This window comes from Anolis sagrei, chromosome 2 (genome assembly GCF_037176765.1).
Source record: "Anolis sagrei isolate rAnoSag1 chromosome 2, rAnoSag1.mat, whole genome shotgun sequence".
Taxonomy (NCBI): Eukaryota; Metazoa; Chordata; class Lepidosauria; order Squamata; family Dactyloidae; genus Anolis; species Anolis sagrei.
In genome coordinates this window covers 136,523,409-136,595,497 of record NC_090022.1, presented here as the reverse complement: position 1 = coordinate 136,595,497, position 72,089 = coordinate 136,523,409, and the positions used below count along the sequence as shown (strand labels likewise).

General features: G+C 40.0%; 3 protein-coding genes across 3 annotated transcripts in view; all 3 read left to right on the top strand.

Moving 5' to 3' along the window:
• The window catches only part of LOC132768378 (keratin, type II cytoskeletal 6A-like), an 18,309-nt gene extending 10,752 nt beyond the window's left edge, over positions 1–7,557 (top strand). Inside the window, exons 3-9 of the mRNA XM_060764195.2 lie at positions 1,174–1,234; positions 1,952–2,047; positions 2,428–2,592; positions 3,003–3,128; positions 4,748–4,968; positions 6,037–6,071; positions 6,169–7,557. Coding sequence (XP_060620178.2) covers positions 1,174–1,234; positions 1,952–2,047; positions 2,428–2,592; positions 3,003–3,128; positions 4,748–4,968; positions 6,037–6,071; positions 6,169–6,557 — 1,093 coding nt within the window. The 3' untranslated portion in view covers positions 6,558–7,557. The remainder of the gene's footprint in view (positions 1–1,173; positions 1,235–1,951; positions 2,048–2,427; positions 2,593–3,002; positions 3,129–4,747; positions 4,969–6,036; positions 6,072–6,168) is intronic.
• A 10,093-nt stretch (positions 7,558–17,650) lies between these two features.
• Positions 17,651–28,649, top strand: LOC132768377 (keratin, type II cytoskeletal 4-like). Its single transcript, XM_060764194.2, has 9 exons — positions 17,651–18,464; positions 20,291–20,502; positions 21,212–21,272; positions 22,356–22,451; positions 22,791–22,952; positions 23,810–23,935; positions 26,111–26,331; positions 27,112–27,140; positions 27,239–28,649. Exons 1-9 carry the CDS (start codon positions 17,739–17,741, stop codon positions 27,712–27,714), a joined length of 2,109 nt encoding a protein of 702 aa, XP_060620177.2. The 5' UTR covers positions 17,651–17,738; the 3' UTR covers positions 27,715–28,649.
• Positions 28,650–50,930: 22,281 nt separating this feature from the next.
• LOC132768379 (keratin, type II cytoskeletal 6A-like) lies at positions 50,931–71,856 on the top strand. Its single transcript, XM_060764196.2, has 9 exons — positions 50,931–51,501; positions 57,238–57,449; positions 57,637–57,697; positions 59,484–59,579; positions 61,748–61,912; positions 62,902–63,027; positions 64,909–65,129; positions 67,468–67,496; positions 68,987–71,856. Exons 1-9 carry the CDS (start codon positions 51,001–51,003, stop codon positions 69,736–69,738), a joined length of 2,163 nt encoding a protein of 720 aa, XP_060620179.2. The 5' UTR covers positions 50,931–51,000; the 3' UTR covers positions 69,739–71,856.
• The last annotated feature ends 233 nt before the right edge of the window (positions 71,857–72,089 follow it).

Genomic DNA, 72,089 nt, shown 5'->3' with positions numbered 1-72,089 from the left:
GCTGGATAATATCAGACTCACCTTCTGCAAAAGTATCTAAGAAAAAAACCCATTGATTAACCCTTTTTTCAGGTACTGAAGCTGCTACAACTGAATCTTTACTCTTTAATATTAATAAGTCCCATTAAATACAGTTCAAGTAACATGCACATGACTGGGCCACAGACTAAGACTCCATCTAGACTGCCATATAAAATCTACATTCTCTGCTTTGAACTGGATTATATTGCATGTAGACTCAGATAATCCAGTTCAAAGCAGATAATGTGGATTATCTGCTTTGATAGTCTGGATTATATGGCACTATAGAAGGGACCAAAGACTCCATTGAACGTCAAGGCAGCCCATTCTTCTGCTGAATAGTTCTTACCACCATAGTTCTTTTCCCCCTAATGCTTAGGTGGAATCTCTTTCCCTGCAGTTTTCCGTGCTATTGTTTATGTATGGTGTGTGGTATTTTCTGGTTCATAGCTAGTGTGCTATAAAATCCATCATGAAACTATAGGTAGCAAATAGGCTTGAAGCAGTAACCTCTGCCAAGCTTGTGGTCTTTCTAAAAGCTTATAATGAAGATATATACACTGAGTAGTGTAAAATACGTCAGTAATGATAATGTTGGTGGCCTGAATCCTATTCTGTAATGAAAATGCTATTTTTCAGACAGAAAATGCTACAGACTGGGATTTATTCCGCTCAAACTTTATGTGCAGTTTTCAGTGCAAAAAATGCTTTCCCCTGTGTATAAAGTGTTTTGGTGCAATAATACCAAATTGTTAGATAGACAACCTCATCATATGGGGCTAGTTCATATCAAATGACATCATGCCAGCTCTGTGGGTGCAGAGGGGCGAAACTGTTGTGCCGCCACTGTCCTGGAAACATAGGAGGCTTCCTGTGTTGCTCAATCTTTGGGGGGAAGCTGCATGCACCACATGTGCTCCATGCTTCCCCCCATGTGATTGCCCTCCCAGTGAGGCAGGTGATGCGGATGATGCAAGATGTTGGGCTCCTTATTCCCCATGCTTTGCGGTGGAGTACACCGCCACCTCCTTCAGTCGCTGGCCATCTGATGAGGTGGTAAGTCTGAATCACTGATGGTTCAAAATTCCAATTGGCAACATCATGTAGAAAAAAAGTGAAAGCATACAAATAACAATGTTATACTTTTAACAGGTACGAGGATGAAATTAACAAACGTACAGCTTGTGAAAACGACTTTGTGGTGCTCAAAAAAGTAAGTACCGCTGGACTGTATCCTGTACTAGACTTCTGCTTCGAGAAGAGGTGCAGTAGAAGCAGAGTTGTCAATCCCTGTCTCCACTACGTTGCCCCAAAACTCCCAAAAACTTGCTCTGGGAGGCTGCCAATAAAATGGAAATAAATCAGAAAGCTTTGCCAGGCAGTTACCAGGCCTATAAAATGAAGGCAGCAAAGTGAAAGAGAGAGTGAAAAGTGGGTTTTGGCAAATTATTTTAGAAAAACTGAGGATGGAATGATTACTCTTATTTCACATGGACTGTGATCCAAAAACATGTATCTATGCAGTATAAGAGTAACAACAAATATCAACAATCTTTTATTTCTAACATTCACTGTCACAACAACAAGCATACAGAAGATAGTTTTTGCCATTGCATTTACACAGCAGTTCATGTTAGGAGCGAAACAAAATTTTACACCTCTGTAATCTAGAAAGTTTCTCATATGCAAATAAAAATGTTTTAGACTGTTAAGTCGTTGTTTATTTTAATAAATTTGCAAGTATGTTTTCACAAAGAACATTATTCTTGCACTCACTTGTAAGGCATTTCCACTTTATTTAGTTTCATTATTATTTGTTCATTGTCTATCATCAAAATGTATAGTCTACACCGAACTGTAATGTGGATATATTCTACTCAATAGTAACAGTAACCTTTTGCTAAATAGTGATCTTATGTTTCTTCCCCAGGATGTGGATGGCTCCTACATGCACAAGATAGATCTGGGATCCAAGGCTGATTCCTTGACTCAACACATTCAGTTCTTAAGAGCACTCTTTGAGACAGTAAGGATCCTTTCATTCCTCTTTTATCTGATTGGCACCACATTTTTGTACCATCTTCAAAAAACAATATCCATGGGTTTTGATATGGGCAACAGATCTGCTGATTAAAACATAATCCAATGTGTGACCAATGTGGCATTTCAGCATATATGGTGGGCATCCCACAGACATTGTAATGTATGTATTTTAGTACAATAAACTGGTGGTTTTCTTTTCCCAATGTTGACCAGTAATATTGGATGTGATCTGTGGGCCATGTGTAATTCCCTAAGTTATTATAGATGTAGCCAGGACTCTACAGCAAAATCCATATTTATCATGTGCACTAAAATACTCCTTCCATCCTAAACTGATAAATGAAATCATTATCATTCCCACAGGAATTGTCTCAGGTCCAATCCCAGGTTAGAGATACCAATGTTGTTCTACAAATGGACAACAATCGAGATCTGGATCTCAATGGCATCATCGCTGAAGTCAGAGCCCAATATGAAGATATTGCCAACAGAAGCAGAAATGAGGCAGAAACTTGGTATCAAAGCAAGGTGAGAGTCTCTTCAACAACTGGTGGACACTTTTCATTGGCATTAAAAGAAAAACTCCCCTAAATTTAAAATGGAAATCTTCCACGGTTTAGGAATTCACATTGGCATTGAAAAATGAGTTCACTGTCTCCCAATCCCTTAATTTCATCTGCATAAATTTTCTTGTCTTAGACAGTACAACTCATTCCTTAATGTTTTGGAAAATGAAATGGATAATTTGTCAAAGATAACTGATATAATACTTTTCTGGCTTCATCTTCTGTCACTTTATAATCTGAAGCTAACAAGTACCTAATCTGACACCAAACAATTCCTTGATCTCTCTCTCTCTCTCTCTCTCTCTCTCTCTCTCTCTCATTTGTTTTTGTTATTGGGAGAGATATAGTGACTGTTGCTTTGCTTTGTTCCAGTATCAAGAACTTCAAACCACAGCTCAGAAACACTGTGATGAACTGAAAACCACCAAAGATGACATTGCAGAGATGAGTCGGATTGTCCACAAACTTCGTGCAGAAATTGAAATAGTGAAGAAAGCGGTAAGACACAGCATTTTGTTTTCTTACCACTTAGGGTGTAACTATTCTAGGGCAATCAGTTCACCGAGACAACTATGAAGGGTTTCATCATTATGATTAGGAGCACCCAGTGGCACAATTGTGCTGGCAGGACTGAAGACTGACAGGTTGGAGGTTCGAATCCAGGGAGAGTGTGAATGAGCTTCCTCTGTGAGCTCTACCTCCCCATGCAGGGATATGAGAGAAGCCTCCCACAAGGATGGTAAAACATCAAAACATCTGGGCATCCCCTGGGTAATGTCCTTAATGACGGCTGATTCTCACACCAGAAGCAAATGTACAGTTTCTAAAGTCACTCCTGACAGGGGAAAAAACCCCCATTATGATTATTTTTAACATTATAATATAAATGTCACTGTAAGGTTTTTTTGTTGTTTAGCATCAAGTTGGTTTCAACTTCCGATGACCTTATGGAGGAGATATTTCCAAGACCCCCTTTCTACATTTATTTTTCCTATGATTTCATTCTCTACAGTTCTCAATCATATGTACTGCATATATACCTGGAATCTGAACAACCAGTTCTTAATCTGATAAAGTAAGCTAGACACCTGCAATGCTCTTACTACACAAAATGTGGTTATACTGAAGGTTCTCCAGGACCCAAGAATGTGGATGTGGAACTGGAGTATAGAATTTAGTTTCTGTGGTATGGATGAGGCTGCCCAGTCAACAGAATATCAGGAGAATCAAGCATTGAACATGTCTTTTCTTAGTATTTGTTTGACTTCATTGCTTCTTCATCCAGACTATGTCAGTTCCAGGTATGACAAAAGTGCTACTACCAGCAATAAAAGTACTGTCATCCCTTTGACCTCATTCCATGAAAAGTACAATTGCATCATTAGCTACAAGGAGGCAATGCAAAAATCAATGAAAGCAGCAATGTCAGAACAAAAGGGCACTTTGAAAATAAAGTGGCTAATTGCTCAGGATCTATTCTTAGATCAGTGTGTAGAATAGTTACTTTTAGGCTTTTATCCCAGAATCTTCCAAGCAACAATCACCATGATGGTTCAGGATTCTAAGGATAGGCCTCTTCAAAATTAATGTTTCTAAGCTCTGTGTGGAACATCTATAGTAAACCATCCACTGAGAGGGCAAGACTTGAGTTGGTATGTGCTTTCATTTATAGTAATTTTCGGCATGGATTTTCTCAGCAAATATTTCTTCAGATGAAGTTTCCTGTTTTCTTTCACTGGTTGAGAGAGAGTGACTTGCTCAAAATCACCCAGTGATTTTCCATGAATGAATGAGAATTCTGATTCTGGTCTTTCAGTGTCTTAGTCCAACACTCAAGTCACTATACCATGTTGGCTCTCATATTTGAGTACAAGTATAGAAGGTTGCCCATTATACTGAAAATAAAAGTCCCTTGAAAGAAAAATGTATTTGAAAGAAACATCTGCCATCAAATTATCTTCATTTGGAAGAGCTCACAAAGTTGCTTGGGGTTTCAGCCATGTGGAAGATCGTGTCTCTTTTCTGTGAGATAGTATTTACAGAAAGAAGTAGGAAGCTAAGCCTTGTTCTTAAAGGCCAGATTAACTACGAGAGACATTTCTCCTTTCCTGTTTCAGGTTAATGGTCTGCAGTCATCCATTGCAGAATCTGAACAACGTGGAGAGATAGCCCTCAAAGATGCTCAGAAAAAGCTGCTTGACTTGCAGACCGCCTTAACAGCCTCAAAGGATGAACTGGCTCGTCTACTGCGTGACTACCAGGAACTGATGAATGTGAAGTTGGCTTTGGATGTAGAGATTGCAACTTACAGGACCCTGCTGGAGGGGGAGGAGAGCAGGTAAGTACAGACCAGGAAATTGGACATATCTGAGAGAACAGGTAGCCAAGTGCTTTTTTTTTCTTTTTGGGTTAGCATGGGGTGTGACATTTCAAATACGACTGCTTATTCTGATCAAAAGATTACTCACCCATCATTGACTTGTAAGTTTTGCTAGGATTGTGGAGAGTTCCTTCAGCAAGAACAGCCAGCCAATTAAAAGCAACATAAAATAAATGGATTCTCAAGGCCAGAACTGATGGCAAAATGCCCTTGGAAGGGAATACCATAAACGTAGGCAATACAGGGCATATTATATCTTTCTGAGTTTGATGTGATCCACAGAATTTTAGTTGTATGCCTAACATACAACTTCATCATACTAGTAGAGCCCCATGCCACTCATTGCACAATGCACACTCTGATGGGGCTCCTGATCAACTGTGGTGCAAGTGTCCTACAACACTTTGCCTACAACACAGGAGGTTTCACGTGTTCCATTGGGAACAATGGGGTCAGTGTGGGGGAGAAGCAGCATGGTGATGTTCCTCATGTATGATGGGAAAGCATAGCTGTGGATGAGGCAGAGTGTGGGACAACATGATTGCCCTGCAGAATTCACCATGGAGGCTGGTGAATCACCCCGTTGCCCCTAATCAATGTGCTGAAGTCCTTATTCTCATTTTATCATGGTTCCTTCTCAATCTCATTTTCCATGCCTTTAAGATAGCATGTAAGTAAGGAATGTATTGTCGAAGGCTTTCATGGCTGGAATCACTGGGTTGTTGTAGGTTTTTTTGGGCTATATGGCCATGAGGTCACAACCTCTGAGGATGCTTACCATAGATGCAGGTGAAACATCAGGAGAGAATGCCTCTAGAACATGGCCATATAGCCAAAAAACAAAACAAAACCTACAACAACCCGTGTAAGGAATAATTAAAGAAGTGTTCTTGGAGGAGCAGATATATCTGATCAAGCTCACTTTGCTGTCAGTTAGATAAATTCCTATAACAAAGAAAGGTATTTGGCTGGTATGTCAAGAACTGCTCTTATTTCAACATGGCGTTTCTCCTTCCCCTATTATAGGATGTCAGGTGAATGCCCAACCCCTGTAAACATCTGTAAGTATAACACTTTCACTATTCAGATTATTTGGAAAGTTACCTTAATGCTTGAGAGACAGAAAAGATATCTTAACCAACTTTTCCATTCCTACAGCTGTGATCAGCAGTTCCAGCACCATCAGTGGTGGCGGTGGAGGAGGCGGATACAGTGTTGGAGGAGGAAGTGGATATGGCATTGGAGGAGGAAGTGGAATGAGCCTTGGTGGAGGGGGAGGGGGATATGGTCTAGAAGGGGGAAGTGGACTGAGCCTTGGTGGAGGGGGAGGCGGCTATGGTGTAGGAGGAGGAAGTGGAATACGCCTTGGTGGAGGAAGTGGCAGTGGACACATTAGTACTGGTGGAGGAAAAATCACCCGGTTTAGCAGTGGAGGCAGCCTGAGTGGTTCAGGCAACATCGCTAGTGGAGGATACAGCTATGGAGGGAGCAGCTCAGGCATGAAGATCTTGCCAACCACAAGCTCCTTCAGCAGAATAAGCAGCTAAAGTTCTGTTTTTAAAAAGTTGTGCTATTCTTACTTTAAGAAACAACAAAATGTCCTACAATTACAAAACTTGACATTATTTAACTCAGAGATATCTACTAATAATTTTCCCAAGTACAATATTTCCTCAACAGAGATATCATTTAAAATATTTCATATGCCATTAGAGTGTTAACTATGGCCCACTCTAAGCCAACAGATATGTTTGTTTGGGCACCTTTGTACCATTTCAAACTCAAGATGGAGAATGGTGTACTGGTGTCTTTCCTCAGCTAAATTGGGGGGGGGGGGAGGGGTGTTCCTTGCACATACAAAGCCAGTTAGTAAGAAGGCTGTCTATAGTATTTCTCCCTTACAAGCTGATTTTGTGATGTATAAGCACTGCTCATTTCCTAATAACAGAGCAACAGGTATCCACCTACAGACACTGAAATGGCACAGGCTATTCTGATTGTATGTGGTTTTAGCTGTTTCTGATCAATTCAGCTGGACACCAAGCCACATAACAATGCAGATGGGGAAATGCATCTTCATGATTCTGTAATATTTTCAGATGTTAACGTTTTATCTATTAATATCATGTTGGCTCCAAGGTCATTATAAAGTTGCTCAACTCTTCAGCAAACGGTAGCATAGTTTGTTTGAGGATTTCTGTTTCTTTATTTTGTCCCTAACTACAAAAGGACAGCACTACAAACTTTTTATACCAAAAGAGAAAAGGATGCTGACTTGTAACTAAAGCAGAAAAAAGCCCCAATAGCACAAGAAAAAAGTGTTGTTTCTGAAAACTCCAATGTACTTACAAATGTTTTATTGTAAACAGTTTTACAGTTCACATAGGTTTTAAAGCAGCTTTTGTTCCTATTCAAGTGTTACATATTGCTAACAATGAGCAACAGCTCAATCATCCAACCAATTCATTGTCTGTTTCATGTATCTGATATAATAATCTCTTGTCAATAAAAAAAAAATCATACTACAATAAACCTGTTAGTTTTTAAGGTATCCTTTGTTCTTTTGTTGTGTTTATAGCTGAACATACAGTATTGCTATCCTATTAACATTGCTATCTGTTGACTACACAAAAAGGGGCTGAAATGTCACTCATGATAAGGCATTGAGTGAACCACCTATCTGAAGTGGTAGGCAAGTTTTGTATATTCAGTGAGTGGAACAAGAAAAGGAATGAGAATGTTGCATGACACAATATTTCTTTGTTTTTTAAAGCGGGCATGAAGTCAACATCTTGCCAAAATTCTAAGGAATTAGTCCCTTAAGTTTGCCAAAAAACAGAGCGACCTCCTTTGGGCCTAAGAGAGAATCCTACTAAAGATAGCTGGGAGTACTGTTACCAAGATATCTTTGTCTTTGCCATGCTCATGCACTACTTCTTTTTGGTCACACTTTGTTCTGAACAAGTTTCTGAATCGCCAGAAGGCATTGCAAAATCTGCTTACTACAGATAAATGAGATGCACCAGTACACCCTGGGCTAAAGTGCACCCATCACATCCCCTCCAGTATTACAATCTGTTTGCAAGCTAATGTCCATGAGTGTCTGTTTTTCAGATATGAAAGAATTTGAAAAAACTTTATTTATACTCCGCCCTATCTCCCCTGGGGACTCAGGGCAGGTTCCAACAAATAAAAAGGTGAACATTCAATGCCTCAGTAACAATAACTACACATATAAAACCCACATAAAGAGCAACTTAAATGTAACAACTATAATTTAAATAAAACATAATCAATTGAAAATTATAACATAGAACTTCAGTTAACACATAACTAACTTAAAACATCTGACTTAATAGAGCAAAACAACATGAAGGTTCACAAATGTGTGCATACATTATATGGCCAAAGTTGTTAAATGGGCTAATGTGATCTAACAAGGCACCATCACCATCACCCCTCCAAGAAAATTATTAGTGCAAAGCCTATCATTACAAAAATTGAGGCACTTTCCTCAAGAGAGGGAGACTGAGGTGCTTATGGTAGTTCTTCTTACTTGCTTTCTAATACTCTCACAGACAACTTACTTTGCCTTCTAACTCCAATTCACCGAGGACACTTTTCCATTGCCAGGACTAGAGCCAGGTAAGACTTTTCAGTCCAGCTATACATGGAATAAGTATGAAGCACTCCCTTGAGACCATCAGATCTGCTAACCGAATTAACTATTCCTGACTGATTCCTGAATTAATCAGAAAGGATCTATCATGGAAAAGGTTTTCGAAAGATTTATCCACATTATCTCTAAGTTCTACATTCCATTTTTAAAGCAGTTGCTGTGTTCCTCATAATAAACCATATGTGATCTTATCTCTGTGTCAAATTCAAAACCAAGAAGCCTCTGTGTTAGGCAAATCTATTGTGTTAGCTTCTTACCTGATTTACTTTCTCTGTATGTTTGTAGATTGTAGTAATTCTCTCATCCTACTTCCATTCCATTATTCTTGATATAGGTCTTTGTATAGTTGCCACTGTATTTTTCAAGATTTCTAACATTTCTAGTGTCTTAAATAATAAAAAACCTGCTTTCTGTTGAAATGTTAACCTTATGTGTTCACATGTTTAGTCTGTCATAACTACAATATTTCATCAATAATGTCATTGATTGTAAGAAGAAGCTCCAATTATGAGGAAAAGAGTGCTCTCAATTATAAAATGTAGCCCTTTTATTTGAGCTTTAATATTTTTAGTCCATTGCCCAACTTTATCTGTCTTGCTGCCTAATTTCCTGACCAGTCCTCAAAAATCCTCCTTGACCATGCGCCTGATACTTCTGCCACCTCCCCAACCTCGCACCTTTTCTGCCACTACTGTCTCCCACTACTGGTTCAACATGGCTAATGCACACAACTCCTCCTCTCTAGGCTGCTGCTGGCCTTTATTGCTGCTGTCACCTTTGGACCTTATCTCATTGGGGTGAGGTGGTGGGGGGTGGGGTGGGGGGCTCATATTATCATGGCCTTTAGTGCTGTAGTGTTACAAAGCAAATAGTCACTCCTTATCACATGTTGATCTTTCTGACATTTCCTCCCAAATAATCAATTTTTTTAACAAAAAGAAAACTGTGGGGGAAAGACCTCTGGGGAGACTGGGGCTTTCTCCTCCCTCCCGTCCTGCTGCTCTGGACGAGAAGGAAGGCACCAATTTATTGTGCTGGCCATAGAGAAACCTCTTGGAATTCAAATCTCTGAATGAGATAGGGAGATGGAGGGAGCGAGTGAAGTGATTCAAAACCGGGCAAATTTGACAGCTCCTATCCCACATGTTATTGCATGTGCTCCCCAGTTATATTCTGGTTCCTGAGTCCAGAAGATGATTTCTGACCCCCTCTCTTTTTAATGTCTGTTTCTGATGTTTTCTTAATGAATTCTGATGGAGCTGACAGGAACTTCCCCTGCATTGTGGGAAGAGCGTGCCAAAATTCATTCAACTCATAAATCACACCCTCATCATAAATCACACCCTCAATGGATTAAAATATTTTAAAAGGAGTGGTGGTGGTGGGATAAGTTCCTTACTGTTGCCATGTTTGTTTTGAAGTGAGAGTATTTCCTTTGTTTCTTCTCTACATTGCTGCTGCCTCACAGTCCTAGCTCATAGGGATTCCTTCTGTCTGCCATCCCCTCCCTGTAGCCACTTCCACTCTTGATGGCACAAATAGCACCGAGGGGGGGGGGGGGGAGAGAAAAAAACAGGTTCTAGGTCAGAGTCCAGGCCCTCAGGCCACTCAGCGCCGGGGAGCCCAAACCAGCTGATAAAGAAAGCCTGTTCCAAGCAAAGACAACACCTCAAAGATCTACCTTCCCAAATAAATCAGTGTTCCTAAATCATGCTACTCCCACTCTCTTAAGATGCCACCTCACCCTTCAAAACAAACCCAACAACACTAAGGCGACAACAGTGACAAAGGCTGGCAGCAGCAGCCTTGAGCAGAGAAGTTGTATATATCAGCTGCACCGAGCCATCAGTGGCATGAATGATGCAGGGTTGGGGAGGTAGCGTCAGCATCAGGTGTGGGTCTGGGGAGTCTTTCTGCCAGTAGTTCTTCCTATATGATTTTTTTTGAAAAAAACAAACAAACAGAAGAATGATTGGGTTGTGTAGGTTTTTCCAGGCTATTCCTTCAAATTGTGATAATGAACACATGGATTGTTTGAGTTCTGGATCAGTCTGCCTATATGGGTTTTGGAGCAGCTGGTAATCATTTCTCTATTCTCCCCAGAGATGGGAAGTGTTGTTTTGGTAAGGAGTTGAATGAACTCTCAGCAATTCCAAGTGCCCCTCATTGTACTAAATTTTCCAGAATTGTCTTGAGAAATATATTAAATAGCACATTTATAAATTTTATACAAACTTTATATATTTATAATATAGTTTATAACTTTATTACGGAATCAGTGAAATACACATAAATATTGACTCTTTCAGCAATGTTCAGTGTTGTGATAGAGTCTGCTAGCAATGATAGTAATGCTGGTAGTATTAGGAGAAGCAGGAAAACTACTCGCGAGGAAAACTACTATCTGAACTGGCTGGCGTCTGACCTTGACATTCAATGGTTCATTTTTCTCAAGTAGGAACTGGCCACTTAATATAGGCCTATCAATCAGTTGGGAGGTCAACTCAGAATCATCCCCATCCCATATAGCAAATGTAGACCAAAATAATCATATGCTAATTAATGCCTTTACAGATATCTCCAGGGAAAACATTTCAATTTCAATCAAAATCATTTAATTTCTCAAAAAAATTTCAATTGTCATGTAGCTCTGCATGCTGAGAGATTAATTGGATGATCTTAGACAAGTCACATCATCTCAACTACTAAGAAAGGTAAAGACAAAGTTCCTCCAAACACCTCTTGCCAAGGAAGCTATGTGATAGGTTTGCCTTAGAGTTGACATATGTTGGAAAAGATATAGAGGAGCAAAACACCAAAATATTTAGCTATCCCCCCCCCCCCGCAAAAAAATACCCCCACACCCAGTACAAATAAATAAAGAGCATATCTCTTGGAAGGTGCATACATAGTTCTAGTGAGAATATCAGCTTCAAAAGTGTGATACATCACTACAGGAAGAACTAAATCCAGACCTAATGTGCATGACACTAGAGGCACACCTGTTACAGAAATTGGAATTGATGCATTAATTCAACCACAAGATTATGGAAATTATAAGAGTGACTGCAAAGGTGGTAGCAATAGACTTTCTTAAGAAATAGACAGTTTGGCTCCAGAGTCATTGGCAGTTCTGCATAAGGGTAGTGCATAGCACAGCAATTTCAGATGGAGTAGAACACAGCTCTGGAAGAAGTAGAAATGATGCTGATGTGGACACTGATTCCAGAAGTGGGTTCGAATCTGAAGGAAGAATGTATGATTACAGTATAAATATTGGATCTGATGGGATTGTTGGATATGTTGTTAGATGAAGAGACAAATCTAGTGCTTGTGGATAGGTTTCCAATGTCTTGTTGTATGTTCAAGTGGCAGAACCAAGGACCTCATAACACAATAGAAAGTCAACATCCTAGGACACTTCTGCCCCAGTTGGCTGATGGAGCCCCATGCCGCCCATCACACAATGTAGGCTCACGTCTGGCGGCGCCCCATGAGTCAACTAGAGTGACAGTATCGTAGGACGCTGTGGTGCCAACATGGGACCCTCCCTGTACTCCATTTGGAACAATGGGGCTGGTGGGGGGGGGGGGGGCATGGAGTGCTGTTTCCCCATGTGTGATAGGGAAGTGTCAGCTGTCATCGAGATGTTGTGTGGGGGCTGGGATTGCCCCACTGCACCTCGACTTGCCAAGGAAGCTGGAAAACATGAATGTTGGACCTCATCAATGCAATTTGTTCCCAAGTCAGTTTCATTTCCAACTAGGCAAGTGATATTAACTCTGTGCTGTTGCTTTTGACTATAAAAGCAAAATAATTAAATAGAACTTTGATAATTGTTTCCCATTCCCCAAAAGAACAGAAAGTTCAGTGCAAGGAATAAATAATTCATGTTCTGGTAACCACATTTTTAAAGAAACAAGAAGTGGATAAGGTAGAACTGCCCTGTAGTAGAAGTTAGGGTTCTTTTGGTGAAAACAGTCCATAAATGAGGACTCCAATGATTGACATCCTCATCAAATAGGGTAACTTTCAGCAGCATATGCCGGATCTTCTATAGTTTTGTGATGGAGCCTGCTGGCACCTATCCCATGATATAGAACTACTTCTGGTGGGGCTCATTGCAAAACTAGAAAGGATCCAGTGTATGCCACACATGGCAGTGCCTGGCCAGAAGCTTGGGGAAACCATTGCACCATGCCCCACATCGCCCAGCTTCCTCTCTGCCTCATCCCACAGAGAGAAGTGTCCACCACTCTGCCCCCCCCCCACCTGTTGAGTCCAATTGAACATGGGAAGCTTCCACTGTTTCCCCCGTGGGATGAAATAGGGGGGAATCCAGGCGATGTGGGGCATGGTTGACAGGTTTCTTCCACTGGCCACCACTGGATACACCACGTTGTGAGGTGATTCCATATGATGAGGCCATTAGTTGCACATCAGATGAGATCTAACAAAAGTATCAGTAACCCACATGAAAATATCTCCAAAAGTATTACTTGCTACGGAAGTATTAAAACCCCAATAGCAAACTGGAATTCTGTTATTAGTATATTTAATTATTTACCTTATTTATATCCCACCTTTCTCTACCCCAAAAGGGACTCAAGGCAGCTTACAAGTGGCACCTACACAGTGCCTCAAAACATACAATATTCACTTTAAAATAACTTAGATTAAAATTACTGACATAATAAATGTAATTAAAATACATTCAATGTTAAAACACGTCATCCGAGGATCAAAGTCTAAGGCCATTCCATAGTCAATTGCACATATTCCATATTAAAATTACTGCACTGTCCTATTTTTCAAAAACCAGAGCCAGGGTTTCACTTCCTTCTGAGGCTAGGAGGGTGTATTTTCTTGCTGCGGTTGCAGTCATCCCTTTTCATGACTCTTTGGAGGAATGTGAGATATGTTCAGATCACATTAATCCAGGGGAAATTACCTCCAGAGATGATGTGTTTATAGACAAGCAGATCTGCTGGCAAATAAATCCCTGCAGCACATGAAGAGTCGGGGTAGAAAGGCTACCGGCAGGAATTCCTTATGCAACTGTCAAGACTGCTTAAGATTCATAGACTACCAAGGATAAAGATGGATTGCTGTTAAGACAACATCTTTTGGATGGTGACTGAACAGCAGCAATTTGTCCTATACCTTCAGAAAATGTTTAACTGTTTTTTACATTTAAAAAAATTTTTTTTAAAAAAATTTGTTTTGTAGTTTTAGCTGCATGGTTATACATCTTACACATTTTATTACACCTTTTATTACATATTATATAACACCTTTTAATGATTTTTACACCATAATTTTAAGGCATTTAAGCCTAGAAAAGTGGTTCAGAAATAGTTTATTCAATTAATATTTCATTAGAAAACTGTAAGGAGTCTCAAGAACATGAGGGAAATAAGATGTCTAAAAAGACAAGGCAGAATGAGACAAAAAGTTGTACATGTAAGTTTTCTTTACTTGGTATAATATAAATATTGGATCTGTAAAACAAAACTGTTGTCCTACTGTTTCAGCTACTTATAAAACATCCCAGTTTCTTTCTCTTCCTTAGCTTACTTCAATTGCTGCAAACTGAATTCATGGTTCAAGAGGAAATTTCACAATTAACTCAGGGTCCTTCTATGCAGCCATATAAGATCCACATTATCTGCTTTGAACTGCATTATATGACAGTGTAGACTAAGATAATTCAGTTCAAAGCAGATAGTGTGGATTTTCTACTTTTATAACCTGGATTTTCTGGCACTGTAGAAGGGTTCCCAGTAGGAAAAAGATGAGAGGATAGAGTAAAATCTTACCCTTTCCAGTACTTTCTGGGAAAAGCAAACTGCTGAAGCATCTCCTAGTTTGTGTGTTCTTCATCAATAATGTTCGCCATCTTCATGTTGCAATACTACATGTACTTCAGTTTTCATCTATGAAATGTAGGAAGGTGTGACATTCTAGATCCCAAAATTAATTGTCAAAAGTTCTGGGAGAAGTAGTTTTTTATCTTCTCAGAGTCCTTCCTTCCTGTCAAAGAGACCATCACAACATTTTTCACTATTGGCTCTGCTAGCTAAAACTGTTAGGAATTGCAACTGAACTATGCCTGGAGGCCTATATGAGCTCCTCCCTGATTTAGGTATAGATAAGACCTTTGCATAACTATGGGAGTCCTCTCTACCTAGCAAAGACATTTCATTTCTGTATTTTTCCCCCTTTACATGTTTTGTTGTTGCAAGGAGAGCTGGAAAACTTTAGTAGCTGTAAGCTGTTGTAAGATTATAAGAGGCATGTGAAGCAAATTACATCTTAGATGGAAAGGATCCTCCCTCCACAAAATGATGCACCTGACATTCCTCATTTAATCCAGTAAAATTAGCAAAACATTAACAAGGCAAATGAGTCTTGTTTAATAAGGTCCCACACACAGTGCTAAGCAAAAAGCTGACCTCATTATTTACAGCTTGTACATACTTTTGAAATGAAAGAGAGTTGATTGGAGAAAGGTGGGAACTTCCAAGAGATCTTCCTGTTGGTGACCCACAGTCATAGACTTGGTGTCTCCAGATCACCCTGAGATGTGAACTTTGAAGGTAGCAACCAACACACCCCTATATCCCAGAATTTCAAGGCTGAAAATCCCACAACATCTGCTTTGTACTGGGTTATCTGAGGACCCGTCCAGACAGAGCCTTTATTGCGGGAACACCCGCAATAAAGGAGGGGCTGTCCAGACATAGTTCTGGACAGACCCAAATTAATTTGCTACAAACCAGGAAAACCGGAATTAATTTGATAGTGGATTTATTCTACAGTCCAGATACCATTCCCACAGTTTACTGGGCTAATAAGCCTGGTAAATTGTGGGAGTGCCTACCCCTCCCCCTAAGCCCCCAGACTGTTTTGAAAAGTAAAAAACAAACAAACAAAAAACTTACCAGGCCTGCAGTATACCCTTGGAGCAGCTCTTCTGGCACATACAAATGATGTGCCAGGAGAGCACGGGGCAGGGGCAGGATGAAAATCGCTTCCGCCCTCGCTCTCCTGCCGCATCATTTGTACATGCCAGGAGAGCTGCTCCGAGGGTATACTGCAGGCCTGGTAAGTTATTTTGACTTTTCGAAGGGGTCCGGAGGCTTGGAAGGAGGGTGATAGGGCCCTGGACGTTCTCTCGGGCTAGTCCCAAGAGAACGTCTGGACAACCCACCCCAGAAAGTGTGCATTTTCTGGGATGGGCATTGACAGGCCCCCAGAAACATCCATGTTATTTTAACGCCAATTCTTCTGGAATAAAGGCCTGTCTGGATCTGGCCTGAGTCCACACTCAGATAATGTGAAATTTTCTGCCTTGATATTTGGGAATATAGGGCGGTGTGGAAGGGCACCAAGAGGGTGCCTTTCCCCCCAATTCTCCTTCTGTTGTCTCACACGACAAAACAGCAAGCTTCTTCAGCAAAAATATTTATTAAACGTTGTGCAAGACACATGATACTATATGTTCTCCCAAGTAATTGCACACAGATCATGTAAACACAATCATTTCTCTTCAGTAGGCAGGACAGGCAACCATAACTTAGAAAAGTTGCTTTTTGGACTCACTCAAAACCTAATTCATTTAAAATGAGTTCAAACTTATGCTGGCAGGACGATTCTGGCATTTCTAAAGTGGGTTTTGAAGTTTGGGAAGAGGTTGTGGATTGTAGGAGTTTCAGATTAATGTTTAAAAAGCCAATGTGATTCTAAGTTGCATCAATAGCAGAATAATGTTTAGATCAAGGGAAGTAAAAGTTCTACTTTATTCTGTTCACTGTGTCCATTTTGGGGCACCACAATCCAAGAATATTGGCAAACTTGAATGTATTCAGAAAAGAGCGATCAAAATGGTCAAAAATCTGGAAGCCCAGCCTTATGATGAGCAGCTTAGGGAGATGCACATGGTTAGCTTGGAGATGGTTGAAAGGAAACATGATAGCCATGTTCAAATATCTGAAAGGATGTCATATTCAGAAGGGGACAAATTTGTTTTCTTCTTCTTTAGAGACTAGGACATGGGGCAATGGATTCAAACAGGAAAAGAGATTCCACCTAAACATTAACAATTCCTGATGGTAAGAGCTATTTGGCAGTGGAATATCCTCCCTTGGAGTGTGGTGGAATCTCCTTTTTTGGAAGTTTGTAAGCAGAGGTTGAATGGCCATGTGTTGGGGATGCTTTGATCATGTGTTCTTGTATGGTGGGGGTTGGACTGGATGACCCTTGTGATCTCTTCCAACTCTATGATTCTATTTGTATCAGCACCTCTCAAATTATCTTGCGTGATAGACTGGCAACTCTCCCTCACCCTCCCCAGTGTGTCAGGAACTGGTGTCATATTGGTACTATGTCATAGAACCAGCAGCTGATGCCTTATAGGCAGATGCCAGTCCACAAACTACCACTTTCAGTAACTACTTTACATCATTTTGTGATTGAGTGCTGCTTTCTTGACAATGAGCTACTGCTGATGTAGGGTTGCTTGCCTATCTTGAGTCACGAAGGCATAAAAGTCCAGTCTGCAAAACACTGTCTTGTGTGCTGTGAGGGAAAGGGTGGTGAAATGATGAAACCCAGGAAAAGCAAAATGCAAAGAATCTTTCTGGAGCCATTTTAGCTCAAGCCTTTAATTGTCCTATGGAAAACAGACTGAATTAAGTAACGCAACGTTGAGAAAGCTTGCAAGCCAAGCGACATTTTAAAAATTTAGATTACTTCATTGACATAAGACTAGCTCTCTTGGATGCATTTTTGTCTACATGTTTGAGGATGGAGGCGGGGAAGGTAAAACCAAACATGTTTAACATTTATGACTTCCAAATAAACCAGTCCCATAGGTTATTCTGATCATTATCTTTGAGCCAAGCCCAGAACTTTAGAAGTATAAAAAGAGTAATGTCTGAGAGACACATTGAAAGGGCTCTACTCTCTGCCTGTTTGCCTGTCCATCTCTTTGGGACATCTCTAGGTTTTCTTCAGCAACCTCGGTTCTGTCTCACCACAAGCGACCATGAGCCAACCGTGCGTCAGCTCAGGATCTTTGAGTGGAAAGCGGTGTGTCACATCTGCTTCAACTATCACCCGTGGATATAGGGGGGCTAACAGTTTGTCTTCTATCTGCTACACCGGAGCAGGCAGATGTGGTGGCTATAGCAACATCAGCCACTACAACATTGGCCGTAGCAGGAGACTTTCAGGAGGAAGTTCTGGTGGAAATGGAGGAAGTTCTGGTGTATACAGTGCAGGTTTCAGGGATTTTACTAGCCTGGGCTATAGTGCTGGGCCCTTTGGTTATGGTGCTGGTGTTGCGAAGCCTGGGAACTTTAGTAGTTACAGCTTAGGGGCTTATAGCCCAGGTGAAGGATTCAGCAGCCGCAGCCTTGAAGGCTATGGTACTAACTACAGTAGTGGCTACAGAAGTAACAGCTTCAGCAGCCGAAGCCTTGGTGCTGGTCACAACAAAAGCTATGGGACAACAGGTTTCAGTAGTCGAAGTCTTGGTGGTGGTGTCTTTGGCAGCAGAGGTCTTATTGCTGGTGGTCTTTTTTGTAGTAGTTTGGGCTCTGATGCCATTAGCCGCCATGGTGATGGAAGGGGGATCCATGCAGTGAGAGTCAATGCAAAGCTATTGAGGCCCCTTTGTATCAAAGTAGATCCAGAGATCTCTCGTGTGAAAGAGGAAGAACGAGAGCAAATCAAAACCCTCAATGACCAGTTTGCATGCTTCATTGATAAGGTAAGCTTTGTCATCTGTTGTATTATATTATAAATAGTCTTCTAAAAGGACCTCATAAGATAGGGGAATTTAGCATCCTAGGATGCTTTCACCCCATCTAATGGCTGGAGCACCATGCTAGCAATCACACAATGTCATGCGACATCCAGTGGAGGCCGTGCCCCCAACCATGGTGAAAGCATTGCTGGACATTTTCCCCACAACACTGGAGGCTTCATGTGTTGTGCTGGCTCCAATGGAACCAGCATGGGTCCTCTCCAGGAGAATGATGCTTCCCCCATGTGATGGCAGAAGTAACACCACAGAGGAGAGCACACAGGGTGAGAGAGTCACCCTTCACATGGGGGGGGGGGTGTCACCCTGTGTGATAAGGTGGTAACACAGCCCAATAACAAAAAATGTTGGTATCTTGGTTTTGGGGGTATAATTGAGAAATTTGCATTGGATAGACCACATCATCTCTAATTTCTTAGATGTGGTTATCATGGTTTTCTATGGGTGAGCACATGGCAACTGGTATACGGTATATGTTCTGTATCTCAAAAACGAATGCTGATAAATGATAACTGGTGGCATTTTTGGAAGCAGCAGCTCAAATACACCCAGAAATAGGTCTAACATTTGAGGCACCAAAATGTGTGTTGGCCAGTGTAATGGACAAAGCAACATCACAGTTGTCAAAGAGCCCACAATAATCTTTTGTACTAGACTTGAATGGGGAAATGGAACAAAGCAATACCATATTCTGCGATTGTGATTAAATTGCTCCCTGCCTTTTTGTTTTGTCTCACTGTTATATATTTATTTATTTATTTATTTATTTATTTATTTATTTATTTTGCTTGCCTTACTAAAATCTTACTCTGTTGGTCAATTAAACATTTTTGTCTATTAAATATAAGAAATTGCACATTAATAAAACCACAGCATATTAAACACAATGCAAAGTAACAGCAATAGAAAAATCAGAATAAAAAATACATATACATATAAAAACAAACTACTTTGTAAATTAAAACATTAAAATGTAAATTAAAACATTAAAACTACGAACATACTCTTATAATATGAGAGATACCTCCAAGGAATATCAAGCAAAAATATAAGGTTTGCTATTGCAAGATATAATAAAAAATGTCAACCCTCTTCTGATAGTCTTCATTGTAGTGAGTTCTTTACATTTTCAACCAGTCTGAAGAAAGAGGCACCATATATGTAACTAAATAATTCCAGATGGGCAAATGGATGCCCATTACTGTCCTCTTTTCACCATTCTTTGCCTTCTGATTATTGGAGCTACTCTGGCCTATAGCATGGAGGCAGGAAGGCATATGTGCTCTGTTTCATCCTGCACTTTTCCTAGCTTTATTCATATTCAGATAACTCAGTACAGGATCCCAAGTGTATAACTGGTAAATCTAGCAGTGAAATGGAATCTGGCTGTGATCCTTCCTTACTATACACTAAGCATTGCTTAAACAAGGCAGTAGGGTTCCATGCACAATAGATACGCATGGGTGCAATATACATCTTGCTCTCCGGACTGTTTTATTTTTTACAGTTCTATAATTTGTAATCAAAAAGACATTATTTTATTCTGGGATAGCAAAAATCTCCAGAACATAGCTCTGTGTCCCTGAAGCAAAATGTGATAGCATGGCAGAACTCTTTTTTTCTGGTTTATTTTTCCAGCTTATTCTATTCTGTTTTTCAAAAAATGAATTCAAGGACTGAATATTTCCCCATCTGCTCAAATAGGCACAATTAAAACTTTATTTATGGTTTGTGTTAAGAGACTATAATCTTGACACCTGTTATAATTTCAGGTGAGACACTTAGAACAGCAGAATAAACTTCTGGAAACCAAATGGAGCTGTCTGCAGCAACAGGAACCCATGGACAAACAAAATGCTGAACATCTGTATCAGAACTATGTTGCAACTCTGAAGAAGCAGCTGGACCTTTTGCTGGATGAACGGGAGCAGCTGAAACTAGAACAAGTTAAATTCCAGGATGTGGTTGAAGAATATAAATCCAGGTAAATGAATTTTTAGGTCTTCTAAAGCTTATTTGGGGCACTGATTCAGAAAACAGCATTGGATAGACGGCATCAACGCTAGTTTCTTAGATATGGTTGTCATGGTTTTTAATGGGTGAGCAGATAGTGACTGGTAGGTAGCACATGTTCTGTATTTCAAAACTAGAGCTGATAGGGGAAAACCGGTGCCATTTTTGTAATCAGCCACTCAAATATACCCAGAACAAGGCACCAAAATGTGTGTTGGCCAGTGTTATCATTCAACCATCCTGTAATATGAATACATTAAATAGGAAGAAATCTACAATTTTAATATGTACTTAAAATACCAATGGGTGCAAGGAGACTTACTTCAAAGTAACTATGTTTTGGGTAGATTGTAAGCAGCCTATAAAATTCCTAGGTGAGATCAATAAGCTGTCTTAATATTTCTCAGTGCTTGGTCTTTTAGTAAACATCTGCCTAGAGAGGCTCAACTTTTTGGAATTCTTAGGAGTCCTGTTTTGTTAGATCATGGAATGGGTGGGGGCTTAGTCAGTCCAGCCTAACCTAGTCAAGCCACTGCCACACACACACACAAACACACACTTCTTTTAGGGTCTGTAGCTCTACCAGTAACTAATTACATGATACATTGCAACATAGTTGACTTTAAGTAGTGCAAGTCAAGTTCTCAGACTTCTTAGTATTTCCATTTTTCCACTGCAAGGTATGAAGGAGTAATCAATCGACGTCTGGGTGCAGAAAACGAATTTGTGGTGTTGAAGAAGGTCAGTAATCCTTGACTAGTGAGGACATAAATGTGCAGTAACTGTGGAGGTTAGACATAACTTGTCATCAAAGTCCTACATGTGTTTGATAGGCTTTCTAGGGACCATATTCGGGAGAAAAATGCTAGACCAGATGGAAATTCTGCCTCACCCAGGAAGGTTCTATTTCAGTTCCCATTCAATCAGAAGAAAAGCTGTTTATGTTCACCACACAATGAGGTTAAAAAGAGTGATGTTTCAGATTTTGCTGAACTGGAGCTCTCTTCATTCCTCAACATTAGCTATGCCAGCAGGTGTTAATGGGAAATGCAGTCCAACAAATAACTGAAGTGGCAAGTCATGTTTCACAATGATATAAGCCACTCTGAACATTTTCTTGCAAAGTAGGATATGCATGTATATCATAAATTACATAGGCCATTTTTACATTTCCTTTTTTTCAATAGATTTTTAATGTAAATTGCATTTCCCAATGTAGAAAAACTAATTTTAATCAGATGTCAATTATAATTGAAATAAATTGGATACACATTGTCAAATCTAAAGAACATAGCACACATTCTGATGGAAGTTACCATCAGGAAACACATCAAGAATTATATCACATGTGAGAAAAAATACCTACATAGAAATCACCAGTCACCAGGCATATATTCTGCTTGAATATTCTGGTGGTTAATTTGTATAATTGTGTCTCCATTTAAACAATTAGAATTCCATTGAAATCCTATTTATGTTTGCTCATAGACAGGTTTCATTAAACAATTATTAAATGATTATAATCAGTTGTATGTAACATGAGAAGGAATCACACAGCTTTCTAAATGTTGTTACATTCCTTGGTCCTGTCTATACTATTTAGGGCTGCTAGAACTTGTGAGCTAACAACATCTGTATACTGCATGATTCCCACTTCTATTATATAGGGCACAAATCTTTAATTCTGAGGGTGGTGGAAGTGGTTGACTTGATAAATCACTATTCCAAATCATTTATTGATTAAGCCGTCTTGTACATGACTTTTCTCTCTTTGAACTGAGTTTGTTTAAGTGATGTTAATCACATTGAATATATGTTTTTCAGGATGTGGATTGTGCCTATACTAGCAAGGTGGAACTGGAGGTGAAAGTGGATTCCCTAAGACAGGAGCAAGACTTCCACAGATGTGTCTATGATACAGTAAGCAAGCATATGTGGGCCTAAATCAAATAGTTGGTCTCAACTAGAGTACGCCACCTGAATCAATAGTGACTTGCAAATTCAACATGTTTGCAATTTCAGTGAATTCAGTGAGTGGTTACTAGTGGAAGTTAAAATTTGCATTTAAGTCATGGTTTATTCTTACTTCCTCTTTTTGGTTCAAAAAAATGTGTATTCTTGCATGGCAGGGGATTGGTCTGGATCTAGGATCACATGATTCTCTAGTATGATTCTATGTCTTAAATAAATTTAAAAAACAAGATGGCACCCCTCCCCTTTCCAAATGGTTAAAAATATCTTGAAACAATGTATTGACAGGAACTGGAAAGCTTAGCAACAGCGAGTGATACCAATGTTGTTGTATCTATGGACAACAGTCGCGACTTGGACATGGAGGGCATCATTGAATCAGTGAGGTGCCAGTATGAAGAGATTGCCCAGAGGAGCAAGGATGAGGTCAATGCCCTGTATGAAACCAAGGTAAATGTCACATAGGCAGACAAAATTTGATTGGCATTGTTTGCCATTGAAATTGCTTCACTGGTGTGATGTGCTATTCTACTAGATCCATTAACAAGAACCAGGTGCAAAATATATCCTTATAGAAAGACTTTAAAGCATGACAATTTGTTTGAGATTATATTTTATCTGTTATTTATTTATTTCCTATCTTTCCCTTTAAAAAATCAAGGTGATGTATGTCACTCTGCCCCACATCCTACATAAACCCTAAAACAACCCTATTCAAGGGTCAACAGCCTGAGAAATGGCAATTGGCCCAAAGTTCCCAAGTTCCATGGCTTACAAGCATCTTGAACCTGAATCTATCTTGCCCAGTTCTGGCTACTACATCACATTGCCTCAGAAATTAATAGAACCCAGATTTTTAAATGTAGAAATTTGTTTTTCTAATCCAGTGTCACCTATTGTGCAAATCAGATGATGCAGCTATTGTTGAGGAAGATAGTCATTTTGCAGTTTCTGTTAAGTGATGTAAATCATTGATGTCCTGCTGTTCATTTGGCCTTTGGCCCCTTCAAACTCTCTCAGTTTCGAATTTCTAAAGGGTAGACTGCTTCTCCCAGGAGTGTCCAGGAGCAGCAATTTACCTTTTCAACAAATTGCATCTCTCTCTCTTGCCCCAAGTACTTAACATACACACACAAACTCACATGAATTGTGCATGCTCTAGGGAGTCCCGGGGCAGAAAATGAGCTAGCAGACCTCCTGCAATTGCCCAGCCATGAGCTAAATCTACATTCTGTTTTTTTCTTCAATTAAGTAAGTGAATCCCAGTTGCAAATGTAAATAAATAACCCGTCTTTACTACATTTTAGTATAAAGAGCTACAGACCACCTGGGGCCATCATTGCAACAACCTGAGTAGCAGCCGCCATGAAATCCAGGAATTGACCCGCCTGATCCAGAGATACAAGGCTGATGTGGAAAATGCCAAAAAACAGGTGAGGTGCCATGGCTGGAAGATGAAGACAAGGAGAATACATTTGTTCTTATGGTTTTGTTGTGATGTGTGGGGAGTAGGGCATCATTCAGAATGAAAAGGAACAATTCGATATATTGTATATGTGTGTGAGAGTATATATATATATGTGTGTGTGTGTGTGTGTGTGTGTGTGCACGTGCGCGCGCGTGTGTAATTTATTAATTTGTAAATCCGATTTTCAAGTTTAAAGTTTGAGGCATGGAGTAAAATCCATTATGGAGTAAAATCCATCTTCTGGTCTATGTTCCATGTACAACAGTACTCAAGGGCAGCTTTCTGTACAGATTTCCAGGGTGAGCACTATTATGTATGTCATGTTAGTGAGACAGTAGTGGTTTTTCACCTACATTTCAAAGGAACTATCGGTTGGCTTCAGTGCCTTAGATAGCTCTTACAAAGTACAAACAAAAATCCAGTATGGATTCACAAGCCACCAATTCTACCACCAGGAGAGGAGAAGAATATGCTATGAGGACTTAAAAACTGTTTAGAGAGGACCATATTTTGTCACACACACACACACACACACACACACGTCTTGCTGAGTAATATTAAAAAAAGAATCTATAGAAATTTCATTCTGTATAAGCATTTTAAAAGAGAAATCAGATATATTTTTCATTGTAACTTGCATTTGCGCTATCTCTCTCCTTGGTTTGTCTCCCAACAAACTTCCTCCTCTACTGACTGTGGCTCCTTCTATTATCTCTCATTATTGCCTCTGAGCTTACCTCTGTTTCATCTCACTCTGCCCAGTTCTTTTCTCTTTGCATAGGGGGCACTTCCAGCACTTTTGTTCAAGTAAGACAATACTCAGTAGCAAACTTTGAGATATGAAAATCTTTTAAAAATCTTTTTTATTTAAATTTGCAAATTTATTAAAAAGAACAACAAAAAATCCACACACACAGACACAAACACACACATAAACATATACATTTCCAAACAATATTTCCTAGCATCTGACTATGCCATTCCCTCCTCCTGCTCAGTGACTTCCTGTCCTTTGGGTTAAAAACAATCATATACAATTATGTCCTTCCTTCCTAGTGAAATATTTTTCCATTCTTCTAGCATAATATTTAAAAACTCCATGCAAAAAAATCCTAACAAATAGAAATGAAACTCTGAAGCTTTCTATACACATTTCTATTAAAAAAAACTATAAATCCTTTATACCACTGCATTTTCAGCTATCACATATGGAGAAGTGACCATTTTCTTCTCTAGGTGCCAAGGAATGACATAGTGCTTGTACCCACTATCTGTAACTGTTTATATCTTTCTTTCAAACTTGCTAGGAGCCAGCGGTTAATGACTGGGGACTGCCACATTGAGTTAACATGTCCCAGTGCATGAAATGAGCTTGAAATCTATGGGTGTATCTATGCTACAGAATTAATGCAGTTTGATGTCACTTTTAATCTCAATGCTATGGAATTTACAGGCCTTCAGCCTTCTCTGCCAAAGAGTGCTGGTGCCTCACCAAACTACAAATCTCAGAATCCTGTTGGTGTTAAAATGCTACCAGATCCTATATTAGGGACATGGATAGCTAAAACTCTTTACATTTTGTTTTCATTTCATGATCAACTGAGGACCTATTTATTTCTGCAGGCTTCTGAGGTCTGACTGCTCACGGAAATGGGCTTTTCATGTGTGCTGCTCTTAATATTTGTTGTTTTTCTTTTAAATGATAGTTTTATTATACACTTTATGCATATTTTTAAACCTTTGAATTGTATAAAATTGCTTTGACTGTATCTGTTTCAATTTTGGTAAGCCATCTTGGATCCCAGACTGGGGAAAATGTATGATCACCACCACCACCACCACCACCATCTGTTGATGCTACCTAGTTGATTGTGTGATTTATGCTGTTAACATCACAAGAACCACATGATGCATTAGCTATCTTGCTTGATTTTTGAATCAGACCTTTTCAGCTCAACTCCCACAACTTGCCAACATGGGCAAGTTGTAGAGCAATACAGCTGGATGGGAAGGCTGACCTAGACTGTGCCAAAAAGCAGTGTCTGGGTGCATCTCCTCTTTATGTGTTGTTAGTTGTTTAATTTGATTAAGGAAGATTCTCACCCAGCAACTCAGCTTTTAAATGATGTGTCTTTCCAAGGTTGAGGGGCTGCAGGTTGCTGTTGCTGACCATGAGCAGCAGGGTGATTGCACCCTGAAGGATGCAAAGGAAAAATTGGCAGAGGTTGAAAAGGCCTTGCAGTCAACTAAGGATGAATTGGCTCGTTTGCTGAGAGACTACCAAGAACTGCTGAATGTCAAGCTTGCCTTGGATATTGAGATTGCAATGTACAAGTCACTCCTGGAAGGAGAAGAGAGCAGGTGAGAGGGGAAAAATACTCATGCAAACATAGCTATTTTTCTTCCTGGAATGTCATCTGATGTTGGAATGTTAGTAACATGTATAATTTTTTAAAAATGCTAAATTCATTAACTTAAAATCCAGTAAGAACTACTATATCATTCTGAAAATGTTTGGCTATCTTAGCTATTTACATGCAAACAAGTCTTCTTGCACCTTTGAAGACATAGGGGGCATCTATCCTGTAAAATTAATGCAGTTTGATTGCTACAGCTCAATGCTATGAAATCATGGAAGCTGTCATTTTACGTGGTCTTTTGTCTTCTCTACCTTACCAACTACAAATACTAAGGCATCCAGGCTAATTAAAGTGTTGTCACACAGCATTCATTCCACAGTATAGATGCACCCTTCTTCTTCCTCAGATGCATGAGGTAAACAAGTGCTTAGGAGCTCAATGTTGTGAGGAGACTGCCTAATTATTTATGAACTCCAAAATGTAGCAAACAAAGATGTGACTGGACTGACCTTGAGGGAGCTGGGGGTGGTAACGGCCGACAGGGAGCTCTGGCGTAGGCTGGTCCATGAGGTCACGAAGAGTCGGAGACGACTGAACGAATGAACAACAACAACAAGTTTAAATTCAAGTCTTGCCTTTAAATGCAACAGAGCCTCTCATAAATACAAATACATGTGGTTGTTGGATGTCATTATTGTTATGTCCATCCCTCCTAAGCTTTCTGGGGTCCATGGAGGGCTTCTTGAAATAATAACAAATATATCTTATCATTACTCCACAGGATATGCAATTCTACACCTGTGAACATATGTAAGTATCCCATGGGAAAAATGTCAAAAGCCTAGGCTCTAAGTATGTGTGTGTGTCTGCGACTGTAATAACATTTTTTTCCTTTTCTTTTGCTATAGCTGTGACAGGTTTCTCCAACATCTCTATAGCTGGTGGAGGTCATGGTAGTGGTGCTGGATTTGGAAGAAGGTATATTAGCGGCCCTGGTGGGAGAAGAAGACATGTCAGCAGTAATGCAAGATTCACCTCAAGAAGTGTACATCCTACCCCCAAAACTGGATTCAGCTCCAGGAGTGGAGGGAATCTCCCCCGATGCACAATGAGCTCTGGCTTTGGCGAATGCACTGCCAGCCCTGTGGTGCCAAGTGGGGAGCCGAGGGATTTTGCCCCACTGAAATTAGGAAGCACCGCAAGTGGAGCTTCTAGTTCTAGGAGCAGACGGTCTCGCAACAGGAGTGGGAGTTGCAGCTCTGGCAGGGTACGCATGTCACCAAATGGTGGGGTTTCTAGCATAGGGAATGTTACTGTAAGTAGCAGCTACACTACTCATGGCACAACTACTAATACAGGAGACGAATACAGCTCTCGGTACTAGAGCAATGTCTAAACGGCTTCTCCCCTTTGTTTTTTGGGGAAAATTTCAGTAAATTTCTTCAGGGCTAAAAGAAATTTTCCAGTTTTATATATTTCCCTATCCCCCTTCCCCTCTTTTGTTGCTAGTGAAGAGCTAACAGGAAAAAAAGAAGAAAAGAAACAATATTGTTGCTCTCCACTGTGCTCATTCCATGGCATTCTGTTGGGTCAAGGGTGGGTGGGGGGGCATGGCAGCTTATCATACAAAGTATGACTCCAAATGGTTGGAGGGGAATCTGCAATTTTCTCCTCTTTTTCTAGAAAGGGATGGGCATGAGTAGAGGGCCTATCAGTCCCTCTCCCGGATTTTAACTATTTCCCAGATTTATATCATCACCACCTACCCTTATTTCCAAATTGCTGATCCCCCCTCCAAATACATTATAAACTTAAAATGACCCCCCCCCCCCCAGTATCCAGGGACTCGGTACTCCTTTATGGGAATCTTTTTCATGCAAATAGGGATGTCTAGGAGAAACAACAAAGCATACAATTCCCACCCTTATTCTAGGAGTGTGAGGGGAAAAATATACAAAAATGTCAAGGTGAAAAGGGTACCTGAGAAAATTTTGATCATTAACTCTTGTAAGTCAGTCTGAGTCCTAAGGTGCCTACGTACCTACCCCACCTTGGGACTTAATTTGTCTTACAAGATGTACACAATAGTTTACTTTAGAGTACAGGTGGCACTGTTCTACCATTACAAAAGTTCAGGGTTTGCTGATTTGGGAAGGTATGTATTTCATCTACTTGCTTCCAGAAACAAGGCAATTTATGCCTCAAGCTGATTAGTGCAAAAAGTTAGCAATAAAGTCATTCTCAATTCAGGGGTTTCCTCAATCATATAACTCCAGTTCTATAATAAGACTAGTACATGATGTACTCCCTGCCTGAATTTTGTTGGTTTCATTGCCAGTCCACAGTTGCTGGTTTCATTGCCAGTCCTACTCCTAATGTGTGCCAGACATGCACGCACACACATGCATACACATACATTATTATGGTCCAGAATACTTGATGGATAGACATAAAAACAGATATGTGAGTTGACCTCCAAGTTCTGAATGTTACCATCAAGATATGAGAGCTGCCAAGAATGGCATAATCATACAGCTGGATGATGGTGTGGGAAAATTTCCCAAGGAAATGCCATTTTGGACAACATCGCCATTTGATAATATATACATGTATTATTCCTTTGCCTATCTACTGCTTATCAAACATGTCTCTCTTTCTACTCCATATTACAATGAGACAATAGCTGGAAACAGGTTGAGAAGTTATGGATGTGTAATTAAGAGCTACATACTCATAACTCTTGTATTCATGATCCCTACATAGTGCTTAGGCTAGGGGATTCATTGGGACAGCATGTGTAATCTGGCATGAAAGGCTATTATAACAGGGTTTCTGCCTCTGCCTGTCTCACTAGAGATAGGAAGAGGCATGACTATCAGCTCCTTCCTGAATGACAGGGGAAGAGACCTTCATTGCCCAGTAACAAAAGTGAAGATCAGGGGGATTGGGATTCATTATGTAGCACCATAACAGAAAGCTGTTTTTTTTCTGTTGCTAAATTAACCAGTTAGCAAGGCTAAGAGAAGAACCCACATCTGTGTTTTTTGAACTTGTGGGAATATTGATAGAAGTGTGGTAGTTTTGTAGTAGACATTCGGAAAATAAAACTATAAAAATCCTGGTGTCTGTACTTTGTTGAATTAGAGCTCAGTCTTTCCTCCTTATACAACAATGTTATAAGGCAAACATGTCAACTATGAAAGGAAGTTATTTTTAATAATTGATATAGTTCTGCCAGGTATTTAACAATGGAAGAAAGCCTCAAGTCAAAATATTTTTTTCTTTAGATGTCTAAAGAAAAAAAAAAGTATGATGTGGCATCAGGGATTTGTCCCTTCCTAGTATCTGCTTGGATGCAGTCCTGTTTTTGTGTTTTTCTGATTGTCCCATACTGGCACATTTTTTGGTAGATCGTTACAAAATTATCCTTGGAATTTGGGAACAAACATGGCACAATCTCATTTCTAGAGTGCTATAAATGTATATGAGAAATCTCCTACTTTTTTTTAAAAAAACTCTGGCCTTCTAAAACTTTCTTGATATTACCATTAAATACTTTGCTTGAATATTGCTACACACAGACTCTGCAGACTCATGAAGTCACCTTCCTGAAGGGGCTCTATGATCACATAAACATTGACACCAATGCACCTTCACTTCTGACAGCTGGTCCTCACTCTTGACTTTTGACAAGCTCAGGATTGGCCTGGGTTTAAATGTAATTAATTATTTGATTCATTTATATTATCAATTTTACACAAGATGAAACTCAAGAAAACTAATATATTTTGAAACAATGGACATTACATCCATACAAAGTCATTAATAATGTATAAAAATAAGAACTATTTCAAAAGCAATTAAGACATTTATAAAGTGACAAGGTCAAACTTACAAGCTTTAAAATTCATTATAAATCTTTAAAAGAGCACAGTGCAGCACTAAAACCCCACTATAGTGAGTTTGTAAAGGCCCAACAGCAGGACCTTTCTAGAAGAACTTGGAGCTCTAAGATGTTCATAGAAACAGTCCTTCATATGTTAAAACTAGCACTTTGAATTGTGATCTGAAATAGACCAACAGCCAGTGGAATCATTGCTAAAATGGGAATTCACACACATAGCCTTTATGGGCATACAACAAAATAACAACACAGGCACATACAGCAAGAGGAAGTCACAGATTAAAAGAGAAGCATAATTAAGAGTTACTAATCTCAAGAATAAAATTTGTAACAGTCTTACAAAAGAAGGCATCAGAGCTGTTCAGAACCTATGGAAGTTTGTAACACCCTTGCCATTGAGAGCATTGTGAAAAAATGAAATTCCTGTATGTCATCCATATATTGTCATATTTTGGGCAAACAAAGAAGGAATGGTGAAGTATTTCAACAGAGACCGAGTCACAAGAACAAACCATTTTTGGAATGGATTAATGGAATTGTGTGTTACCTGTAGCCAGCCCTATTATGCAACCTGGCTTTCGGATCAACTAAAGTTTTGGATCACCTTATAAAGGGAGTCTCATGTAGAGTGCAATAAATAATCCAAATGGGATGCAATCAAGGCATATACCACTGTGGGCACAACCAGGAAAATGAGAAGGGATGTGTTGTGTCTATTGAACAATTTCATTTGCTTGAACTTGCCAAGTTGGCATAACATTTAATACAGGAATGTTGCAGTCTCTTGGGTTGCCTCCAAAGCTGTCTTCATAATTGAAATCTAAAGTATATAGTGTATCTGTAGAAACTGAGGATCCTTCCCTAAAACCTAGGAGGAACTGGGTTAAAAATAGCCCACTTCCTCCTGGGTTTCAGTCACCACCCCCAACCTAAACCCTTGAGGGGTGGCTATATGCCATCTCGGGTCAACCAATGGTTGACCCGGGATGGCATCCAGCCCCACTGCAGCTCACCTCCAGCCCTCTATTTCCACCCCCAAAAGTTATTGGAGGGGCCTGCTGACAGCACAGACCCCTCTGCATAGCACTTTTTTGTGTCATGTCAGGAATGACTTGAGAAACTGGAAATTGCTTCTGGTGTGAGAGAATTGGCTGTCTGCAAGGATGTTGCCCAGAGGATGCCTGGATGTTTCGATGTTTTATCATCCTTGTGGGAGGCTTCTCTCATATTCCTTTATGAGGAGCTGGAGCTGATAGAAGGAGCTCATCCACGCTCTCCCCGGATTTGAACCTGCGACCTGTTGGTCTTCAGTCCTTCTGGCACAGGGGTTTAACCCATTGCACCACTGTGGGCTCCATTGCATAGCACTGTTATCATGTGAAAATGATGTTGGAAGATGAGATGGAGGAGGGAAATCTCTCCCCCCCCCCCGACATCTTCTAATGCGCCATTTTCATGCCTTGGGAGTACTTTGCAGAGGGGGCTGTGATGCTGGCAGCCCTCTCCTGTAAGCTTTATTTGTGGGAAATGGGGGGCTGGAGGGGAGAGGGTTGGCATCCTCCTGCACCTTCAGGCTCCAAGTACCTGAAGAACCGGGATGGCTGTGGGGATTGAGCAATCCCCACAGGTCTGAAACCTGGAAAGATCCATACCTTAGTTGAAGGTCTAAGTTTTCTCTGTATTAATTTGCTTTTACCTGAGCCATCGTTTGGATGCCTCAGGTAAAAGCTAGACAGGTCCCAAGTTTTAGGCCTGTCTGGAAGGGCACTGAAACAACAAATCATCATACTTTTTGCTTGAGATTTTATCCTACTTCTCCCCAGGAACTGTGTGACCAGCTCTGAATAGAAAACAGCACATATTAGATCACTGGTTTTCTCTATAAGGTTTAGTAATAGCTAATATTATACAGGTTACATCTTCCTTATCCAAAATGCTTTGGAGTTATAAAAATTGTCATTCCATCACGTTGATGGGAGAGAGGGGAGGGTAAAGACTCTTGTGTTCTTCTGCTATACTTACACTAATGCCTTGTAAAAAGCAAATGTCAAGGAAGGAAATGTCCAAATGTATCCAGGTGCTGGGAGCTCAAGGAATGTTGCAAAATACCTTGTTTCCTGGTGTCTATCTGTTGACTGGGTGGAAGGAAAGCATGAGATAGACTGGCCAGGCTACTGGAGTAGAAAAGTTTGTTCTTAATGCCCCAGACCTAATGGGTTAACAAAATATATATTTTGCCTGAATATTAGGAGAAAATGAAATGGTAAAAGGAAATGCCTGGAGGGGTGGGGGACATTTCCTCACTGGAGGTCTTCAATTAAAGTTTGAAAAGCCACCTATAGGGAATGCTCTAGCTCTGGACATTGTGCATTAACTAGGGCATGAAACCAGACAGTCTACTCCAGGGGTTCTCAAACCTTTTCAGCTGTTGAGCGCTTTTTGAAGCAAAAGTCCCTCATGGAGCCTCAAGAAATGTGTATATATTATATATTTTATTATATATAATGTATATGTCAGGCATGGGCAAACTTTTTGACCAATATAAACTTAACTGTATTTCAGCAGAAGACCCCAGGGGTAATCCAGTCCAACCCTCTTCTGCCATGCAGGGAAAGCACAATCAAAAAACCCCAACAGATGGCCAATCAACCTTTGTAATCATAATCATAATAGGAGCAACTCCAGGGGCCATCCAGTCCAACCCCCTTCTGCCATGCAGGAAAAGCACAATCAAAGCATCCTCAGAGTGGTGGGTAGGAAATAGGGTTTTGGAAGCAAGCAAGGTGAGGGGGAAAAGATCTTGGTGGTGAGGCTTTTGGTGACAAGGAGGCAGAGAGGAAAAGGCTTTTGGGGACAAGAGAGGCAAGTTGAAAAAGCTTTTGGTGATGAGGGAGGTGTGGAAAGGAGAAGGAACAGGAAAGATGAGGGAAAGCCTGGAGGGGGAGGGGAAGGGGAGAATGGGAGGAGGGAACCACAGAGCTTCTCAGTAGGTTTTATGGAGTCCCAAGGGAGCCCACACTTTGAGAACCACTGATCTACTCTATGCCTCCAGCTCAGTGATTCTGTTGGAGAGATTAGGATGATGTTGAAATAATCGAATATGTGTATCTGATATGTGAGATATTATTATATCAACAAGCAAACAAAACAAATAAAAGTCAGCCATGCTGGGGAAATAATAGAATAGTCATTGACTGTCACCACCTTGTGGGAAAGTGGGGACATGCAGTGACAATTTTGTATAAAGATTACAACTGAAATTGTCCTGGAAGTAAAAATCTCAAAAACATTTTTCTTTTCCTTGTCTTTGCTTTTAAAGCTGTGGAAGTGAACTTATAACCTGATGCCCACACAGGGGCAATATGATGCCTACCGAGTCCCTAGTGATGCAATCAGAAAGAGGCTAGGACTGAAAGGCCTTCTTTTTGCTGTCACATCAAAAATCAAATCTTCTCCTTTTCCAAACTTAACAAGGAAAGAGGTAGAAATATAGAGGAGTCCCTGCAGTTACAGGCCCATTGATACTTGGAAGCAGGGAAGCTAAGAGAAATAGAAAGAAGGGGATAGATCATACTGCCAAGACAAACTATGCGCTTATTTCTTAAAAATCAAAGGTGTTATCAAAACAGAATAGCAGAAGGAAAGTTGCATTAAAAACAGTTACTGATATCTGCACTATAATTACCCTTCAGAAAGGCAGTGACAGCATTGACAGGCACCTTTATTCCCCATAGAGTGCAAGAGGACCAAGTGAAGCACATGATGCTCCCACTAAGCCTTTGTGGCTGTGAGGAGACTATAGACCTCATCACACTACAGAATGGATTCACTTTAAATCTGGTTGCTGCCTCCTGCAGAATTCTGGGGTTTGTAGCTTAGGGAAAAGCCTTTAAACCATTCAGCCAGAGAGGTCCTCAGCCTCACTAAACTACAAACCCCAGAATTTTGCAGGAAGCAGCAACCGGATTTAACGTGGAGCCATGCTCTAGTATGATAAGGCATTTCATGGGGAGTCATGTGGGCTTCAGAGCCAATGAAACTGATGGGGTCTTGGACTCCATTGGTTCATTCAATGGCCAGCAAACACTATAAAGGGCTGGACCCAAGGGAAAGAAGCAGCCAGTCTTGGTTTCTGCCCACCCACCTCTCGCTGCATATCCCTTGCCACATCATGGGGTTTAGCAGGAAACATTGGTCTTGGATTCTAATAGTGATGCCAGTGCAGTTGGGATTTGACAAACATAGGGTTATCCAGGTTGGGGAGCCCCTGAGACTGTAGATGATGACTCATGAATTGCCCACATATGAGCAGGCACCCACCGCCAATAATTAGATTATCAAGTGAGAGATGCAGCAGCTGTCACAGGGCCAGTTCATGGTGGCATGCCAGCCGCAAGATTTGATAGGATCCTCGACCTATGTAATGTGCCAACCAATTAAGCTGTAATCATAAAGCTGTGGCCTTGTTTTACACAATGTCACTCCACACTTGCCAGGGAATAGGTTGCATACCCTCCCACTGATTTGACAAGGAATTTTCCAATTAAATTATCTGTCATCCCATTGTTTAAAATGCTTTTAAAATACCTAGGTGCTCCCTCCCCCCAAATTTTTCCGCAGCTCACTACATGTGCTGGGGAGTGAGTTCAAAGAGCTTGTGCTTGTGTTCAGTTAACTTACTTGGAGAGGTGAAAAGAAGAGTGGGAGACATCTTGTCTTTTCCAGCAAATTGTTGCATTCTCCCCTGGCTTGCATATTATTCCTCATTACCGTTTGCTATCTTGACCATATTCTAAAGTTTAGATGTCCCTATTTTCATTGACAAAATGTTGGAAGGTGTAAAATTGCTCACAAGATTGTTCAACTTCTTGATAGATGGCTGTCCCATAAAGTTTGAAACATGGAGTTTGGTGCAGGGTTACTGAAGGTAGTGAAGATTTACTAGATCCCTTTCCAGCTGAGAATTAAGCTGGGCCCAAGATGAAATGGTGGTGCTATGGAGGAAGAGCCTAGAAACACACACATTCTTTAATTATAGCTTTCATATTGCATTACTAGGCTGCATCCACGTCTCCTAGATTTGAGAAGTTACTTTTGATTTGAAATTATGGATAAAGGAAGCAAGTACATAAGGTTGTGTTAAAGTTGTAAAAAATAGCTCTTTTTATTTCAAAAGTAATTCAATTGTTACGTTGTAGTTACTTTAAGAAAGCATTTGATGGCAGCAGTGTGAGGCATAGAACGAAGCAGGATCTGATCTAGGTGATGTTTCCTTTCTACCATTTAGTGAGGTGGCTTGTAGCTATAGAAAAAAAGCACACTCTCAAAGTGATGGTTCCATAGCAAATGGAACTAGGTTATTTCTTGTTAAGTTAAAATCAAACTATGCTATGGGGTAGATGTACCTTCGTCATTTGGGTAGAAGTCCATTGTTATTCATAAGCAGTCAGTTCTAAGCTCTGATTTCCCTTTTCTAGAATAGGAAGAACATACGTAGAATCATCTTGCTTCTTGTAATGCAATGTTTTTCACATGCTCAGACTGAAAAAAATTAAGGAAACACCATCCCGTAAAAGCGGAGTTGTGCCTGTTTTTTTAAAAAATATAAGTGAATTTGCTTTTTAAAAAATTGAAAAGGAATCTCTGTGATCCTGCATTATTAAAGAGTTGGCATACCAGTCTTCCACTGAAAACTGGAAAGTATACAACTGGAGAGAGAAGAGGGTAGAAAGGGTTATTGTTTGCCTTTGAGCTTGTTTTGTTCATTCTGGCGTTCCCACTTTCTTTTTCACAAGTATGTAATTATTATATAATTGTATGCTTAGGAAACAGAATAGATGGGGAAATCTCTTTTGGTCTGAGTGTTTGTGGAGGATGGTTCACACCTCACAGAGATTTCTCCAGTGTAGGCTGTTGATGGATATATGCCCATTCTTTCAACAATTCTGCTCTTATGATATGCTCATTCTTTTCGCACATGAACAGCAATCCCCTGATTAGCATCAGTGGAAAGAAAGGGTAATGGTTACCTCCTGGCTGTCCCACAGTGGTAAGAAAAGAAACCGTAGGCAGTTAAGATGAAAAGTGAACTCCAATTATGTTTGTGGAAGGACTGGACTTTTAGTCCTGACATCAAAGAAACCCATGGTTCTAGTTCAACTTGTTTTTGTTCCCATCAGCTTTAGCAGATTTTGAGCTGAGCCCCAGTGATATTTGTACTTCACTTTTATTGCAGCCATTCTTGAGAGAAGTCCACTGGAGGGCATCTCCTAGTTATGTTGCACTTTGATCCCTCTTTTCAACATAAATTCATGATAATCTGGTTACAGCAAATGTGTGTTGTGACAATTTTATTGTTTTCTGCAGTGTTTGCCAGTTCCTCCTCCCTCTCCCTTTGACTCCTCCTTTTGTTTTCTTTTCAAAAACCTTCTCCTGAAGAGATTTCAAGTTATTATACAATGTTAAAAATACATTTAAAAGCAATCATTGTTAAGGATGTGTGGGAATGAAAAATAATTCCTCCTCCTCCTCCTCTTCCTTTCCTCCTCCTCTCTCTATGTTTTAAATAAGGTCTTTACAACGTCCATACATTTCATCATATATGTAATAGAAAGAATGTGATCCTTTGTTGTTGATCTTTTTTAAAGTTTAGGCCAAAGTCCTGAATGCCATGAGGGCACTTGACCCCATCTGACCTAAGCAGGATCAGGCTTGGTTAGCAGTTGGATGGGAACTGCCAGAGAATATAAAGGCAATCTTTCTTATGAAAGCCATTGCTAACCTCCTCTGAATAAATCTTGGCAAGAAAACCATATCAAATGGTCAGTACTTATGTGCTTTGAGATGCTCTCAAGGCACATTAGAAGAACAACATGAGAAAAAGCGAAGTTGATAGATCGGCTCATCCAAGAAGAAGATAGCTTAGGCCATGTCTGCATGGTCAAAATAAAGTAAACTCACTGCTCAGCTAGATATGTAGCACCCAAAAATTCTCAGGGTGGTCTGCGAGAAGGCCTTACTGGTACATTATTTAAACTGTTATGTTTATTCATATCATGATCTGATCACCATGCTCAATATATCTCATATGCATGGGGCTATTGGGATGATGATACAAAAGGTTTGCTAGGGTAGATCCTCAGCCCCCCCCCCCCAATCAAATTTTTTAAAGTTTAGGCCAAAGTCCTGAATGCCATGAGGGCACTTGACCCCATCTGACCTAAGCAGGATCAGGCTTGGTTAGCAGTTGGATGGGAACTGCCAGAGAATATAAAGGCAATCTTTCTTATGAAAGCCATTGCTAACCTCCTCTGAATAAATCTTGGCAAGAAAACCATATCAAATGGTCAGTACTTATGTGCTTTGAGATGCTCTCAAGGCACATTAGAAGAACAACATGAGAAAAAGCGAAGTTGATAGATCGGCTTTTCACCCCCCGAATCAAAATCCTGGCTACGGGCCTGAGCACAGCCATTCCATCTGACTGTTAATCCACATCAGGGGCACAAAGGATTAACTACAGAACTTCCTGGAAGCTCCAGAGTGATTCCACAGTTTTGAAGGGTTAGATAGCTGTATTCGGCTGGATCCAGCCTGATTTACTGTCCACACCACCAATGGCCTCATGGCTACTCCACTGCCAGCAAGCTGCTCTCTCCCAGGGGTTTGCGGGCAACATTCATTTTTTTAATGATGTCATTTTGGGTACTTAATCTTGTGGCCACAAATGTGACACAAGCCTCTGAGAGAGTCACCTGCTGATAATAATACAGTGGTGATTGCAGCAGCCCTGATGTGTTCTTGCATCAGCCATGTGGATGGTCAAAGGGCTCAGGGATGATCCCAGTCTGCACTGGAACAGCACTAGAGTCTTTTACACCAGATTTTTCTCTTAAGTTTAAACATGCCCTTAGAGTACTTAGCAGTTAAAATTTGACACGGGCCTCATTTCTATTGCTAGTTTCAACTAGAGGAAGGCCACTAACAGGATGTAAGAATGTGTTGATTTATTTGATCTAATCTAGTCTAGTCTACCTGAGACTAATCAGTAATATACAAATTACTGAATCTTTGTAGATTTAAATCTTTGCTGATTTGACCACAATAGTTAATTTAGGGGTGTGACTTACCAGTTCTCCCAAGTTACTTATTACAACATGTACATATGTCAGGTAAAAACGGCTCCTTCGTTGCTGGAAAGCACTGTTCTAATTCCATTTGGTCTGTACAGATGGGTGAGAACATACTTCAGTTTGATTTTGATCAAGAGTTTCCCAAGATTCCTAAGTTTTTGGAAAGAATTTTTAAACTGCATGTGAAAAAAAGAGAAATTGTAAGATTCCTCCATTTCTAAATGCACCATATAGGCAGCATAACCAAAAGCCCCAGTCAGAGGCAAGAAAGCTGATTTCAGATCTCTAAGCAAAGTTTATTTCATATAGCATAAATTAGCATAAAACTGATAAAACAGAAGGAGCACAAGTGGCTAAATATCTTTTGACCAAAAACGGGCAACAGCAACAGCTTTGTCTGTAACTTCCAACAATTCTTCCACCTGTACATGAGGCAGGGCATAGTGAAAGAGCATACAGATGTGGAGTTGTCTGTTCTGCTCCACAGTCACACAAGGTGTGGGATTCTTTTAGGTAGTGCCATTTTGCCAGGTTGTCTTTTGATCTGCCCACTCCACTTCTGAGTCTGTTCAGGGACTTCCAAGTTGCCCATTCTTGGTTTGCCCCTGGAGGAAGACCCTTGTGGGGGGTCATCCAGTTGGGATTTCCTGATTTAGCTGCCCGGAGGGATACTCTTGCTGTTGCTGGGGGGGGGGGGGGGTAAGAGGAGTGGTGGCTCTCATGAAGTTTTTCCTTGATTTGAGTCTACTGGGAGGAGGCTGGTAGCCATGTAGTGGATGGCTTTCACAGTGTTCAGCCTTATTTCTCTCACAGTTAGCAGCAACTTCCCATCACGCATAGGTTGGTGGGGGGGGGGGGCAATGCCAGCTAGCTTGTAGAGTTTATCAACGGGTGTAGGTTTAAAACATCCTGTGATTATTCTGCATGTTTTATTCAATGCTATGTTCACCTGCCTCACATGGGCAGACTTATGCCAAACAGGGCAGGCATACTCAGCAGTTGAGTAAGACAAGGCTAGGACTGATGTTCTTATTAATTTTGGGCCTGCACCCTATGTTCTGCCAGTAAGTTTATGCAGAGTGTTATTGCATGCAGCTATTTTGTGCTTGGTGTTCATGCAGTGTTTCCGCTCTTTTAGTGTTCGATCTAAGGTGACACTAAGATATTTAGAATGGAAACAATGTTCAAACTCTTGACCTTCCCAGGTAACTTTCAATTTCTTGTTAGCTTCACGGTTGCATAGGCACAAAGCACACACTTGTATCTTGGCAGGATTAGCTTCAGCTGGCTATGTTTGTTCCAAAGACATGGTACCACCACATTTTCACAAGTATCAAATCCTTGGCTCTTGGAATACAGACTCATGTGAAAAACATAATATAAAGACAGAACTTCGAGGGGATGTTTTTTTCAATCCATGAAGACTGGAATACTGATTGGTTTGAGATGCATCGAGTCACTATCCATTCAAACACAGTGTGTAGTATGTCAATCTCTAATTTTCTGCTGGGTAAGGCCCCCGGTGGCGCAGTGGGTTAAAGCACTGAGCTGCTGAGCTTGTTGATCGAAAGGTCCCAGGTTCGATTCTGGGGAGAGGCGTGAGCTACCACTGTCAGCCCTAGCTTCTGCCAACCTAGCAGTTCGAAAACATGCAAATGTGAGTAGATCAATAGGTACCGCTCCGGCGGGAAGGTAACGGCACTCCATGCAGTCATGCCGGCCACATGACCTTGGAAGTGTCTACGGACAACGCTAGCTCTTCGGCTTAGACATGGAGATGAGCACCATACCCCAGAGTCAGACATGACTGGACTTAATGTCAGGGGACTACCTTTACCTTTACCTTTAAGGCCATGTAAGATATCTTGATTACTCCACTGGCAGGTTGCTTGCAGGCGTCCATTTCGGATACTGAGCAGTGTGGTGACTTGGCTACTCCCTTAAAGATGCCCAAGATAAAGTACACAGCACCTTGCAGAAATCTAAGGATGAGCTGGCATGCATGCTGCAGAACTATCATGAACTTCTCGATAGCAAGCTGACTTTGGATATTGAAGCCGCCGTGTACAAGTCTCTGCTGGAAGAGGAAGAAAGGAGGTTGTGCTCATCTGCTTTCTTGCTCTCTGTAGCAGTTAGGTCAATGTTGAAGCTAGCTAGTTCATCTTCATCTACCAGTGAGGGACTGGCTATGAATAAGTGACAACAATTTTGTGTCAGTTCAGGTGTGAAAGGAAATGATGGCCTTACTGTTTCCCTGAAAGCCTCAGGTTCTGGAGTCTACTATCTTTATTGTGAGTTCTACCCATGGCAGATTTCCATTCTGTGGGTGGAGCACATCAGATGTAGCTACAAGAGAGCACAGGACAGCTTCTATCTCTGTTTTTAATGACTGCATTTTAATCTGTTTTAAAACAAATCCTTTTGCATCTTTGAAGTTCCATGTTGTTTCTTGCTTTGGGCATTTCCACCCTAGAAAAGTGGTTTATCAGTATATCTATATAATTTCTATTATAAAGTATGTTTTCTTACATAACAGCTCAAAACATCTCAAAGGGGATGTTTTCAGGGAATTTTAGGAATAGGGTAGGTAAGTAAATCTAAAGTTAATCTGTTAGTATTCCTATGACTGTTGTGTGTTCATGACTCTAAGGAGCAGCTTTCCTTATACACTTTCAGAAGAATGTAAGAGAGCCAGTGTAGCATGGTAGTTTGAGTGTTGATCTGTGACTCTGAACACTGGGTTCAAATCCCCACTTAACAATAAAAACTCACCACTGAGTGCCCTTGGGCAAGTCTCATCCTCTCAGTCTCAGAAGGAAAGGCAAACGTCTTTGGAAGAATTTGTGCAAAAACTTTCATGATAGGTTTGCTTTACGGTTGGCATAGGTCAGAAATAACTTGAAAGCACAGAAGAACACAACAAAATGTGGTGGCAAAGCAGTGTACTCTTGGTATCTGCTTGGGCTTGATTCCAAGACACCAGTGCACCCCCCACATGGACACCAAAACCCATGGGTGGCCAAGTCCCATTACAGACAGTGGTTGTACAAAATAGTGTCACTTATTGCAAAAATGGTACAAGCACGGCTTGCTTTTGGATTTTTGAATATTTTCAAGCTGTGGATGGTTGATTCATGGAGGCAGAATCTGTAGAGACAAGTCTGACTATAAGAAAATATTTATATCAGACAGATAGTAGACAGGATTAAAAAAACACAAGGGTGCTATCTGCCTAGTGAAGTGGTACGTGCTACTGTTCTAATCTCATTTCTGACTGTTCTGATCCACCTTTAAGGTCCACCTCATAGCTTAGCACCATCCACTAAGACTGATAGGTAACTGTCCTCTAGGATCAAAGACAGATATTCCTCCTGATCTTGCTATTTGGAATGCTGACTGAGAGGTCAGTAGTTTTAATCCGGGGAGAGTGGGTTGAGCTCCCTCTGTCAGCTCCAGCTCACCATGCAGGGACATGAGAGAAGCCTCCCATAAGGATGGTAAAACATCAAAACATCTGGGCATCCCCTGCGCAACGTCCTTACAGACGGCCAATTCTCTCACACCAGAAATGACTTGCAGTTTCTGAAGTTGCTCCTAACACCACCACCCCTGCACAAAACCACCACCAACAACAAACAACAACAACAAAAACAAAAACCCAGATGGCAGCTTATTTTGGTCTTATCAAATTCAAAATTTTGTCCTGGGAAAATTCCAGTCTTGATGTACTCATTACTCAATTCACTGAGCATGGTCTTTGTTGCAGTGGTGCTTCCTAACTCAAGCAAAGGAGCTGACAGCTCTGGCAATGAACCTGGATATTGGTCTGTAAGTGGGGGACCGGGGGGTGGGGGGCTTCAACAGCTGCAGATGTGAGATATACAGTTTTGGAAATGGAAAAAATCCCAGAGATGCGGATGGCTACATGTTAGGATATTCCTCCAGAAATATATCTTAAACTGGCAGTACAAAACACTCTCCTGAAGGGAAAAATTCCAGCTCAACTGTTAAGCATCACTCTGCTGGTTGAGATGCCAGCTGTTGGGTTGGGTGGGTTTGCATTCCCACCCAACCCAACAGTGGGGAGACATGTGGGGACCACTTCCAGTGCCACCAACTCAGGCAGTTGTTTCTGTCCAGAGCATTCATGCAATCAAAGTATGAAGATGTCAAAAGCCTTCTCATTACACCCAAACAGCAGCTGGCTATAGTAAACATCAAGATCCCAGGATCCCACTTCATGTAATACATACATACAAGAGACAATTTCTAGCACATCTGAGGCCTCTTCTGCACTGCAATATAATTCCCAATTATCAAAGCACATAATCTACACTATCTGCTTTGAACTGGATTATCTGAATCTCTGCTGCCATATAATCCAGTACAAAGCAGATAATGTGGATTTTATATGGCAGTGTAGAAGGGACCTGAAAGCCCTTTTACACAGCTGTATAATATCCAGATAATGTGCTTATTTCAACAGATAGGAGGAAACGACCTGGACTACAATTGTTGGATTGTGTGATTTTAATACTTATATTGATATGTTTTTAATTCTGTGTTTTAATGTTAAATGATGTCATGTTTTATGATTTAATTGATAATTGTATGCTATTATTGTTATATTATTGTTAAGTTTCTGTATGTGAGGTATTACATTTTGCTATAATTATGTTGGAAACCGCTTTGAGTCCTCCACTGGGAGGAGAAAAACAGTATACAAGTTACATGAGTAAATAAATAAATAAACCATGAAAATGAACAAAATCTAGCTACACGTAGTTGAAAAAACTCTAAAATCAGGACAGTAAATAAAGAACAACACTATAAAAACCAGGGGAATTGAAGACAGCAAACAATCAGGGCCAGCTAACACATCCCAACAAAGGATTCCCCAGGCAGGTGGCAGGCAGCCTTTGAAGCTGCAATGCCATTCAATGGTAATTGAGGTAGTCAATTGCAACATTCACACTTGCCTCAAGGAGACAAGAGTTCTTTCTTCCACCCTAGACATTCCACAGATACATAAACCTCTCTTGCCTAGTTTCCAACAGACCTCCCAACTTCTGAGGATGCCTGCCATAGATGTGGGTGAAATGTCAGGAGAGAATGCTTCTGGAACATGGCCATACATCCTGAAAACTCACAGCAACCCGGCATTTGCACACTTTTTAAATTACATTCTCATCAACTTTGCACAACTCTAAATAAAACTCATTTTCTCCAACCTCTATGTCTAGTTTCTTTATCTTGATTAAATCTATTCTAAATCACAAACAGGAAAAACAACTAAGATCTTTGACTTCCTCAAAAAACATCTCTTGTGATGTAAACTTCCATTTGAATACAAAAAACAAAATATCCTCATAAAGCAACTATCTTCAATTTTAACCCCCCTTTTCCTACAAAACACTTCCTACGTTGAGGAAGCTAATCTTATTTTACCAAAAAGTCTCTGCTTATATTTATCATAAACCATGCCACTAAAATTTCAAGGCTCTTATAGTTCTAAACAATATTAATTTCTTCAGCCACACATAAAAAACAACAACAACAACAAAAACAGGCTTCATAATAAAATTTAACCACTTCCTATACATATGCCCCTTCTACACTACCATATAATCTAGTTCAAAGCAGGTAATCTGGATTTTTTTTGACAGTGTAGAAGGGGCCATATTCTTGTGCAATGTTTTAAGTTTTATTCTGGGTTTCTTTGCCTGCCAATGTAATCCAGAAAACTCTTTCTGCCATTTCACAAAGGTATTCCATTTCTTATGATAGGGATAATTGGAAATAGAGGCAGAACCCTTGGCAAAACAAGTTGACCAGCGAGTTACACTAGAGAAACTAGAGTTTCCAAGACATAACATTTCTTCTTTGCATATTTGTAATTCAAAACCAGCATTTTCTCTAGAAGTAAGCCAGCAGCCAGTGGAGCTATTGTAACTCTCCTGTTGATGCATTATGTCAGGTAACAATGGCAATATAAGTAGTAAGAAGAGGAAGAGTCATGGATGCAGTGTCGATGGAAGATATTGGAAAAATAACACCAAAGCCTCCCCTTGCCTCTGTGTGAAAGACGTATAACCATTACCATAGTGCACCTACACAATGTCAGTTGTAAAAAGGAAGTTTTACCTGGAAAGTAATGGAATTGCTGCCAGCAACAGAGGACTGAGACCACACCAGAGATACAGCGTAAAATACAAACTGAACCATGGAATTTTTTTCTAGCCCCATCTTTAGGGAAGCTATACAGCCCTCTAATTATAAAAGCAATTACAAAGGTTCAAGAATGCGGCAAACAGAGTGAAATTATCAATTAACTGTAAAGTAAATTAGTTATCAGGTAAGGAATTCACTAGAAGCACAGCAGTCCATCCATATTCACTGATTCTGTGTCCATGGATTCAACCATAGGGAGCATACCACCCCCCACTGCGTCAGCTCCACTGGCTGCCGATCCAATTCCGAGCACAATTCAAAGTGCTGGTTTTGACCTACAAAACCCTATACGGTTCTGGCCCAGTGTATTTGTCCGAACGGATCTCCCTCTACATCCCACCTCGAAGTTTAAGATCTTCTGGGGAGGCCCTGCTCTCGACCCCGCCACTGTCACAAGTGAGGTTGGCGGGGACGAGGAGCAGGGCCTTCTCGGTGGTGGCCCCCCACCTGTGGAACTCACTCCCCGGGGAGATTAGATTGGCGACTTCCCTTCTGGTGTTCAGGAAAAAACTGAAGACCTGGGTTTGGGACCAAGCCTTTGGTCACTCTGGCAACTAAATTAAGGATCTGACGATAGACAAGGACAAATGGAATGGAATGGATATATGGACTCTGAACCCGAGCATGAGATTGTTTTAATATTTTATTATGTATTGATGTTTTAATTTAACTGTTGAATTGCTTTTTGTACTCTGTATTGCTGTCAATTGATTTAGGCATCTAATTGTGCCTCCTCTGTAAGCCGCCCTGAGCCCCCCCAGGGTGAGAAGGGCGGGGTATAAGTAAGTGAAATAAATAAATAAATAAATAAACTGAATATCATTTTTAAAAAATATTTCAAAAGCAAACCTTGATTTTGACATTGTATTCAAACTCTTGAGCGTCCATGGATTTTGGCATTGTGGGAACACTTGGAATCAAACCCCAGCAAATACCAAGCTTTCCATGTATTAACACAGGGGTCTTCAAACTAAGGCCCAGGGGCCGAATACGGCCCTCCAAAGTCATTTACTTGCTCAAGGTCAACCTAAGTCTGTAACGACTTGAAAGCACACAACAACAACAACAACAACAACAACAACAACAACAACAACAATCCTATCTCATCAGCCAAAAGCAGACCCACACTTCCCATTGAAATACTATATTTGTTAAAATTGTTTGTTAAAATTTGTTAAAATTGTTCATTTTAATTATTTTTTTAATTATTGTATTGTTTTGAAGTGTTTTTTGCACTACAAATGTACAGTGTGCATAGGAATTCATCAATTTTTTCCCCAAAATATAATCTGGCCCTCCAACAGTTTGAGGGACTGTGACCTGGCCCTCTGTTTAAAAAGTTCGAGGACCCTTGTATTAACATCTGGGTTCTATTCAGTTCATGAACTTGATCCCAAAATCCATATTGATCAATATTACTATTTCTTTCATTAAATATTATTAGTGCAAAATGCTAGCTGGTAGTTCAATCCTTAAGCCCTGCCTCTTTGGGAAGGAGAAAATGACACACACACAGATTCATATACAAAAACTAGAGAGAAGAAGGGGGAAGGAGAGAGAAAGAGAAATATAAATATGCAATAGCTCCAGCCGGAAGCTCTGTCAAAATGGGTCCCTAAAGGTCCTATGTGCCCTTCTTCTAGATGATATGATGATAACTCAACATCAAAAGGGAAAGTTGCATATGTTTTTCACCATCTCCAGTCTTTAGCTTAATTCCAAGAGCACACCCATAATAGTATATTGCATTCATGCCTCCAAGGTGAAGCTTGTCTTTCCATTCCTCCTTTCCTCAAGTCCCTGAAGACTTATTTGTCATCACAGGGTTTGCTGTGACTGCAAATCAAAGCTAAACTTTCTGATGTGAATTTCATTCATGGGAAAACATTCCTTGTGTAGTCTCACAAATGCAGGAAGGAAATACTTATTAAAAAACAGATTTTATCTGTTTACTTCCAGCATTTGACTCCTCGCATAGTAGGTTTAGGTATAATCTCGGAAATGATTTCAGAATTGGGTTCATTATACTCTCCTTTTTCCCCCCATTCTTTCTGCTTCTTCCCCCTTTCCTCTCCTTGATGCCAATCAGAGGCGGCCCTAGGTAATTTTCAACAGTAAGCAAACAGTATTTTAGCACCCCCCCCAACCAATCATTGATATATATTTTCTGTTCATCTTGGGTGTTCTGTGTGCCATATTTGGTTCAATTCCATCATTGGTGGAGTTCAGAATGCTCTTTGATTGTAGGTGAACTATATATCCCAGTAACTACATGTGCTGCACTTGCTCCCTTGCCTGGCCTGCTTTGGGTCCGGAGGCGTGCCTGAAGACCCCAGCGTGTGCACCAAAAGTCACCTCTTCTCCTGACTTTCTCCTCAGCCATTGGGACCAAGAGAGAGAGAGAGAGGTGCAAAAACAAAGGAGGGAGCGGAGGTGGGAGATACCTCCAGCCGGAGGGGCTCTCTCTCTCTCTCTCTTGGTCCTGATGGCTGAAGAGAAAGTCAGGAGAAGACGCGACCTTTGGTGCACACGCTGGGGTCTTCAGACACGTTTCCGGATCCAAAGCGGGCTAGACACGGCGGCTCCACCCCTTGGCCCACCCGCGGATTGGGGAGAGGAGAGGAGATGGATGGAGCACCGGGGGATCGGGAAAGGGAGCCAGTCATGGGGAAGGGATCGAACACGGAGAACGATTGAGCGCTGGCTCTTCTCGCGCACCCGGTGGCCGGGTGGAGCAGGAACGAGAGGGGCTAGGCGAGGCTCAAGGGCCCGGCCCCTTTGAGAAGAGGATCGCCCGGCAGCGAGGCAAGAAAGCCGAGGCTCCCCCCAGACTGCTAGGGCTGTTGTGAGCTGAGGGGGCGCTCCTCAAGTGGAGGTCGAGGGGCATTTACAGAGGCACCTCTGCACCCCTGGCAAAAAAAAGTGTTCTGCGACTGCTTACTTCGCGTAATGGATGAGCCGCCCCTGATGCCAATGTACATGTTTATATTGGGGAGAAAAAAATGCAAAAGGATTCTTATAGATTTATTTTTGAGCAATATTTTACAAGTATGTTAAGTAGGTGTGTTCTTGGTCATGCCTTCTTCAACAGTAACTTTATAACTAGAGACATGGAATGATTCGGAAAGAAAAGAGATAGGTTTTCTAAAGAACAACAGTTCAATGTGTTTCAGCACAGTCTTTTTAAAACTTGTGTGTGTGTTTGTCTCTCTCTGTATGAGTTTTAATTATGTTGAGGTTATCTGGTAAGGCAGGCTTATCTACTCCTCAGGCTTAACTATTCCTATTCATGCATACTCAGCAAAGGATTCTGGAATCAGCTGCTACTCACTTTTTATTTTTTTTTAGACAGAAACAGATGACTACAATAGGCTCAACTACAGAAAAACCCCATTATTTCCCAGTTGAAGCTTTACTGCATTAGATACTAGTAGTTTATTTGACTCTTTTAAATGCTGTTTTTTTCTGTTTCTTCAGCCCCCATTTGTCATATTTCCAGTTCCATTGTGGATAAAAGAACATCTAGCAGGAGAGAGGCAAGGAGAAAAATAGGAGCTTGGGAGCCATAAAGACACTTTTTAAGAAGAAGCTTTTTTGACAGAGGCTTTGTTAACTTAGGTATGCTTATATTGAAGGATTTTGAGCTCTGGGTACATTGTATCTACAGGTACCTAGCCTCAATTGCATGTAAAATCATATCATGTTTAATTTATTGTTGAAGGCTTTCATTGCCAGAAGCACTGGGTTGTCGTAAGTTTTTTCAGCTGTATGGCTATGTTCTAGAAGCATTCCCTCCTGGTGTTTCACCTTTATCTATGGCAGGCATCCTCAGAGGTTGTGAGACTTCACAACCTCTGAGGATGCCTGCCATAGATGCAGGTGAAACGTCAGGAGAGAATGCTTCTGGAACATGGCCACAGAGCCCCAAAAACTTACAACAAGCCATATCATGTTTCCTTTCAGAAACAAACTTTCCTATGTACACATTTTTTTAAAAAAAAACAACATTTAAAAGAGTAGCAGAAACATAACAGACAGGTTTTTTTAAAAAAAATCCAAGTTTTGTAATAACTAAGCCATAGAACAGAATAGGTCAGATTTGAATATTTAGGAACATGAAACAATATTTTCATGAAGGGCAGAATATGCTATTTTGAAGCACTTTTCTATGACCATTTTGTCTCACCAAACTTCTTCTTTGTCTGTATAAAGGTCAATGCTTTTGTATCACAACAATATTTATTATGGTGAATGAGAGTCAAATAAACTACTGGTATCTTATGCATGCATCTGTTTAAGAAAAATAGTTAGTACAAGATGTTTTTCTGCTTTGGCACAGCTGATGGGATGACATCTTTCATTGCACTTGGGGAAAAATGAGCCCTAGAACAAGTTGGATGGCATACATAGTTCTGTCTTCCAAAAGAGAGACAGGAATGGTTGCTGAGAGGTAAGATGGAAAAGTAATTCCTTTAGTTCATACTTCTGCCTGGGAATATCAATTTTGTATTTTCTGAGATGGTGTTTATTCCTTCTTTATTTTTATGTTTTCTTTAGTTGCATTGCTTTTGTTTTATGCTACCCTGAAATCCCATAATATAAGATGGGGATATAAATATAAAGATAATGAGATGGAAATAGAGACCATAGAAATAGAGAATAAGAGATGGAGGTAGATAGAGACTGAGGTGATAGAGATAGGAATAGTAATAGAAATACATAGTGATAGCAACAGACAGAGATAGCAATAGAGACAGAAAAGAGGGAGAGTGGGAGATGGAGATAGCAATAGAGACAGAGACAGAGACAGAGATGGAGATGGGACGTTGTTGGAAATCTAAAACTTGAAATGTAAGTCGTAGAAGCAATGCACACAAAATCAACAATTTTTTTAAAGGCACATTTTAAAAATAATCTTTATTAGTATTAAAAATATAATACACTTTCTTTAGTAATGCAGTTAAAAGGGGGAAAATTGGAAATAGGGAAAGTATATGAGGGAATGAAAGAGTATAGTTAAAATGATTAAGATTAAAGAGAGAAAGGAAAAAAGAGAAAATAGACTATAATAGAGTAGTTATGGAGAGAGTGTGTGTGTGTGAGGTGTGTGTGTGTGTGTGTGTGTAGAAATGAAGAGAAAGAAATGCTGGAAATAGATATACCTAGAAAACCAGAAATCTTCCTACTTGGAATACATAACTTAAAAATAGACAAAAATAAAGATAAATTCCTATTAACAACAGCAGCCAGGATAATATATGCAAAAGACTGGAAAAAAGAAGATCCCCCAGAAGAAACGGAGTGGCTAACAAAAATTCTAGACATAAGAAATATGGATAAACTGACATTTTTTACTATCCAAAAAGAAGGGCACACCAAAGGCAGACACAGACTGGAAACAAGTAACAACATATCTAATAAAAGAAAAAAACATGAAAATAATTATTTTAAAAGGAAAAGTCGGAAAATACGGAGTGGGAGAACAAGACAAAAAAGAAAAATGAAGGAATAGGAATAGGAAAAGGAAAGAACCTCATGGAAGATACCTGGAAGTCAAAAATGCTACATTCGAATCTGTTTAAAGGCATATTTTGAAGGAAAGTAGAAACTGGCTTAGACAACTGCACTACATACACTCACAAATGCACCAATATCTGAATGACAACAACAACAGTAACAGCAGCAGCAAAAAAGCCTTAACTCCCAACATGAAAATGGGACAGGCTGAGAAAACATGGAATTATGAGAAATATAGATATAATGAACCAGATGCCCCAGAACGGGAGGAATAGGAGAGGAAAAAATAGCATCACTTCTTCTATTGTCTCATTTATGGTTGCTGTAATTTGCTTAATAGTCAGGCCATCCCCCAAAACCTTAGGAATGGCCCAAATAGTCCCATCCCCTTCAGAATATGGATGGCAAAACAGCAGCAAATGTTAAGTTCCATATTGGGGTGAGAGGAAAATAAATGCTGAAAAGTAGGCACTGAAAATGTCTGCCTTGGTTTGCAGAAGCCAACTACCCTCATCTTATTATCTTTGTTCAATGAAAGAGGAAACTTCCCTTCTACAACTATCTAAATAATAATTAAACCAAGCAAAAAACCCAATTTCCAAGCATAGTATATGTCAACCAAAGCTTGCAAACAAAGCAATTTCTTAAAAAGTATTCTTATTCCTTCAGTTTGTGTTTGCTATGGTGTTTTGTACAATTAAAAACATTCCTGGGCCTGAGGCAAGCCAAACAGGTGAAAGCTCCCAAATTAAAACATTAGACCAATCCTGGCCAACTCCTCAATTGTATATAAGAGTTTGTGTTGCGGTCCTGTGCTAGAGGGCTGCTCTCACTGCTACTTTCCGCTTGCACCTGCTTCCTTGGAACCAATCTATCCCAACCCTTCATGATGGCTCTACAGATGTCTGCTGCAAGGAACTTTATGAGGGAAAGGGGATTCAGCTCTAGGTCTGCATATGGACTAGGTGGGCACAGAACCTATGCTGCATCTGTTCGCTATCCAGTTAGAAATGGATATGGGGTCCCTGGCTTCACTAGCCAAAGTCTTGCTAACGTGGGTGCAAGCAGAAGAATTTCCTGTGGTGGATACGGAGGCTACGGTGCTGGATGCTATGGTGCCTATAACTATGGTCATGGAGGTTGTGGTAGCTTTGGCTTTGGTGGTATGGCTTTCTATGGCCCTAGAACATATGACGCCATGGGAAGTTATGGATCATTTGGGGGATATTCGAACTCCAGGGGTGATAACCTCCATGAAGTCAGAGTCAATGAGAAGCTCCTTCAGCCATTACATGTGGGAGCGGATCCCCAGGAACATGACGCACGAAATCATGAGAGGGAAGAGATGAAGAACCTCAACAACCAGTTTGCTAGCTTCATTGAAAAGGTGAGAAAACATACACTCTTTTGGGAACAAAAAAAAAAAAGATAGTCCATGCACATGGCTTAGTTCAAATATTTAGAGTGAATTGCTTTACAAATGTCTCTGCATCATCATAGTAGCATCACATAGTTATTTCGCAAATGATGTTGAAATAAATATTAAGCTGAAAAAAATTGAAGGGGGAAATATTTTAAGCACTCTGTTCAAGTTCACTTTTGTTTTACAGTAGAAGTTGGATTGAAAGTTATTTATTATTATTTAAATGTTCCTAATACAGATTTTTATTGCACTCTGAGTTATTGTATAATATTAAATTTTAGGATTTTCAAAATGTGATGTTAGACCTAATCCTAACAACTGGGCTTGTACTTAAACCCCAATGAAATCAATAGATACTTTCAGTTTATTCTATTAATTTCATTGGGAAGAGGCAGAGCAATCCCAGTGTGCAATGGAAAAGGTTTACCATTTCTTAATATCTCCTGGGCTTCAAATAATTCTTAAGTGATGGAAACAATCCTCCTCTCCAAATCGCACACGATGGGAAGAGGTTTATTGTGGTAGTTCTCAGGCTAGTGTAATTTCCAATTTTTTTGGTGGTCTCCTGGAGGAAAGAGAGATCACAAAACCAACAAATGCCTGGCCACTCTTAGAACGTGCTCATAATATCATTGGACAGTTATGTTAGTGCAAATCCTATCACTGCCCTTGAAGTACTTCCCAGGTGGACCACCATCATTAGCTTCAGAGTGGTAAGTTTACAGTGTTATATGCCCCCTGGGATGGTTTTAGATTTAAGATTCCAGGTTGTCCTTACCTCTATATAGACTATTTGAAAAGTTGGTAGTGAATATTTTGGCATAGATTTTTATTGGCAAAGTATGATTTTTTTAAAGGTCCTTAAAGTTGATTTTAGTATCAACATTTAAAAACTGTTTTGTTCAGGTTCTAGAATTATTCAGCTATCTGAAACCAGAACTTGGAAATGTTATGATTTTGAATGACAACAGGGAATGCTGGCTATGGGATTCTAGAAGTTGTTGTCCACAAATGTTACTTTTACAGGCAGCTCCTGAGTTACAAACATCTGACTTAAAATTACTCACAGTTTAAAAAAAAATCTACCACTAGGAAGGGAAATTCACTTCTGAAAGAGTTATCATGGGGAAAAGGTGCCACCAATTTTTCAAAATCTCTTTATCACAGGGACAGAAAGTGTGGTGATATCTTCTGAAGAGGGATACAAACACGGGACTGCCTATATTGCTTATATATGAAATACAGCCTCCTCAGAAATTTCTGTATTTTATGAGACTCTTTTAGAATTCTCACACAGTTCTAGACACTAGGAAAGTGTTCGACTTGTGATTTTGTGATACGATATCCAGCATATATCTCACCGCTTTGAGTCGCCTGAGGACTGAGAAAAGCGGTATATAAATAAAGTAAGGTAAATAAATATATATCTCGTTTGCTGTGACATAATTTTGTGTGAGCAAAATAATACAAACAAAAATATTTTACCTGTCTCTCCTCATGGGTTGAGATGGGTTACAATATAGCTAAGACACATAGAAGACTTAGTTGCCACCCCTTTCTCCATTTTAGAATTTTCCTCACTTTCATTTTTGCCACAAGCTATGCTACTGTGTTGCAGGGAGAGGCCTTGTTTGGTGGCCTCCACCCACCAAGGCAGCAGTGGTTCTTTTCACTTTCCATAGAACCCTCCCTCAACTTATATATGAGGGTGACTTATACATGGATATGTAAGGTACATGCAAAATTCAAAACTCATTTTTTTGGGGAAAAATTACCTTTCAGTTTGTGCAGGTATGTCATTCTCGTTTTTATCGATGGCCACAACAGTGGTTCATCAGCCATTGCCTTCAAAGGACCATTTGTAATTGTAAGACTGTATAAAGGTAACTATATTGCCCTGGTATTGAAAGCCTCGGGGGCCACATAAAATAACACGGCAGGCCACATTTGGGCTGTGGGCCTTGCATTTGACACATGTGAGCTAGTGGGAAAACCACTTCAATATGTGTACTTTAAGGAAAATGCCATAGATTAGGAAACACGCATACTGAAATCAATTTTTATGTAGTCTCCCTTCCAGGAATCACAATATGGTAGGAAAGAATGATGGGAAGAGCAAGCAGGAGAGATTCCAGGAAATGAAAGAAAATTGAGACAGTAATAATCATAATCAACTTTATTTATATCCTGCCCCTTCTCCATACGGACTCAGGGCGGATCACAACAGAATCAAAACACAACACATACAGGGTGCAACAGCATAACTTCCTTTTCTCAAAACTTAATAAAACCCATTGTATGAATCTGATTTTTTTTTATAATGTAGGCGCATACCTAGTTTTGTTTTAACGTAGTTTTGAAGATCAAATTAGGTAGATGACGTCCCCTATTCTCCATTCTCCATACACTGAGTAAACCGATTTCTGGTGTTTGTCATGACTCTTGCCAGCATAGCAGGCATTATGTTGGCAATTTCTTCCTGGATGTTGATCTTCAAATATTGTAGGGTCCTTGGATGGTTCACATAAACACAGGATTTTTTAAAAAAACTCATAAAAAATCACAAGGGACCAAATCTGGAGAGCGGGCCAGCCACTCCAAATCCACTCAAAAAGTAGGCCTCAACGGCAAAAGCACGCTCCTCACTGTTCCAAAGCATGATGGTGGCTGAACTGTGTCAGGACAAAACTTTATACTCCCGCCTCTTGAATGAGACCACTAGCACTCCGCTACATCTTCAACCGACTGAATGGCGGGCATTTTAAAAAAGGAAGTTATTCTACTGCACCCTGTACATAAGCAAAAACCAAAAAGACAAGACATAATATATAACCAATAATCATAAACAGAAGTTTAGAAAATGATATCACAATAATAAAATACATAAATTGAAATTGTACTGGGATTACATAAATGCATAAGTTAAAATGGCAAAACCAGTTTAAACTAATAGGTATTAACAAGGATAAAAGGACCACCATCATAATGAAATAGTCAACCATTTTCAAAAGTCAGCTTTCACATTCAGGTTTTTAGTTCTTTCCTAAAGTTAGCTAGAGAGGGTGCCTGTCTGATTTTCTTAGGGAGAGCATTGCAAAGCCAGAGTGCCACCACCGAGACGGCCCTTTCTCTTGTCCCCACCAGCTGTGCTTGTGAGGGTGGTGGGATCATGCAAAGCCCTCCCCCCACACACCAGATGATCTTAAGGTCTGAGTTGGTTCATAGGGGTAGACAGTGGTGCTTTAAGAATTGTTCTTTAAAAATTGTTCAAAATTTATATGATTTCTTGTCTATCGGAAAGTATGCATGCCGGGATCACATTCACTTTGGCCCTTAGCAGTATGTCCCAGCTTTTAATAATACACTCCTACTTAATAATTAGATGGGAGACTAGCAATGATTACTTGGTGCTGTAGGAAATATCTCAGGGGAAGGAACAAGCAAAACTACTTCTGGGTATTCCTACCTAAGAATACCATATGACATTCATGGAATTGTCATAAGTCTACAAGCAATCTGAAACACATACACACAGAAAAACAAAAGTACCATTCAGATTTGACTGCACACCACCCATTCCACTTAATTAGTGTATATCCTTGAAAAGGCTGCAGTCTTGATTTATTTATATAAATGAAGTGATGGTACAAGCAGGGGCAAATATTTCCCTCATCTACTTCTAATAGTGTCACTAAAGAGGGAAGCAAGCATAAAGCAGTAGCATTTTTTACAAGAAGATGCAATGATGGCCACCGAACAAAGCTACCTTTAAAGTACTATTGGAAAAGTCTACTAATGTAACAATATGACAAAATATTCAGAAGCATATAGCCTTTGAACAACTAGCTGATGGGAAGGTAGGGGAGTGTTACTGTCATCGGGCTTCTCAGTGTGCTTCCAGACAGCACGAAATGTGGGATTAATATGTGAGACCTTAGAGCAGATTCCCACACCTGGAACCTCAGAGCAGATCCACACACAGACCTGCCAATTCCAAGATTTCTTCCCCTGCCATGCTCACCACCCTTCTATGTCTCAAGATAAAATGGAGGGTGGATGAAGGACATCTGGGAGAAGTTTTTATTTTAAATCACTCAGTTATGTGCTGATGCTTATATGTGCACATGCGAATATCCTAATACAAATATGGAAAGATTCCTATGTGTGCATATAAACATCAGCGTATAACAGTGGGATTTTTTAAAAGGCTGCCAGATTTTCCCTTTTCCCAAATTGCTTGTTCACAATCTATTTAATATTATCAAGTTTAAAATAAACACTTTCAGAGACCTCTAAGGGCTCTCCACTTCTTCTCCCTTGAAACCAGCTGGAAACCAGCTGTGTCTCTGTGAGAGCCTGAACAGGCAGGCAGTCCCCACAGGAGGTAAAGAGGAAAATCCCAAACTTTACATAACTGCAGGGCCACAGAATTATGGGAAAATCCACTTTTTTGCCAGGATAAAGAAGGACCTTTTTGAATGGGGGTTTCCCTCCCTTTGTTGTGATTGAGCAGACATTTAGTACACATATCATCTGTCTGCCACCCTTTTAACCCGTTATCTCCCAAATTATAGGTATGGTGTGGAAGAACCCTCAAAGACATCTGAGAGCCCTCTACACAGCCACAAATGCTACAGAATCCAGCATTTTAAAAGCCAGTTCTTGTCACATTTTGTGGCCAGATGTTTGGGGGAAATACTGCCTTTTTGTGGCCAGATGTTTGGGGGAAATACTGGGGGGTGGCGATATACTCATCTGCGATGTTGCACCATTGACATGGGTGGAAAGTGTCCTCCATTTTGCCCCTCCCCAAAATAGAAAGAGAGGCCTCCTTAGTGAGGCACAAGACTTGTTTAGCTCCACAGTGCTGATATGATTCAGCTATGGAGAGAAAATTCCCCCCTCCCCTGTCCAACTCCATTGTACCATTTCCCAACACCATGGACATATCCAAGTCTTGTGTCTCGGTAAGGAGGCCTTTCATTCTATTTGCTCTTCTAACTATGAGAGCTCTTCAGCAGTGGAACTCTCTGCCCCGGAGTGTGGTGGAGGCGCCTTCTTTGGAAGCTTTTAAGCAGAGGCTGAATAGCCATCTGTTGGGGGTGCTTGGAATGTGATTTTCCTGCTTCTTGGCAAGGGGTTGGACTAGATGGCCCACAAGGTCTCTTCCAACTCAATGATTCTATGATTCTATTATTGCTGAGATTTGTAGTTTGTTGTGGTACCAGGATTCTCTGTCAGAGAAGGGTAAATGTCTCACAAAGCTGCAAATCCCAGAATTCCATAGCATTGAACCATGATAGTTTCCAAACTACTATAATTATGCAGAGTGGCCTTTATGAAAAATAAGATGTTATACTAGCCTTTAAATTTCATCGAGGAGGACTTTTCTGATGTTTTCTGATAGTTAAATAAGACACCAGTTTTAAGAACTGGGGACTATTATTTTGTTGTGCTAAACACCATTGGGCAGCATGAAACAAATAACTCTTAATAGTGTCTTATATGTGTCTGATTTGTGATCCAACCTAATTTCTATTAAAGTCCTAACAAAGAGGAACCATAAAGTTAATTTCAAAGGGAAATGAACTGCATGGATGAAACAAATATAAATGTTGGCAGGTTTGCTCTGGAAAGCAGGTTTGAATTTCAGTCTGTGTTCTCAGGAAAAATATTATTGCATTCTTCTTTGGTCAACAGGTTCGAATCTTGGAACAGGAAAACAAGGCCCTTGAAACAAAATGGAACCTCTTGCAACAATATGCCATGGTGCCAAGGAGAAATCTTGAACCATACTATGAGAATTTCATCTCAAACATGAAGTATCAGATAGACTGTTTATTGCATACTAGAGAACACCTGACCAATGATAGAGATGCCATTCAGCACCTGGTGGAGGACTTCAAGAGCAAGTAATATATCTTCCTCCTTCTTTTCTCCCTTTTCCTCTTCTTCCCTTTTCCTTTTCTTAAATGACACTCAGGAAGTCCCTAAAGTTCTCAACTTTAGCAGCTATAAGGGATTGGGTGACTCCCTTTGGTGGGTGGGCAAAGCAAGTTCTTGTTGCACAGAGAACTTCTTCCTTGTTTCTACCAACAGATATGAAGAGGAATTCAAAAGACGGACGACAGCTGAAAATGAATTTGTTCTGCTCAAGAAGGTAAGGTGTTCTATTTGCTGAAAGATGTTCTATACAATTGGTTTGTTTACTTCCATCTGTGGCCAATTGAATCCAAACTAGGGGAGGCCAGTGATAGGCTCTCCTATCCCTTTTCCATCTCACCTTTGACTTCCAAGCTTCCATTTTTCACTGTGTGCTCAGCATGGCCTGTGGCAGGTGAGCAGCAGCTATACCTTTGCACACCTCTTTCCCCCTGCCTGCCTGCCTGCCTGCCTGGAGGTATATAGGTATATTGTACACAGTCTTGCTTGGGAAATGACACTACTTATTAAACCAAATTGAAAACAAGCAGAAAGGTTTTCCATCTAGTCAGGAAACACAGCTGGGTTCGGGGGGGGGGGGTTGGGGTGTCACAGGCTTAAATTATTTCTGACTGTCAGTGTTGGTAAGTTGCCCCTGAGCTTTATATGAAATTTCATTTGAGGTCATATTTTCGGAGATGGTTTCATCTTGCCTCCTTTTATCTATATTAAATTATTGGTTCATGTCAACATAAATTCTACAAAATCATTGCTTACTTGGCTAATTCAATATAGCTTGGAAAAATTATTTTTTGCAATACCAACTCCACTATCACAAGTCAACAGCAGTCACACCCTGCCAAATTTTTTACTTGATCAAATGTTAGTAATGCTTACTATCAAATAGAAGCGTATACTAACAGATGCTATCAGATACTATTAGATAGTTTGACTTTTTAGCACTTAACATCAATTATTGATTGCCAGGCACTACCTATTTGCTAAATATTCATGCAGCTTGAGAATATTCTTCATTCAAACTGGACAGAAATTTGGTAACTTGGAGATGGGTTCAGCTTGTATTTTTAGAGTCTGTTCATCATACAATAAATTACAGGCATACAATAAAATAAAGAATATTTTAAGGTTCCTAGATCTGGCCTTGGTTCTCAAACTGGTTTCTTCCCTCATCCTCAGTGGGAAGGAGAGGAATCTCAGGGTTAAAGAATTGCTTTGAACAGTATAAGTTTGTATTCTCCTTTGTTAGACATATCTTTTAAATGAATGCTATATAATGAGCTACTTTATCTATCATGCTTAATGGAATCCCCTGAGATTGCTCTCTGCAACATCTCCTGGAAGCCATTGCTAGGTCTCAGGTTTTGGTCTGCAGTCTCAGGTTGCTCCCACATAGATATTTAAACCAGGTCAGGATGTGGGGATTAAAGAGGCCTGGTTTCCCACAGAGCGGCTACACAGGTACCCAGGAACTAGCTGGAGGCTGGACAGTGGCCACAAAGATCTGCTGATTGTGGATCATTTTGATATGTTCATTTACATTCCTTGGAGTTGTGTTTGCTGTCCCACCCCCTCCCTGTGCCTCCTGTGCTTCAATGTTAGCCCTGTCCTTACAAGCACCCCATTTTGGTCCCCAGTTCCTGCTCTACATTGGGTATAAATTGATTAGCTGCAGTGGATTTGAGTGTTTATTCTGGAATTCCTGGTGAGGTTTTTAATATGCTGTTTCACACTGGATGCATAATGCAGTGTGCATTGCAGGTGTATGTTATCTCAACCATGAGCTAGCTTGGAACTGGATTTTATTCTAGGTGTGAAAGTGTTTTCAAAGTCTACAGATGGTATTAACCTGACAACCCTATCTTTGCTTTTGTTCATGGTCTTTCAAGTGAAGACATGACACCTTTTGTTTGAGAATTTAATTCTGTGCTGCACCTGGCTGTGATCCTATTTCATGAGCAACTGGAATATTGTCCCTGTTTAACTAAGTGATCAATCCCTTTCAGGATGTTGACTCAATTTCTCTCAGCAAAACAGAACTCGAGGGAAAAGTAAATTTGTTGAGATGGGAACTGGAATTTCGCAAAAGTGTCTATATGGAGGTAAGAACAAACTGGAATCTTAACGCTAAAAGCCTGGAAAACACTACAGCTATAATCTAGGACAACTCTGTCTTCTTCACTAAGGAAATATTTTTTATGACATTTTAGGAATAGTTTCCAATAGTGACACATTAAAGCAAGCATGAGTTTTTAAGTGATCATCTAAGTAAGCTTTTGAATAGAAAAGGCCAGATGCAGGATTAGTATCAAATGTAATTTCTTTGAGGTTTCACCACTGCTCACTGTAGAAAAGGCAGGTTTAGTAGACAGGGTGACTACTATGTGAAGACAATTAAGAAGCAAAGTAGATGTCTCTCCTACTTGTCTCTGAGTTGATTATCTACATCAGTTGTTGTCAACCTGTGGGTCCCCAAGTGTTTTAGCCTACAACTCTCAGAATTCCCAGCCTGTTTACCAGCTGTTAGGATTTCTGGGAGTTGAAGGCCAAAACATTTGGGGACCCACAGGTTGAGAACCACTGCTCTACAGCTTGGAAAATATGGGCTCATCTACACGTACCAAAAAAAATATTCAGGGTCAATCTGGAGCAGAAATGCACAGGGAAAAGGAGAACTTGATGTCAGCCCATGTAGACAGCAGATTAATTTGCATTGGAACCAATCTGCTGTCTACACTCTGTCCGAAGTGCATGGCTGCCTCAGAGTTTTGATGAAACTCTGGATAATTTTCCAACTTTGCTTAATGTATATCTTAAAAACTGGTTCACTCAGGTTTTCCCCATGTTAAAGACCAGATGTCCTTGGGTGTTGTTTGGACATGGAATGTTGCCAGGAATTGCATGATTCCAGTGCAATGTTGAGAATATGAAATGATGGCTGGTCTACCAGCATAGTTTGGAGAAGTTCCCAAAGGGCCAGTGAGAGAAAGGATTCATGCTGGAGCCACAAATAACAATAAGATGCAATCTCAAGGAACAGTGAGATAATCTCTCCTGCCCCTAAAGAAATACCACAAAATCTTCTCCTTCCACATTTCTGTTGTCAAATACAGTAGAGAATTTCAAGAGGCTATTTGTGTGTAGCTGTGCCTCAGGTCCCCATAAATTAAAGCTGAATTGACAGCAAATAACAACAACAGCAAGGACCTTGGAGTGTAGCCCTGTGGGTGGTGAGTCATAACTGTGGCTCAAACCCACAGAACTGGCGTCTCATGCTGTCGATCACATGGGAAGTCCTCATTCTCAAAAGACTGGAGGTATCGAAAGAGCCATCATTTATTGTGGAAATAAAATCTGCTGTAATTACCACCTCATAAGAACGGAGAACAGTGCTTATTAAAAGATAAAGAGCTGCTTCATGAAATCAGCAAACAGGAGTATGTTGTGAATTTTTCACTGCCTTTGCAGTTTTGTGGAGAAGAGTGACTAATGTAAGAATTCCCTTTTATGCATGCTGGGGCAAAATCTCAGATTATATTTTTGAAACCAGAAGTTAACAGGATGTTGCTGCTGATCATTACCACCCCTTTTATCACAGCAGGTGATTTTATTTGTTCTTTTGTATGAGAATGAGATAAGCGAAGAGTACTGTGACAAGCAGTCTCCAAGTTACGAACAGGATAGGTTCAGTGGGTTCTTAAACTGAATTTTTGTGTAAGTCGGAACAGGTACATTTTAATAGTGTAACTCCAGCCAAATATACAGATATTCTTTAACTTTGGTTACCATAAGGAAGGGTTAACATCCCTGTGGTGTTTGTTTTGCTATGCCCCTATTCAGATTTCACCTCATTTTCTATCCCAGTGATAATTGGATTTTGAAAAATTTGTCTTGTTGTGGATAAAGTGATAAAGCTTCAGTGGAGACACCTTTTCCCCATGATAACTCTTTCAGGAGTGAATTTCCCCTTCGAGGGGTATATTTCTCTCACTTCCTGTTGTTTCACCCCCAGTAAGTGTAAGTTGTATGTTTGTAACTTGGGGACTGCCTGTACTCTTTATTTTATTTACTTCTGGGGCAATGCATACTATTTTCCCCTACATGAAGATAGTTAGGCACAGATAGGCTGTGTTTGCTTCATTAGATCTTACATTTCAGAAGGCATCATTGGCATCAAGCATATATTTACCCCTTCTGCTTTATAAACTAACAATGGAAATCTGATCATCTTTCATTTCTGACTCACATATATATTCCCTGTGACATGCAGGAACTAATGCAACTAAGTAGCCAAATCAGTGATATGAACATCCTTGTGCAAATGGATAACAACAGAGACTTGGACATGGATTCAATAATCAGAAATGTTGAAGCTTGGTACCAAAGCATTGCCCACAGGAGCAAAGAGGAAGTAAATGCTTTGTATGCAGACAGGGTAAGTTTGTGGAAATGGCAGCATAGAACTTATTTTAAAGACTGGGTGTTCTTCCGAGTGAGTCCATCCATTCACTCAGCCTTACACATGGGTTTTAGAGAAAATTCATGTGCATTTTATGAGCATTTTTGAATGCATAAAAATAAGTACACATTATTATGCATTCCTACCTGTTCTATGTGATTTTTTTCCAGCAATTTCTCATTTCCCTCAATTGCATTTGGTGTACATTTTTGACTGGGCAACTGCATCACCAAATTTGGAAATGTATGGAAATGAAAGGATATGTGTGGGCCAATTCACAGTTTATTTCAAGTTCACATTACGTCTGTTTGTCTTAAAGCATGAATGAAATAAATTACCTCAGTCCTGTAATTAATGTTATATATTTTTGTTAAACAGCAGTTCAGGTCATGTGCAATGCAGAGCAAAGAGAATCTCTGAAAACTGAAGGAGCACATGGTGATTAATCCATGCATCTCTCTGTGTGAACCCTTAACCACACCTTCATTCACTTTAATAGCATGTTTTTTTAAAGGGGGGGGGTGATCCTTGGGTTTTCCTAAAATCATTTTACCCAAGGCAAAACCATATTGTTCACTTCCAGTTTGAATGTGGTGTAGTGGTATGAGTTTTGGAAATCAGGGTTCAAATCCACATTTCGCCAAGGAAACCCACTGGGTAACCTTGGGCAAATCATACACTCTCAATCTAGAAGAAGGCAAGGGCAAACCAACTCTGAACAAATAATCCTGAAAGTCCCATTAGGGTCAAAAGTGGTCTGAGAGAACTTGAAGGCACATGACATCAGCCTTGTTGCACATGAAACCACCAGTTAGAATACAGGCTTTTCTACCCTCTATTGGAATTTTTCCTGATGTTTCTGAAAAGAATTCCAAAGCTTTATTTGTTCATTGTTGGCAATTCCCTCTCCCCTCCCTCTCCCTCCCCTCCTTTCTCTCCCTCTCTCTATAATTTCCACATATAAGTTCCAAGAACTTCAGGAGCAAAGAGGGAAATACCTGAATGACCTGAAGATCAACCAGTATGAGATTGAAGAGCTGACACGGGTGGTTCATACCTTGCAGTCTGATCATGGCAATGTTAAAAAACAGGTAGGAGAAACCCTAACAATTTATTTGAGACTTGATTCCAACAATATTATATCTGTAATTTCAAAGTAAGTCAAAATTTCTTTCCATTTTGTGACCTTGTCTTTGATGATAAAGAAGCCATCTCCTTTTTTGAGAAAGCACAGGTTGAATATCTCTTATCTGAAAAGCTTGGGCCCAGAAGTGTTTGAAATTTTAGGATTTTTTTAATTATTATTTTGGAATACCTGCATTTGCATACATGTATATGATGAGATATTTTGAAGATGGGACCGGGCCTCAACACAACATTTGTTTATATTTCATATATTTCTCATACTTATAGCTGTAAAGGAATTTTATACATTAAAAATATTTTTTGCATGAAATAAAGTCTGTGCACACTGATTCATTAGAAAACATCTAATGATTCAATATGTGCAAACTCTGTTTCATGCACAACATTATTGAATGAGTATTTCAAATGTATGGATAAGGGATGCTCAACCTGTTTTTGCTTCATTTTTTAAAAATGCAATTTTTGTTTGGTCTCAGTTGCCCATAGTGACATCATTAACAAATTTGATTGGCTACAATTTCATTGTTGGCATTGTAGAATATTATTGATTCAGGTGTTTTATTTAAAATACTGGCATTTTGCCTATCTATCAACTAGCAAGAAATTGGTTTACAGTAAAATAAATGAGTCAATATATATATATATATATTAAATTAGGAGGTAGTTATAACTGGGAATAGTTTTGTGCTCATGCGCTACCACAACGTCCATCCATTAGTCCACCGAACCACATCTTTCTAGGAAACCTTTCCTTGGTGAATACATGTACATCTCTAGGACAGGGGCATTTTCCATATTTGCATTGAGAGAGGCTCCCTCTTTCACAGATGAACAAGGGAAAGGATTCATCTCTGTTCAGTTGCTGGATGGAAATAGATCTTTATAAATATGTGTGTTTGTGTATACACACACATATACATATGGTATATACATACACACATACACAGCATTGAAAGGTGTGGATTTTCATCTGCTTTAGAAATAAGACCTGAGGGGAAGGGACAGGGCCTTGGAGGGAGGCAAAGTGGAGGGAAACCTAGCACAGTCCCCCTTTTCTTGATCTCCAGTTTTCCACCAGGATTGTCTTACATGTTACAATTGCTAATGCTATGGGTGCAGAATTAAAAAAAATTTTTTTTGAGTGCAACAGGCCATCACAATCCCATCATCCACAACTCTTTTCAGTGATCCAACAGATATGGATAGTGACTGGGCAGATGAGTGGGCAGATGAGTGGGATGGGGAACTGAGGAATCAAAATGTTGAAAAGAACTTAGTGATACGTAGTGCAATCACACAACATGATAGTTTAGGGGAGAGGAGAATATAGGAAACCAAAGCCAATAAACAGAATACAATTGTACAGTTAAGCCAATAATAATTTTTCTATTCTGTCTCAGTGTTCTGTTTCTGTACGCAACTCACTTTATGGTGGACTCAATTTTGCTCCTTTTCTCTGCCCCCCCCCCCTTATTTGCAAGCGTTCGTAATTACTTATTCATTTGGGAGCCAATGATCACCTCCATATCCCACTCTGCACATTTTTCTCATCATATTTTATTTTTATATAATTTCCTGCTTAATTGTTCTATTACTTCATCTTGAATGCTTCTCCCTTTCTTACATTAGAATGTTTTAAAAATTTAAGAATTCTGATCTATCATTCTCCATCAGATCTTTCCTTGTGTACATACTCAGTCAGGATGGGTTCTTTAAAAAGCTTCCTTCAAATGTTGAATTTGTATTACCTAACTGTCTTATTGAAAGTAATTCCATGACATCTCTCTTAATCAGATTTATTTGATCTTTACACTGGGGTGGGATAGGTTGATGCTCTGCAAACATCTATTTGTGATGTTGAGCAGCGTGGTGATCAAGCTCTCAAAGATGCTCAGGAAAAGCACAGTGATCTACTGTCTGCTCTGCAAAAGGCCAAGGATGACCTAGCCAGCATGCTGAAAGATTACCATGACCTTTTGAATGTCAAGTTGGCCCTTGACATTGAGATTGCTACCTACAGGACCCTACTCGAGGGCGAGGAGACCAGGTGACTATGAATTATATTATAATTGCACACACAAAAAAAGCACTCATATAGCTTAGGAAAATCACACTTTGAACAGTTACTCCAGTATTCCCTTGCCAATATTGCCACTGGGAATGAGAGTTGCAGTCTCAAAAATGAATGTTTCAGAGCTCTGTAGCTCACATATTGAGAGATTATTCCTTGAAAATTGTGCAAATATTTCAGATCCCTTGGTCATCCTCCAGATGTGTGTAAATCCTCTTTGAAAGATTTTGTTGGTATTGCTAAAACAAGCTTATGTCAATAACCACCATAAAATTGCTGTAGTAATAATGGAGGAGTGGAATGAGAAGAAAAAAGTAGAAGGAGAAGCAGAAGTAGTCCATCTCATAATAAGCATGAAACAAAGGTTATATTGGCAGAGCTATGAAAACGTGGGACTCAAAACAATATTTTTAATCTCTGTCAGAGAATATCCCATTTAATAAGTCATTCTGAACAAAAGTGATCCAACTGGAAAAATTCTGCTTCTGGCCAATGGCTGATGACAGTTTTGGTTTTGTAGTTTCCAACTGGAGCCAGTCTGCCCTCTCCTGAACAAGTTATGTACCAAAAAAGGTATGAATTTAGGTGTGAAATGATACAAGGTAGACTAACTCCTAATTAATCTTAAGGAGACCCATGGAGTCAACTGAATTTATGTAAGTTTATCAATACTTATGCCCATGTGTCAGCGGGTCTGCTTAAATTGAGACTAAGGGCCTCATCACATTAAGGCCCTTGATGCAGGAGACAGCAAGAGGACTGTAGGGCAGCAGGGCAATATGTCACCTGGCCTTCCACATCACCCGCACCACCCACTTGCCCAACACATCGGAAAGTGTAGCTTGTCCCCATGATTCTCTCCCTGAACATGGGTAGTCTCGTATGTCCAGGTTTTCCTCTCCTAACACGATTCCTTGATGCAGCCAGCATGGAGCCCTGCTAGAAATAGATGTATGTTGTTGGATGAGACTCAGAGGGCTCCATGCTGACTGTATCAAAGGCGTATATTAGGATGGGGAATTTAGGTAATGTGATAAGGTAATAATATAGTACTTGGGCTTAATCCTATGACTTCTGTGAACAAATTTCATCATTTTTAGCTTAGTCAGATATGATCATCAAATTATATATTTTCTATTATTACATATTATTGAGATGGAGAAGAAGATGCACTGTTTTGGAAGAGATTGTGTCATATTGTTAATGTGGAATGATTATTAAGCAAGGAAGCATTAAGCATCATCTGGCAGAATATTAGCAAAACCCTACACTTGCCTGCTTGAATTAAGTTCCACTGATTTCAGTTGGTTTACACTCAGGTTAGAGAAGATAGGATTGCAGCATAAAGCAACTTTGAAACATCTGAGGTAGAGCCATTTTAAAATGAGCCAAGACATATCCTCCAACTGTCTTGGTTTGTAAGGTACATTCCTGATTAATCCTATGATGTCTCATTTTTTCAGTTGCTTTTTCAAATGTCCCATTCCTCCCCCCGCACTTTTTTCCTTCATCCTCAGGTTACTTAAATTGCTGCAAACGTCTTGCAAAATGCAAAAGTAGTTTGCACTCAACTAACTCAGCAGGGAAGAGAGAACAGGAGGAACGGGACCCTGTCCTTCCGTGTAGACTCATGCAAAAGGAAACTACTGTCACATCTCCTGGCTTCTCTGTTCTTCCTCATTCATAACTTTTGTCATGTTGAACACATTCTGATGTCACCTTCCATCTGTGAAATGTTGGAGGGTATGCTGGAAAGGAATGGAGAGGTGGATCTCCTGATGTTTTCCAAGCACTGCCATACAAGGCATGAGTGGGAGTAGTGTTGTCTGGTTAGCACCCATCCCAAGTCCTGAAATTTCAGGCCAAAACATGGGACCAATGTCATTAGGAATGATATATTAAGCACCAACCACAATTACTCACAGCATGTCATTCAAATTAATTTTAATAAAAAACAAATCTAACAAAGGTGAATGCACACATACACACTTTATCAAGGCAGTGATTTTACCAAAAGGGTATTAGGATGTCCTTTAAATGATTCTACAGAATTACTTTAATTGTGAGGATCATATATATGACTTTTAAAAAAATCCTCTTGTTGCTATGTAAGAAATATCTCAGCCTGCAACCCAAGTTCCATTGTGCACACCCTGCTGAAATGAATTGGAACTACTCATGTTGTATGAAGGTTGTTTTCTGCTCTTCCAACCAACGGTAAAGTGTGTTATACAGCACAAGCACCTTGTAGATTGTTACAGAATCATAATATTTTGTAATTGCAATGAAATATTTTTTTTCCCTTCTCCAACAGGTTACACACTGGATATCCCTTCAGCATAGGTAAGTAAGGATACTGTTGGGCTATGGTGTTGTAATTTGAGTATTGGTCTATGGAGTGTTTTACACAAGGCAGGACAACAGCATCTTTGTCTTTTCCACTACTCTCCCAGTGAGAGACCCTTAGAAGGTGCTTCTTTTAACCTTGTTCTGAGCTGGTAAAATCTGACTTGATATGGTGCCCACTTTATTCCCCTTCTTGATTGCAAGCACACTGTTTACTTATTTTGTTTGTTTATTTAAAATATTTTTGTATTATCTCTCATCCACCAAGAGCTTCTGAGGGAACAAATAACAAACAGTTAAACCTCTGAGGATGCCTGCCATAATTGCAGGTGAAACATCAGGAGAGAATACTTCTGGAACATGACCATACAGCCTGAAAAACTTACAACAACCTAGTTAAAATGATGTATTTTTTAAAAAAGTTTTTTTAAAGCAGCCTAAACATAACCCAAGATTTTAGTTTTAAAGTACGTAGTTGAAACACCAATTGAATACGCTGAATACTATACATCCCATTAGCAGCTTTAAAAAGATGGGACTCACTTATCTTCCTTGGGAGGAACTTCCATAATCACTGTGCTACTATAGGCAAAAATCTTGTTACGTGTACCTTCTAACCTACTGTCGCAAAATACTGGACATGCAACAAGAGCTCCTCTAAAGATCTCACATTTCTGATATGCTTCAACTGAAAAACACAGTCTTTCTTACATTCTAGCTACAAGTTAGTTAGGGCTTTGAAAGTCAGTACCAGCACCTTGAATCAAACTCAGAAACAAATTGGAAGCCCATGTAGTTCTTGCAGGACTAAAGTTATATGGCACCTAAAATGCACAGCTGACACTATATTGGGTAAATGGCACTCTGTTCGACCTGGCTTTCCCAGAACAGCACTAGGTCAAGATTACTTCCAAGCTATGAACCTAATATTTCAAAACAGATTGTGATCCTGTTTTCAGGTTGGCTTTCTCACTGATCAACAACACTTCCATCTTGTCTGGATTAAGACAAACAATCCATTAATTTTAATCCCATCCTTTCCTGTATCCAGACAATGATTCAGTACTACTCATTGGTGTCAGCTGTAAAGGAGAGACAGATTTGGATATCAACATCATACCAATGATATCCAACCCAAAGCTATAGCTGACCTCTTCCAACAGCTCTTTCTAGATGAAAAGCATACAGGACAGTATTGACAGGCTAATGCCAACCAGCACTACCCCTAGCAATGTTCAAAAAAAAAAAAAGAAAAAGAAAAGGGGGGACCACTGCAAAGCAATGCTTCCAAGTGCTAATATAGGCCAGACAACCAAACAGGATATTATGGCTCACACATATAACCATGCATGCACATGCTGTTCCAATGTATTTTTCATGCAATTTGGAATAAATTATTCTCCAGTATTTCCCAGTCAGCATTCTCAGAGATTTTCTGAATCAGTCCCAACATAGTTAAAAATTCTGAGTTTTTCTTTTCCTTTCAGATGTGGTCAGACCCCAATACATGGCAAATTCAGCTGGATTTGCAGTTCCATATGGATATGGTTCTATGGGTGGAGGATACAATTCAGCATATGGTGGAGGATACCCAGCTGGAAGTCACAGGTGTTATAACAGGAACTGCAGCACCAGAAGTGTTGGGAACTACTCAAAACCTACAGACAACAGCAGTGCAGCTACAAGACCATCTGGTTCTGCAGATGCAGAACTTTCCCCAGGAACATCAAACAGCTCCAGGGGTGTGTCCTACTCAGGCGGTAGCCCAACCTCCCCTGGAGACAGCTCTTCCACAGAAAAAGTGTTTGGGGCAGGAGTAAGTGGTTCAGGCACAGGATTCAGTTTGGAAAGTGACCAGGAACCATCCAGATATGTAGGGCAGGGACGTAGAACAGCAAGTTGCCCTGACAGAGGCTACTTCCATGGAAGTTATGGTCAACATGGTGCCATTCCATTTAGGGCTGAGGGATTGGGCCCTAGGGGTAGAGCTGGCCACATAATCCTCGGCTGCAATCCTGGAATTGCAAGAGGCATTGACATGGGCAATACGGGAGTTTCAGGTATCAGCATGCCTCTGGTAAGGGGCTTAAGCTTGGGAGGGGGGCCCTGTGTAGGGTTTGGTGCTCCTATTGCAGTATGTCATCCTGGAACAGTAGGAGGCCTTGGGGGTATTTGCTACCCTGGACCGTTGGGGGCTCCAGGTGGCATGTGTTATCCTGGACCAGTAGGGATCATGTAGGTATCTGTCTTCTGCCCTGGACCATTTGGGCCATCAGCAATTCTGCAATTTAAAAATCTTACCTACAAAATAGCTTTTTAAAAACTCAGTTCTTGATTTTCTAGTAGCATAAGAATGATAAAGCGAGTCATTGAATAATTGAAATAACTTATGTGCTTTTCTTGGGTTATTCACCTTCTTTGAATTTTTGGCACTGATGAATCTATTCCATATATATACACTTTTATTCACAAATATCTTTTATATGGAAAGTCAAAGAATGTAGTGTTGCTATTTTTGGAGAATGGGTCGTATTAAATATATTTTTCATTACTTTCTGTCATGATCAAATAATGATATTTATAATGGGCATGCCTTCCTTATTATGGCTGTCAATTTAATTTTTTTTACCCTCTCGCTTTAATTTTTTAAATCCATTCTGCCAAAATGTGCAAATTTTATTAAGTTTCTATCAGAAAACTAACTAATCAAAATCACCACATTCTACACTGGACCAGTTTTACATTCATGCTACTCCTACCATGGAGAAAATCATGTTATATACATGCACCACAGTATTGTATCTTTCTGGGGGGAAAAGATGGTACCCTAATTTCATCAACATAAATATAACTGAATAAGGAGAGAGTCGAAGCTAGATTCAGCCAACAATGGTCTTTGTCAATTTCCCTTTCTACCACATTTGAATTTTTTGAAAAATCTCAAGAACTCTCTGATCCATTTGTAGAGAAAATTATGAGTGCTGGAAACTTCTATAAAAACAACAACAACAACATATCAAGATAAATGAGGGTTTTCACCCTGGCCAAATTGTGACTAGTACACAGATATTTTTGTAGTTACTCAAAGGTTTACAACACCTTGATATGTTTTGATTACAGTGCTTTCTTTTTATAATGCCAACTTTAACAGGCAGACTCTATTAGTCATACTAGAAGCAGAACACCATTTTAGAAATAAGGAAGTATAAAATCAGCAAATATATGGCAAACATTTCTGATTGACCTACACTTCATAATGGAGTATAGAATGCTTATATAATAGGGTGGTGAATATGGTGAAAATTGGGCAAAGGAAAATGAAATCAATCATTCTATTTTGTGAAGGTCAAGGAAAAAGGTTAAGGAATTCTTCGTTAATTTTGTTCTTAAAGAGAGTAATGTGTAATTTTCTTTCTGCTTTGAGAGTGTCTTCAAAAGTAGTTCAGTTTTCACTGAAATTTCACATTTGGACTCATTCTATGTAAAATTCACATGGTTTTTTTTCACAGAACAAAGCATTTTCCAAGCAGGCAATATTTTCCATGCAAAAACCATATAAGGATGTTGCACAGAATAACTTAAGAAACAATCTTGTCAGGGTGCACCTGCACTGTAGAATTAATGCAGTTTGGCCCCACTTTAATTCCCATGGCTCAATGGTATAACCTCATGGGAAGCTGCAATTCGGTGAGGCATCAGCACCCTTCTAAAGAGAAGGCTAACGACCAGATAAGCCTTCAGGGAAGCTTTCCTCCCAACATCATGACCTTTGGAAAGCCATTGAAAATGAGAACTGATCTATATTTGGGATTTGCTTTGTACCACAGTATTCCATGATAGATACACAGATACAGTATTTAGCTTCTCCAGTTATTTGCTAACAATAGTAATACTCATTAATAGCAATCACTGTCTGGTTTCCATAGAAAGCTATTTTCTGTAATAAATATGTCCCATAAATAAGTTCCAGAAGCCATTTTTTTCGACTGAAGTCTTTCTTTTAGCACATTATACAGACTCTGTTTCCAAGTCTGAAACTTCATGTATTTGGGGTTGGTGTGGTTATTGTTACTCTCTATATGCAAAAGTTGTTCCCACACTTCACTTTGCATCTTGCCTGAAATCACTTTGTTTTTGCTTTTCTCCATAATAAAATGCATGAACAATGAAATGGTTACCAGTAATATTTTACTAATGATGACACAGAATAAAATACTGAACATAAACACTTATGGGTCTAAATCCTACTGTTAATCGTTTCCAAAACAGACCCATTGAATTCATTGGATTTACCTATATGTGTTGACTTACCATTCAGCAGCTGATTGAGTGGGCCTACTGTAGTGGTAACTAATAAACAGGATACCAGCAATAGTGTTTATACTGGGTTGGTTCCAGATTTCTCTTTTTGCAGTAGTTTTCCCTTCTGGAGGCTCAGCTGTTGCTCTTAGTTGGGAGAAGATATATAAGAGAAGTAAGATGGCACGAATATTGCTCACTCATTGACTGGAAGATAAAGGCAGCTTCCCTTTCAACTATCCAAATTTGGCTGGCACAGCTTCAGTCAATTTTCTGTCATTTATATTTTTT

Bases quoted from the DNA above. Each gene is read 5' to 3' on its own strand.
- LOC132768377 (XM_060764194.2), top strand. From the start codon at position 17,739: ATGAGCCAACCGTGCGTCAGCTCAGGATCTTTGAGTGGAAAGCGGTGT. The intron at 20,503-21,211 runs GTAAATGAATTT...TTCCACTGCAAG, and splicing joins GTTGAAGAATATAAATCCAG to GTATGAAGGAGTAATCAATC. The intron at 22,452-22,790 runs GTAAGCAAGCAT...ATGTATTGACAG, and splicing joins ACAGATGTGTCTATGATACA to GAACTGGAAAGCTTAGCAAC.
- LOC132768379 (XM_060764196.2), top strand. From the start codon at position 51,001: ATGATGGCTCTACAGATGTCTGCTGCAAGGAACTTTATGAGGGAAAGG. The intron at 57,450-57,636 runs GTAATATATCTT...TTCTACCAACAG, and splicing joins GTGGAGGACTTCAAGAGCAA to ATATGAAGAGGAATTCAAAA. The intron at 67,497-68,986 runs GTAAGTAAGGAT...TTTTCCTTTCAG, and splicing joins TGGATATCCCTTCAGCATAG to ATGTGGTCAGACCCCAATAC.